Source organism: Myiozetetes cayanensis, unplaced genomic scaffold, assembly GCF_022539395.1.
Source record: "Myiozetetes cayanensis isolate MyiCay16 unplaced genomic scaffold, myiCay2020 scf29, whole genome shotgun sequence".
NCBI classification, from domain to species: domain Eukaryota; kingdom Metazoa; phylum Chordata; class Aves; order Passeriformes; family Tyrannidae; genus Myiozetetes; species Myiozetetes cayanensis.
In genome coordinates this window covers 3,899,777-3,960,724 of record NW_026087510.1, presented here as the reverse complement: position 1 = coordinate 3,960,724, position 60,948 = coordinate 3,899,777, and the positions used below count along the sequence as shown (strand labels likewise).

At 46.8% G+C, this 60,948-nt stretch overlaps 2 protein-coding genes and 3 non-coding genes across 6 annotated transcripts; all 5 read right to left on the bottom strand.

Annotated features, from left to right (window-relative positions):
- Window positions 1-11,950: 11,950 nt before the first annotated feature.
- Window positions 11,951-17,218, bottom strand: HSPA8 (heat shock protein family A (Hsp70) member 8). Of its 2 annotated transcripts, none has more exons than XM_050322799.1 (9): window positions 17,131-17,218; window positions 16,145-16,354; window positions 15,601-15,806; window positions 15,362-15,514; window positions 14,329-14,884; window positions 13,810-14,012; window positions 13,346-13,544; window positions 12,865-13,097; window positions 11,951-12,437 (listed from the first exon to the last, which is right to left on the bottom strand). In XM_050322799.1, exons 2-9 carry the CDS (start codon window positions 16,347-16,349, stop codon window positions 12,252-12,254), a joined length of 1,941 nt encoding a protein of 646 aa, XP_050178756.1. In that variant the 5' UTR covers window positions 16,350-16,354; window positions 17,131-17,218; the 3' UTR covers window positions 11,951-12,251. The 2 variants fall into 2 exon arrangements, with proteins under 2 accessions (XP_050178756.1, XP_050178755.1); XM_050322798.1 differs by having other exon boundaries at window positions 17,103-17,194.
- On the bottom strand, window positions 12,703-12,799 carry LOC126644200 (small nucleolar RNA SNORD14). Its single transcript, XR_007629879.1, has one exon. It is a non-coding gene; the product is annotated as a small nucleolar RNA SNORD14 (small nucleolar RNA).
- LOC126644199 (small nucleolar RNA SNORD14) lies at window positions 13,630-13,726 on the bottom strand. Its single transcript, XR_007629878.1, has one exon. It is a non-coding gene; the product is annotated as a small nucleolar RNA SNORD14 (small nucleolar RNA).
- On the bottom strand, window positions 14,091-14,178 carry LOC126644201 (small nucleolar RNA SNORD14). The gene has a single exon (XR_007629880.1). It is a non-coding gene; the product is annotated as a small nucleolar RNA SNORD14 (small nucleolar RNA).
- A 2,811-nt stretch (window positions 17,219-20,029) lies between the features above and the next one.
- Window positions 20,030-59,610, bottom strand: CLMP (CXADR like membrane protein). Its single transcript, XM_050322797.1, is given in 9 exon segments — window positions 20,030-23,517; window positions 24,954-25,095; window positions 26,560-26,682; window positions 27,091-27,255; window positions 27,990-28,191; window positions 28,864-29,021; window positions 59,287-59,324; window positions 59,326-59,381; window positions 59,383-59,610. Coding segments are annotated over 9 exon segments (1,233 nt in total). The 5' UTR covers window positions 59,437-59,610; the 3' UTR covers window positions 20,030-23,222.
- Window positions 59,611-60,948: the final 1,338 nt, after the last annotated feature.

Sequence of the window (60,948 nt, the reverse complement as noted above, 5' to 3'; positions counted from 1 at the left end):
AGTAAAACAAGCTCAGAGAGAAGAAAACAGCAGCATGATAAGGGAAACAACAGATCATAGAAAACATCCTCAAAATTTTAGAATTTTATAAGCTTGTGCCTCTTTCTATGTAAAAGGTGTCTATAATATATATTTAACATAAATAATAATAATAAAGTAAGATAACACATGAGGTGTGTGTGTCTGCTTGTCAGTGCATTTCTGCCCAGCCCAGATCAGTCCTTGAGCCTCCAAATAAGTACAGAAAAAAAAAAAAAGAGAATTTTCCAGTTTGTATCCTCTGGCAAATGCAACACACATTAAATTCATTTAGCCTAGTGCATTTTTAATAGGCATTATTCATCTATTACCTTAATGAGCTTGTGGTGAAAGCATATTGCCTCCCAATTTTAACAAAAGCAGTCTAATACTGCTGCAGCTTTTTCCCCTTTTGCCTTCTAAGGCAGCAACACGGAGGGGGGAAGAAAAAAAGCCATAGAGACAGATAAGGTTTTTATTCTGTGTCACAACACTACATTAAGAATAAAACCTTCCACTTAAACACTTAAATGAAAACATCGAGAAACTAATTTACCATTTGTAACCACATGATTTAAGTAGGAGCAGCTTTAATTTTCTTCCCATTTTCCTCATATTCAATGTGAGCCCACATTAGATTTCACTGGCTCAAATCACAACACTTAAAGCCACTTTCATTTTCTTTTTGATTAAATAATTGAAATTCCTGTCACTGCCTGCACTTTACTAGCACACAAATTTTCTGTGTAAAGATAAATACTCTTTTTTTTTCCTCCCTTCAGTGGCTGTAAGGTTTGGGGAGTTTTTTTGGGCTGTTTTTTCTTTTTTTTTTTTTTTTCCAGTTTAATCTTAAAAGCAGGCAAGGTTTAGTTTATTGATGGTTCCATAAAATGGATCACTGCTCCATTCACCTATTTCGTGGAATTACACCGCTCCCATTAAGTGATTGTTTGGAGAAATTATGGAAAGCCATCTTGGCTAATTTAGCTGTCAGCGTCGGGAGGTTATTGCCATCCCACCCTAAAAGGACAGGGAACCTGGTTCCTCCCACGCTGCTGCCTCTCCACACGCACACCCACCGATTCCTGGAGCCTGGATTTTTAGGGAAGGGTTTGTAGTGATGCTCCCTAAGAAGTTACTCCCACAAAATTCGGGACTTTTCCTGTGGATGTGCAGCTTCACATCCCACCCGCTGGGGTGGGAGGGAAAGGCAGCTCCACAAATTCTGGGATCTGGTTCCCTTTTTCAGGCCCTGGAGGGGATGTTTGGGTCTGCTCAGGGTTGACTCTGGGTAACAGGGTTTAATTTGCACACCTTGGTGTCTCTGGGCTCCAGTTTCTCATATTTGAAAGAGATATATATTTATAGTTATTATCTATAGTCAATTATATATATATATGATGCATTAAATATATTAAATACAGTCTGGGCTTCAGTTCCTTACATAGGAAGTGTGTGTGTATATATATATATATAATGTATATAATGTATATAATGTATATAATGTATATAGTCTTTGGGTTTCATGTCATATATCAAGCATTTCTATATATTTTAATATATTATATATAGTCTGGGCTTCAATTCCTTATATATTAAACATTTTTATACATAATATATATATTTTATATAATATATATTTATATATTAAAATATATATAAAAATATATATTTTTTTATATATAATATATATAAATATATATATATTATCTATAGTCTGGGCTTCAATTTCTTACATAGGAAGCATATATATATTTTTAGATATATATAATATATATATAAATATATATTATAAATAATCTCTGGGCTTCATTTCTTCATATATCAAGCATTTCTAAATGTTTTTATATATTATATATAGTGTGAGCTTCAAATCCTTATACATGAAGCATTTATATATATTATAGATACTCTGGGCTTCAGTTCTTTAGATAGAAGTATTTAGATATATATATAAAATATAAGTATTATATATAGTCTCTGGGCTTCAGTTCCTTATATATGCTTCATATATAAGGGACTGAATATTTGTATACATATATGTTTGTATACATTTTCCTCACAAGGAAAAGTCAGGATATTTTTACAATTCCCACAGGAAGGCTGTGCTGATCTCATCCCCCTTGCAAAGCACTGATGGCCTTGAAGTTTGTGCAGAGTTCTTGGAGAGGAGTTTGTGAGCTTCAAAAGGTGTTTCCAGGTGTTTCCAGTTTCTCTGATTGCATCTGCTGAGCTCTTGGAAGATGCTGCCCTTTGCTGCTTGTCTCAATCCTCATCAGCAAAAAACAATCAGGGTAACTTTAATTTTTCTATAAGAAGAGGTTAGAAGCCTTCCTGCCAGTGTTGACCCTGCGTATTCTGATTTAAAAAAAAAAATAAAATAAATAAATCTACAACCAAACCCAAACTCCCAGGGGAAAATTATCCACCAGCACCCGCCACGTGGGCCAGGTCCAGAAGTTAAGGACCTTTCTGTGAATAAAGCAATGCACCAGGTCAGCCCAGGCCTTTCATGCTGAAAGGAGGCCCAAGAAACAGAGGGAAACCCATCTTTGTGATTAACCCATCCCATCCCCTGCAACCATTCACCCCAGAGGACGCTGTGAACATAGAATAACGGGGCACGTCAGCATCAATTAACCAACTCCTCAGAAAGCAGATGCTGCTATTGTAGGGACCAAGTGTGGGTGCAGGAAGGCCCCCAGCACAGCCCAGGCTGGGCAGATATGATGCTAATTGAATCCTTGCTGGCAATTTTTCACCCCTAAGTGAACAAGAAAGAGAGGAGCCTTGGAGTCTCATCTGTTTGGCTCGTGGGCAGGGAGAGGTTTTTCAAGGCCAGCAAATGAGCAGCCTAATCCACGGGGGGATGTTTGGCAGGAGGGGCTCCTCTGAAAAAAGCAACACCCCAAAACCCTGAGATGGCGAGGTGTGGGTTGTGCCCTGTTCCCACCACACCAGCAGGGACGAGGGACTTGGTTATTTTGTTTAATCTTAAGGGAACTGAGGGTTTCTGCAGTTTTTCCTTGGCCAGAGAATGGAGATCCCACGTGAGGCACTGGGAAGGTTTTCCAGGCTGCTTCCAAGGCAGCTTCAAGGGGGCTCTGACAGCAAAAATATTTCAAAGAAGGTTTTAATTATCCCCTGGGCACCTGAATTTAAACCTAAATCTTCTCCTGCCCCTTTACTGCTAAACCCACACCCAGAACCTGCTTCTTAAACCTGCCCAATTCTTTCCCTCTTTCCTTTGTAAGGGTGGTGGGAGGAGGAGAGTTCAGCTCCAAGCCTTTGGTGTTTAAACCCACTCAGGTGTCCCTGAAACAGCCAAGCAGATGGAGGTACCAGCAGGCAGGAAATTTGGGGTGCTCTGGGACTCCCTTGGCAGTGCTCAGCACTAACCTAACCCGAAAAAAAAGACAAGAGAGGCCTTTCCATGAAGGTGTCGATGCCAGTTTGCAAGTTAAGCCTGGCTAAAGTGAAGGTGAGGACTCCCAGATTTCTGCACGGGCTGGAACCTAAATTCCAGGGTTAAACCTGCTGGGGATTTTTTTTTTGGCTGAGAGCCCTCGTTTTTCATCACTCCTGGCACAAAAGAGCTGATTTCTCCCCCTCAGAGCTATCAATGAATAATTAAGTCTCTTCTACTAACCCTGCCCTGAGAATGCCTTTTAAATTAAAATATTTTCCATTTGATTTTTGTTTGCTGCTCATTGAAAATTGGGAAAAATAGGCTAATTACAGCTATCCTAATTAAGCTCCTACAATAACCCATAATCATGCCCATATTTATCACCTTTGTGCTGGGCACTTTAACCTGTTGTGATTTGCAATTAGGGTTGGGGGCTTTAAGGTACCATCCTTTCACACCCCCCTTGGCATGGGTAGGGTCTGAATTGAAAGTGTGGAAACAAACTCTCTATTTCTGAACCTGTAATTGGGGTAATTTAGGAGGGTTTTTATTAGCAGCAAGCCTAGGTCAGAAAGCTGGGCTGGGTTTAAGCACACTTAGGTGAATCTATTTTAATAAAGACAAATTGCTGCTGAGCAGCACAAACTCAGCCTTTTTTTCCTCCCCCCCAAAAAATAAAGATCTGGAGAAAGGCTGAAATCCAGCCAGAGCAAACTGCATGAGATGGCAGCCCCTGTTTGAAGGGGGGAGCTGTGGTTGTATTTTGCTGTTACATGCTGGGGGAAGTCACAGTAGAAGTGCTTTTCCTTCATCCCAGAGCACCTCCTTTAATGGACACACAAATGGGTTTGCAGGGGGAAAAAGCCTCTCCTGGGCTGGTGTTTGCTAAATTCTATCCATGCCGACTGCAAGGGAGGGAAATCTCTTTCCCTTTGGTGCCTGAAGGACTCACAAAGCCAGAGGAGCTGCTGGTTTTCCCCAGGAAAACCCCTTTTCCAGCAGCTCCCTGGAGACCCCTCTGCAGAAAGGCCCTTCCCTGGTGCCTGCCCTTGCAGGAAACCTGGGGGATCAGAGGGTCCCGTGGTGTAAAACTGCAAAGTAAGGGGGTTTTGCTGCTGAAATGTCCGTATTTCACATGCCCAGAGAGCTGGGGTGACAGGAATGAGTTGATTTCTCAAGGCACTGCAAGACTTTAACCCCCTTGGGTTGAAGAGCTTTCCCAGGAAAAGAGGGGGGGAAAGAGAGAAAAGAAAGGACAGCTGGTTTATATTTATATAGAGAAACCTCCCAGATTCAACCAAACACCCAGCAAGGTGGGCTTTGATTTCTGGATCCTTTATTATGACCCTTTTCTTTCACCCCTCCATCCCTTTCTATCAAGGGATGTGCTTTGGGGTCTGGGTCCCTCAGGGTGACCCTGTAAAAAAACATCCAGCTCGTGGGCCCAAAAAAAATCTTGTGGCTTTCTGGATGGATCAGCTCTCTCCCCCTGGTAGATTTTGGGAGCTAAAATGCAACGAGGAGAGTGACGTTAAACATGAGAGAGAAAATGTGGTCAAATAAATCGTCTTCTGATGAAACAAACTGAAAAATTGAGATTAAATATGCACAGTGAGAGAGCAAATCGTGCAAATAAATTGTCTGCTAATAAAGCAAACTTGCCTCAATTAAATTTGGGGGGCCATCACTCTTTTGAGGACAAATATCCTGAGTTGGAAGGGACCCACAAGGAACATTAAAGTCCAACTGCTGACCCTGCACAGGACACCCCTGAAGTTCTAAATAAGCCCCTCAGACTTCAGCAGAACCCAACCAGCACCACAACATTTATTAGTTCATGTAAGAGGCAAAAATTAAAGAACAAGAGGTGTGATCTTTGCATTAAATCCACTGTCTTTATGGAAAAACTTGTAGCAAGGAAAGGAGAAATTAGTTAAATCGAGTCATTTTGCTGCTCTGAAATAAGGGGAGCCCAGCACTGGCCACACTTACGAGGCCATTCAGGGCTGATTTATTCCCTGAGACCACAGAGACAAAATCAAGCCATTACAACCTTTTAAAAGCTTTCTTGCAACCAACTAAAAATATCCATTGCTGACAGATGCAAGCTGTCAATAAGGAATTTAAGAACTCAGTATGAAGAGTGGAAAGAGTGCAAAGTCTTGATAAACATCTCAAATTGGGTCTTACTCAGTGGGAAACAAGTAGTTTATAGTGGTAATTGTAAAGGGCATTTTACATTGAATCAATTAAATGAAAATCTTTTAAAGCCTTTTTAAAAGGAGACCTTTTTAAGTTAACAGGTGATTTTAATTGGAACCATGGGACTTGCATCACGGGAGGTGGGGTGGGTTTTTTTTGTTGAGGGTTGGTTGTTGGTTTTTTTTGGAAGCATTCAATACAGGGCAAAATCGATACACTTCCATCAGCATTTGAACTCCCAGAGTCTTGCAAGTTGAATGGTGAAGCCAAGCAAGAATTACAGTTGGCTCTGGGTTTGTGAGGCTTTTCCCAGCAATTAAATATGTCTCCATCACAACTCCTTAACTGGGAAAGGTGCAGGAGAATTTATCAAGACTGGGTTGCTTAGGATAATTTTTTTGGTCAGAATCATCCGCCATAACCCACCATAAAACTTTTTAATAGATACTTTTGGAATAATCAAATGCAGTAATTGCAGCATTTAACTTTTAAATTCCCCTTTTTTTTACCACTTCACACCCTCTGCAGAATTATCAGCAACAGGCAATGCCTGTGACCCTGAGGGACAAATGCCAGGAGCACAAAACCTTCCTCTCTAAAGCAAATGGCACTTTGGGCCATTGCCTTTTAGAGCTGGTGAATTCCTGCTCTTCCCAGTGCTCTGCAATCCATCAAATGCAGCACTATCTGCCCTGCAAGGTGAGATCCAGGAACACCAGCTGCCTACCTGGGAGGAGGAGAGGGAAAAGCAGGGGCAGGAACAACACCCAGGCCCCAGGCAGAGGCTTGGAAATGGTTCCTCTGCAGAGCCCTGGAGGTAGAATTAACTGGGATAACCTGTGGATCCTTTATTCCCCCAAAATCAGCTCCAAATTTGAATCTCTTCTCCTAAAATTCAGAGGAAATGTCTGGTGTGTCTCATCCCAATGGGGAGAGCTGAGATGCAGGGGGAGCTGGGGGGTAGAAAAGGCAGAAAATTCATCACACAACCTGCATTTTGGGGGGGAAAACCTCCTCAAAGGGACACTGAGAAGTTCCCCAGGGGAATAAACAAGGGGAAAGAGCAAGGACAGCAGGGCAGGTGGGGAAACTGAGGCACGGTGAAATCCCATCAGGGAGGGGAGCCAGCAGCAATCCATCCTGGGCATCACACCCTCCCTTCCTCCCTGGAATTGCTGTGCTTCTGCTGTGCACCCAGTGATTAGTGTGAGTGTGAAGTTATGGAGTGGGAGATCCAATCACAGCCACAACTCCAGCTCTGCACAGGCCTATTTGAAAGGGTAAGTGTTCCACAGTTGTTTTTTTTTTTGGTTTGGTGGTTTGTTTTTTTTTTTCATGCCTGCAACAATCTACACAAATAGGCTTTTAAATTAAGCAGTGATTTGGAATATAAGTGAGTGCATTTAAGCTGCTAAGAGATGGAAAGATCCTAATGGCTGAAATATTTGTCATATCACAAATAAACTGGCTGTATGGGGAGCTACTAATATAACTAATTTTTACCAAATCCTTCACTGCTCTGTGACAGAAAATGAGGTCAGCACAGGTTGAGGCAACAGCAAATGAGCAGCTGCCAGAAGGCAGCACAGAATACTGATAAAGGACTCTGCAGGAACTGTGCTGCCTGCCCACAGAAACAGGAATCAGTTTGTTCAAATTAAGATATAGCTTTTCCAGAGCATCCAGGGTTTTAATGGAAAGGTGCCAGTGAATACAGGCTTTCAATGGATCTGGAATACAAATGCCTCCCGAGGTGTTTCCTCCCTGTCCTCCCAGACCTGGGCTCATCCAGTTTTATCCAGGAGTTCTGGGGGATTTGGAAAGGCACTGGGGTGTCAGGGAGGGCAGGAGGTGCCCTGGGGGCAGCTGATGAGAGTCCCTGGCATTCCTACAGTTCCTCTGGGGTTTTCCAGTTACAGGAATTAAACCCTGACCTAATCTGCCACTCACCAGGAGGAAAAGTGAAAGGAAAAGGGTTTTGGATCACTTGGGGCACTTTGATGGAACAAACCAACCCCAAAGCCCACAGAGATGGTGCCTGGCAGTGCCTGGAGCATCTCTTGCACCTCTAGAGGTTGAGGAGACTCCCAAAATCACTCCAGGATGAGGTGCTCTAAGCTGCCACGTGGAGGACAATACACCCAGGGAAGAGGGAAATGCTCCATGCCAGGGCTGCAGCAACAGCCTGTGTTTTTCTCTCAGGGCTGCCTCAAACATTTGGGACCAACTGGGATGCAACCACAGTCTGGTTAGATGAGGAAAACAACAGAATTGTTTTCATTCTCAGAAAATAAAAAAGCACACTTTGGAAGGGGAATTTTCTCCCTCCTTTACAGGGGTAAGCAGCCTGTCTTTGAATAAGGGGAGGATTTTGGTCATAATTTTCCCTGAGCCTCAAATGAATGAAAAAAAGCACAAGTAACTCCATTGGTGAAGTGGGAAAGTGAGACCTGGGGAAACTGAGGCACGAGATGTCTTCCATAAGAATTAGAGAATCACAGAATATTCTGAGCTGGACGCCCAAGAGTGACCCCACCATGGCAAAAACGGGTCAGAGAGGGGACCAGGGTGTCCAGTTTTAATTTGGGATGACCATCACTCATAACCCCAGCTCCCTGTGCCACGTGAGAGGGGCTCTCTCCGGGATCAATGCCCAGGGAGCTTTGGGAGTGGAACAGAGACCACTTGGGAGCATCAGCCAATTTAAGAAGCAGCAGCTCGACATGGATTAGCAATAAAACATAAAGCTCGCCACACTCCCGAAATGGAAGGGTGCAAGGGTTCATATTTGATAACCATTAAATGGTTTAATGAAATAATTATAACCCGGACTCCTGAGCCCGGCCAGGATCAATAACTATGAGCTCTAAGCAACAGCATGACCCGAGTTCTGCCATTTTCCCAGTGCTCCCCAGCAGGCAGAGTGTGAGACCACAAATGAGATTGACTGGAAAGTTGCATTAAAACCCCCCCATCAAGGGCAATCATGGATTAAAGGCCACTGTGGCGCTGCAGTGGGCTGGTCAATACGCTTTATTTTCCGCATCACCCCCAATTTTGCCGCCCTCCCTCCCACTATTAGTGGGAGTCGATGTGCTGTCGATGCCTGGTGCTGGCAGAAGCTGCATTAATGCAGGCTCACAAAAGCAGGGCTCGTGGCATTATCACTTCACTCACTTTCAAATTACAGCCTAATGCTGTCTCCAGGCAGCCTGTGACATGTTAACACTATGTGTGGTTTGCTGGTGCCGGGCTAAATATTTCAGGGCTAAAGATTTCAGCCGAGATTTGACGACTGAAATAAAACCACTGCCCAGCGGGAAATCATTCCAGGCAGGAGAGTGAGGCGTTGGTGGAAAATCGACAGGAAAGGGGTGATGATGTGGGAGAGGGGACGAAGAGCAGGGGAAGGTGTGAGGGGAGGAGGGCTGGTGTGTCCCCTTGTCTGCTGGGGGACAAATAAATCAAATAAATCCAGTGATGGGGCAGAGGTGATGAGAAAAACAATACAAGTGCAATGTGCCTGTACTATAAAAACAACACAAGGCACTCACCTGTCCAGGAACTCACCTGTCCAGGTACCCTCATACAATACCTGCACTTGCTCCCAAACACAGGTTTAGGTGCCCTTTTGCTGCTTTTAAAAGTCAAAGCATCCCCCTCCTCGACACATGAAATGCAGGTGGATGCACCCAGAGAAATGCTTTGCTTTGGTGGGTGTCCTTTATTTTGGTGGCTGTGCTTTATTTGCTGCTGAAGGTCCCAAACCAGCTGAGGTTGTGTCACCCTCACTTCCCCAAAGGGCAGGGCAGCCCTGGCCTTGCAGCCTGGCAGAAGAAAGCCTGGATTCACTGCTGGTTTGGGTGCAGGGCTCCAAGGCACAGCCCCATTAATCCTGGTTTTCCTCAGTCCCATCCACTGCCCCCTCCAGCAAACGCCCCAGGGCTTTCAGCAGGAACAAAACAGCCCCCAGAGTGATGGAAAAACAGGCACTTGACCATGGACAGGAGACAAGTGCTGAGCCTCAGCACCGAGCAGGCTCTGGGTCTGCTGGTTCAGCTGCATTTTGCCTTCACACCGAGCACTTTCAAACCACAGCTTTCATCTGTGCCCTTTCCTCGCAGCCACCCGCCCCTGAACACCCAGTTCCCACCTTTCCTGAGGTGTTTTTATTCTCTTGTGGGTGTGGGGGGAGTTCTTGGGGACTGTTTGAAAGAGTCAACAAACAACACCTCTGTAGCTGTTGGAGGTTAAGGAGTTCCCTCTTCTACAAGGCAGGGAAAAGCAGCACAGCTTGGTTCATTATCCTTAAGGCCACTGCAGATTATGAACCTAAGTTTGCTCACAAAACGAGTTTAACACCAATAAACTGTCTTTCAATCACACCTTCTTCTTGAAGAGACTGTGAAAGCTTCTTCAAAGCTCCTTGTCTTTGCATTTTGTGGTTTGTGAAGGAAACAAACCGAGTCTGACTCTCAAAGCACACACAGGTTTCCTTCCCTTCTTTATCGACAAAGGATAAAATTGATTTCGTGTTTATAAAGAAGAGGGATGGAAGTAACTTGAAATCAAGAGCTGGAATTAGCCACACAGTAACCTGAAAACAGCTCCCCTGCTTTGCAGACAGGGTTTCTTTGTCGTCATTAATGTAAAATCTCACAACTTCAACGTCGTTTTCACTCGTTTGTTCATGAAAACTGACTTTGGCAAGCACTGCTGTGGCTGCAAAAATCTGCAGCAGCTCCTTCTGTCCCACTCTGGGTCCCACATCCCCCTGGCCAGACCCTCAGCCTGTACCTGTGCTTGTTTAGGATTTACAGTGTGGGACCTCCTCCCTGAGCCTGGGCAGGCTGGTGTGTTTGAACCAGAGCTCTGACAGCAACACCCTCCTGTGAGAACTGTGCTGGCTTAACCCACTGGTCCTAAAACACCCTAAAATACCACTTTCCCACCCCCATTTCCACTTAGTGTCCCTTAGGGCAACAAAGGCACCACACTCTATTCACGGGAGGTGCTGCCACGGATCCAATTAAATGCCATGAATATTTCTGAGTGATAAAATTCAAAACCTTAGAGGGAGGACAACCAAAAAAGGTGCCTGTGTGCCATTCCATGGTCAGGTGCTGCTATCTGGTGGCCCAGCACCAGCAGTGCCAGTAGGGTCCCCAGCCACCCCAAGCTGAATGGAATTCAAACCCTGCAGAGCAACACTTATTTCCCACCCAATTTTGTGGGATTAATGAATGCATTGGTTATTCCCCTAATTATTATTAGGGGGTTATAGCAGCTGGCAGTGCCCAGGGTGTTGCAATCAGCAGGCACAGGCCGAGGGGACGCTGAGGGACAGTCCTGTTGTTGTCCTGTGCCAAGGTCAGCTGGGACAGGGTAATTTGTTCACAGTGGTTTGCCCAGGGCTGTGATTGGGGTGTGGGATGAAAAGAGGGATGATCACACAGGGATGGTTCAGTTCCTGCTGAACAGGGCTTGCACAGAGGCCTCTTCTGCTCCTTACCCCATCAGTAGAGCCTGGAGGAGAACAAGGAGCTGGGAGGGGACACAGCCAGGACAGGAGACCCCAAGGGACGCCCCAGAACTTGTGGGGTCACACTCAGCATAAGAGAGCTGGGGGAAGGAGGAGGAAAGGGAGACAGGGGTGGGATTTTTCCTCCCTAGTCACCATTAGGTGTGAGGAATAAATTTCATGGTTTGCCTTCATTTTGCCAATTAAATTGCCAAGCACAAGCTCTCCAGCATTGCTCTGCCCCCAGGTACCACACACAGCCCTGGCACTACGACCCAAAAATGAAGTGTGGGGATTTGAATACCACAGGCAGCTGAGAGTGGGGTTTGCCTCGTTTGGAAGTGACCTCATGGAGGGATCATGCTGATCCCTGGCTGGGATGCACAGGAACAGCTCCAAGCTGTGCTGCAGGGTTAGAGTGGACAGGGAAATGCTTCCCTACTGACAGGGAGGGCAAACTTCAACACCAGGTCTCTCCCAGCCCTGCTCAGGCAGAGGGACTGGATTAATTCCCTTCCTGCTGATCCTGTCCTAGAGGTTTTTACGGACTGCACTTGCAACTGAGAACTGGAACTCTGTTCCAGGTTTCACTGGGACCAGACTGCTTCTATATAATTATGATACATTAATAAATATACCAGCAGTTTCCATGAAGTGTCTATACTGCCTCTTACTGCTGACAAGGCCGCCCAAAACCACCTCTCCCCACCCAGCAACAGTTTCTCTGAACTTTAATTATCTTTATTTACCCTTCTTTTCCCTTTATTTACAAATACAAGTAAGTGAAGACAGAGACAGTGTGATGCCCATTAAATAGCTTTTATTCTTTAGGACATGAACTGCATTTCCACTCATTACAGTACTGTAAAGTGCAATGGTTTCATCTCCCTCCTGTGCACACTTTCAAGTATTTAAAATGCCCAGAAAATGTTTCTTTTTTCTTTTAATTTTTGTTTTCTTTTTTTTACAGCAGCTGAGTTATGGAGTTTTAATCTGGCAAAAACCAACCCAGATGTGCCTACAGGTTTGGGTCCTTCACTCTACCCCCCACCTGGGGGTCCTCCAACACTAACTGCTAGTGGAATGCATTTCCCAGTGTCCTTAGTCCACCTCCTCGATGGTTGGTCCAGAAGAGGCTCCCCCAGAGGGAGGAGCTCCACCACCTGGGAATCCTCCAGGCATCCCACCGGGCATCCCTCCAGCGCTCTGGTACAGCTTGGTGATGATGGGGTTGCAAACCTTCTCCAGCTCCTTTTGCTGGTGCTCAAACTCCTCCTTCTCTGCAGTCTGGAAAAGATAAGAGCTCGGTTAACTTTGCTCTCATTCACGGAGCACAGCCCAGGGACAAAACAGGGTTATATATTCCAAGAATCCAGGCTTATTTTCAGTCCAGATCATTATTATTTTAGCTTATGCTCAGCCCCACCAACTTAGATTTGCATTGGATAGGTGCAAGGTAACTGCTACTTTGTTCAACACAACCTCCTGTTGCTCCAGGAGCAACATGTGAGGTCAAAACCCAGCTGGAAAAAGGAGGGAGTGGAAGCTGTGGTCGCTCAGACATCCAAGGAAGGAACTTGGACCAACACAAGTCTTTCGACTTCTGGTGGAAACTACGAATGGCTTTGGAATCACTTTCATCACAGCAACCAGCGCTCCTCCACCCTCCTGGAGCAGCCCAGCCGGGACACCAGGAGCACGGAATGTCACCTACCTGATTCTTGTCCAGCCAGTTGATGATCTCATTGCATTTGTCCAGGATTTTCTGCTTGTCTTCATCAGAGATCTTGCCCTGGAGCTTCTCATCCTCCACAGTTGCTTTCATGTTGAAGGCATAGGACTCCAGGGAGTTCTTGGAGGACACCTTATCCCTCTGCTTCTCATCCTCTGCCTTGTACTTCTCTGCCTCCTGCACCATCCTCTCAATGTCTTCCTTGCTCAGCCGGCCTGCAGAACACAGGGTATGGTTTGTGCTCAGTCACAAATTCACACAAGTTGAAAATTACACATTTCTGGTTAGTTTGGGCAGGCAAAGGAGGCCCAGAATGTGCCTTCTTAGGAACTCAAGAACTACTGCACCAGCAGCAAACCAAGGCTCACTGCTTTACATCAATGTGAAAATGCCAATTACAGCCAAACTGTGATTAAAGGGCACAGTTCCAGCCTCCCACCCTCAGGAACATGTGGGTCCTTACCCTTGTCATTTGTGATGGTGATCTTGTTCTCCTTGCCAGTGCTCTTGTCCACAGCAGACACGTTCAGGATGCCATTGGCATCAATATCAAAGGTTACTTCAATCTGAGGGACTCCTCTGGGAGCAGGGGGAATGCCAGTCAGCTCGAACTTGCCCAGCAAGTTGTTGTCCTTAGTCATAGCACGTTCTCCTTCGTACACCTGGTGAGCAAAACCAGCCAGTTATGTCATTAAGGTTGACATTATTAAACCATAATGAACTATTCATTATCCTGAGGGGATGTGGTCGCTCAGACATCCAAGGAAGGAACTTGGACCAACACAAGTCTTTCGACTTCTGGTGGAAACTACGAATGGCTTTGGAATCACTTTCATCACAGCAACCAGGGACTTAAGAACTGCCAGGACACACCACCTCTGGCCTAGGAATTACTGGAACTATCTCATCCCAGAGCTCCGTGCTTACCTGAATCAGCACACCAGGCTGGTTGTCAGAGTAAGTGGTGAAGGTCTGGGTCTGCTTGGTGGGGATGGTGGTGTTGCGCTTGATCAGCACTGTCATGACACCTCCTGCTGTCTCAATACCCAGGGACAGCGGAGTCACATCCAGCAGCAGCAGGTCCTGCACGTTCTCAGACTTGTCTCCAGACAGAATTGCAGCCTGTACAGCTGGGGGGAGAGAAAGGATAAGTATTAGGAGCCAGACAATGCTACAGATAAACTTCATACTACAGCTATGCACATGGCTCGCTCAGACATCCAAGGAAGACTTTGGCCATCATTAGACTTCTGGTGGAAACTACGAATGGCTTTGGAATCTGATTCATCATTGCAAGTCCAAGGAAGATTTGCTGGTTTGAAGAGCTTTAGTGACCCAGGTGGAAAACACACAGCCTAACACCTGCACTGCTCTGAGACTTAACCCAGCAGAGTTTGTACCACCACCTCCCACAGCTGTAGCATGTAACAGTGACATTGCAGTTACCTGCACCGTAGGCCACGGCCTCATCAGGGTTGATGCTCTTGTTGAGCTCTTTGCCGTTGAAGAAGTCCTGCAGCAGCTTCTGGATCTTGGGGATGCGCGTGGAGCCGCCCACCAGCACGATGTCGTGGATCTGCGACTTGTCGAGCTTGGCGTCCCTCAGGGCCTTCTCCACGGGGTCCAGGGTGCCTCGGAACAGGTCGGCGTTGAGCTCCTCGAAGCGAGCCCTGGTGATGGAGGTGTAGAAGTCGATGCCCTCGTAGAGGGAGTCGATCTCGATGCTGGCCTGGGTGGAGGAGGACAGGGTGCGCTTGGCGCGCTCGCAGGCGGTGCGCAGGCGGCGCACGGCGCGCTTGTTCTCGCTGATGTCCTTCTTGTGCTTGCGCTTGAACTCGGCGATGAAGTGGTTCACCATGCGGTTGTCGAAGTCCTCCCCACCCAAGTGGGTGTCCCCAGCAGTGGATTTCACCTCAAAGATCCCATCTTCGATGGTCAGGATGGACACATCGAAGGTGCCGCCGCCCAGGTCGAAGATGAGGACGTTCCTTTCAGCACCCACCTGGGAGAGATCAAAGTTCATTAATTCACCTCCTACTGCTGGGTTATCAATTTTCTGTTTGCCCACTAGACAGCTAAATACACATTATATAGACTTTATTACAGCTTTCAGTAGTTTTAGAATACAAACCTTAGCTAAGCACCTTTTGAACTGGATTTCTGAAATGTTGTTAGTATTTCTTGTTAGGGATTCCAACAGATAAGGACTTTTAGAACATTTTATCTGTACAAAATGTACTCAAGATTTAACACATAGCAGGCACATTGTTTTATGTAACTGAATCAAAGGTGCTCAGAGGACTCAGAAGCCTTGAAGCTGTTCCAAGAAACGTGGAATTGTAAATATGTTTCATTCCTATAGTGTTGTGTGTACAATATGTAACTTGTGTTTCATTAAAGAACTGCTTTGTACTTGTTTATACTCAAAATAAACCAGAAAATGATTTCCTTAATTTAGGTAACAGCGACCACTCCATACCTTCTTGTCCAGCCCATAGGCAATGGCAGCTGCTGTGGGCTCATTGATGATTCTCAGGACGTTGAGCCCTGCAATGGTTCCAGCATCTTTCGTGGCCTGGCGCTGGGAGTCGTTGAAATAGGCAGGGACAGTCACCACTGCGTTAGTAACAGTCTGCAAAACAGCAACCAACAGCTCAGTTACCCTGTCAACTGCTCACAGAATTACTCACAATATTCCACTTGAGTCTTAAACCTCACCTTTCCAAGATAAGCCTCTGCAATTTCCTTCATTTTGGTTAAAACCATGGAAGAGATTTCTTCTGGGTAGAAACTCTTTGTCTCGCCCTTGTACTCCACCTGCACTTTGGGCCTGCCAGCATCGTTCACCACAGTGAAGGGCCAGTGCTTCATGTCAGACTGGACCACAGAGTCGTCGAATCTGCGCCCAATCAACCGTTTTGCATCTGGAAAACACACCATTTCACCATTGTTATTATGTTTATTCATTATTAAAACAACAAATTCTTCCTAAAAAACGTAGAAAAGCCAGGAATATTATCCTTAATCTGGAATTATTACTGTTTGGCTGCAGACACTATGTTTCACCTCTTGGATAAATACCATCCCTGCAGATTAATTAATTAGCAGTAATCTAGATGTGTTAATCGTGCTAAAAGCAAATTAAGGCTTTTGAATTGCAAGAGGAAGTTCTAACCCTGCTATTAGTAATTACTGTAATCAGGTAACATTTATCACTGTGCTGAGTTTCTGTACACCAGGTCTGCTAGTCCTGCAGCCTTACCAAACACTGTGTTGGTTGGGTTCATGGCCACCTGGTTCTTGGCAGCATCTCCAATCAGCCTCTCTGTGTCTGTGAAGGCCACGTAGCTCGGTGTGGTCCTGTTCCCCTGGTCATTGGCAATGATTTCCACCTTCCCGTGCTGGAACACGCCAACACAGGAATAGGTGGTGCCAAGATCGATCCCGACAGCTGGTCCCTTCGACATCTTGTCTGGAAAATAAAATAAAAAAAACCGGTTATTTTAAGATCCCTTCCGATCTAAATCTCTCCGCTGCTCCAGGATGAGCCCTGCAGTGCCATTCCCGTTATCCGACGTGGCGCCGGGGGCACACCGGGTGCATTCCCACCTTCCGCCGCTTGGCGTCCCTTGCGCCCCCTCCGACCACGTGGGGCGGGACTACAATTCCCGGCGTGCCCCGCGCCGCCCGCACCGCGTGACGGAAGCAGCGCGGCGGGCCCGGGGGCCGCCGGGAAACGGAGTCCCTGGCACAGCCCCAGCCCCGTGCGGCACCGGCCCCGCTGCGAGCCGCCCTCCCGCAACACCCCGTACGTGGCCGCTTTTCCGCTCCCTCTTCCTTCCTCCCCACCTTCGGGCACTGCATCCCCCGGGGCGGCCCCTCAGGGAGGACACTGGCGCGCTGCGTTTCCCGCAGTGCTCCCCCGCTCCCGCCCGATTCGTTAGGAAGGGGGAGGGGGGGAGTGGAAAAAACCACCCAGAGAACAGGGGAAAAAAAAACGGAAAAAAAAAAAACCACCGCGGCGGCCAAAAACGCGGCCGCACCCACTACCCCAGCCCGATCCCCTTAGCGATAAGGGCCTTTCTGAAGACACAAAACCACCCGCGCTCCCCCCAGGCCGACCCAAAGCTCTAAATCTCCCTCTCCCCGCGCCTTTCCCCACGCAGCCATACCCCTCCCGCACCCCCCGCGTGTCGCACAGTCTCCCCCAGCGCCGTTACCCGCAGTCGGGCCCGGTCTGTTTCTTACACAGGGTCAAGGGCTCTGCTCGGCTCCTGCTCGCCCAATGCCCCGCGCCCGCCGCGCCGCCCTTTTATAGCCGCCCAGAACCTTCCAGAAGGACACGCCCCGCAAGCCTTGACCCAGCCAATCAGCGCGCGGGTCCCTCCCCCTTGCCCGCCGCTGATTGGTCGCCGCCCGGCGTGACGCGCGCCGGAAGGGGGCGTGGCGCGCCGGCCGGCCCCGCGTTCTCGAACCTTCATGCACTTTCCCAGTGCCCCCCCCAGCCCGCCGTGAGCGGGGCGGGGCTTTCCGAAACCCGCGGCCAATCAGAGCCCGCGTCTCCGGTGGCGACACCCAGGGGCGGGGAGAAAGAGAGCGCGGCAGCCAATGGGTGCGCAGCGCGCCCGGGGGGTCATTTGCATATTTCGCAGCGGGGCCAATGGGACCGCCGAGAGGGAGGCTCATTTGCATAGAGGGAGAGCGGAGGGGGGGGAAGGGAAAATGGCGGTGCCATGCGGGGTAGAGCCCGCAGAGGTCCTGTGGGGTTAATGAGCGTTAATAATTAAGAGATCCTGTGCCCTCAGGAATCCCCCTCAAGGAATGGCGGCGTTCCCCGTTGCCTGTGCTCGCAGCCCCTCCCCCGCACGGTGAATCTCCCCGGTGCAATAAGCGCTGCCCTCCATGTTCCCCTCAGCAAGGCTCCCGCGCTTAGCCCCGCGCCCTCTTTGCTCTCCCAGGGAACCGCGTTTGCGGTGTCTTAGGATGACACAGGGTTTTCCCGCAGAGCAAAATCCCCCTCAGAGCCTCCCTGCTCCAAACATCCTTCTCCATCAGCAGCTCCGAGCCAAGCCAAGGCACGGGGTGCCCCCCCCCCCCGGCATTGCAGCTCCCAGCAGGGATCATTTCTGTGGAAATAATGGCACTAACGTGGAAAGCGAGCTGTCCCACGTCCCACACCAACACCGGGATGGAGCAGAGGTCAGGAATCACCTGAGGTCGGGCTGTGGACTCCATGCAGTGTTTACACGGCATGAAGGGCGAGTGGAAAAGTCAGGTTGTGACCGGGAGGGGTGAGCACAAAGCACATGTCCTGGCAAAGCTCCTCGGCACGGGATAGAGTGACTTCCAGAGTCACAGAAATGCTTGGAAAAGGCATTCGTGGTGGTGCTCAGTTTGGCTTTGGGCAGAAACACTGCTGGTGAATGCTTAGAAGGCCAGCACAGGGCCACACACACACACTAACAAATCCCTCAGGCATATCCCAACAAATGTTTGGGATACCCGAGGCCCAAGGGTTCCAGCATCCCTTTTTGCTGGCAAATTGCAGACTCTGTGGCTCCTCTGCTTGCTGGAACCCGGGTGGCAGTTTGGAGTTGGAATTGGGGTGAAATGAGGGAGAGGATAGGGAAAGGGGCTCCACGTCACGGTGCCTTTAAAGATCAGAGTGAACCATCACCCCGTACCTGAGCAGGTCCACCCCACCCTGTCCAGAGTACACCTTGCTCTCAGGTTACACCAGAGATGCTCCAGGGTGTAAATCGCACTGAGCACACCACACAGCGAGTCCCGTGGGAGCAGTGCTCGACAGCCTTTGCTTGTAAATCGTGAGCAGAATTCCAGAGGAATATTCCTAAGAGCAGCACTTACCTGCCCCTCGAAATTCCACAGTGACATTTGGATGTGCAACCACACTGGGCAGAGCAGGGTGATGCCAAGTGAAGGAACAGCAGTGAGTCAGTGCAGGGAGGAGGGCAAATGACTCATTACGTTAGAAATTAAACTCTGTTAACAAACTGGACCAAATCAGCTCATTTACTGTGTATCAGAAAAATTAAGGCTTGGCAGGCTGGGCACTGTTAAGTATTTTCTCTGGAGTTTCTTCAAATTATGGATTCCAGTTATTTTTGGACGTGAATTTAGTACGTTAGGGATCAGGCACTGCTTCTCCTTTAAGAGTTTAAAACAGAACTGGGAGGAGAGCAGAGATTATCAGAGCCATTCCTGCTTATTTATACAACGCTTGCATCTGCACTCCCTGGTTGAAGTTTGAAAATCACACATCTTCAAGGCCATCCCTTCCCTCTCCCACCACATTCTCCCCCTCCAGCGTGCCAGTACAAACGGATCCAGGTTAAAAATAACCCCAGATTCCTGATACTGCAGGAAAGCATGCAACTGCTCAACTCCTCTGAAAAATCCCTAACCAGGATTTTTAATGTCAGCAGCTCCAGTGGGAGCATTTCCTCATGGATCAGGGACAGCCAGGGCACACCTGGGAGACCTCTGTGTTTTGGTTTAAATCCCGTCTGGGTTATGTTGCAATTTTGACTCCCAGATTTCAGTAAGGAGCGTTGCTGATGTGGGGAGACCTCTGCAAAACACCCTCGGGGTGAGGAGGCTGAGAGAAATCAAACCACAGTGACGTTTAGTTACCCCTAAATCCCACCTCCAGCTCCCACACTGGCGATTCCTGTTGGCTGGCTCAAGCTGTTTTATCTGCAGAGAAGATCTGAACTGTCTGAGCAGGGGTTAGGTGGCTGCTCAAGGTTTCCTTGTCACCTCACAGCTCATGAGATCAGTGAAACACGGGGTGGTTCAGCAGAAAGGTCACAGGAGTGGGAGGATAATGTCACCACCACGGGGTTCTATCTGTGCTGGCACCATTTACCACCTCCATCCTCAGCCAGGTGAAAGAGCTGCATGCAAGACAAAACACTTGATCCTCACACATTTCTCACCAAGGCCTGTAACTTAGACTGAAAAATACCCAGGAAAAAAAAAAAACCGAAACAACCAGCTTCTCCATGTTTCCATGCAAATATGCAAATAGCCCTTGTTGGCTTAAAAATGGTATTTTTAACTCCATATTTTTTTCTCTTGGAGTCAGCTTGACAACACTTAACACATCACACCACAGAAGATGGAGCACTGTGCAAGATGAGTTGAGCTGCAGCACTTCAGCTGCAGCACCTTTATTTATAAAACAACCAACCAAAAAAAAAAAATTATGAAATCATTGATTCAAAGGAATCAATAATAAATATTTGCTTTCCTCTGAGCTGTTCAGACACAGTACAAGTACACCAATTATAGCAGGTAGAAGAGATGGAAGCTTAGTTCAGCTGCTGAGAAATAAAAGAAAGCTACATAACATGGTCTGCATTTAATCACACAAGTAATAACTGGTATATGACAGTAAATGCTTTAATACACTATTTTACAAAGAGTTTGGCTTATGGTTCATTTGCTTCCCTTGTGCAACTCCTGAAAATAGAATACCTTTGGAATGATCTCTTTCTCCTGTTCCCTTCGAGTAAGGAATTTTCCCCCTGGGTTTCCTGCTGGCAGCTGAAGTTCAGCACTGACTTTGTGTTCCCCTGGGAGATCACTGATGTGGGAAGCACCTCACAGTGTTTCAGATTTAGTGATTTTAAATCACTGTGGTGCCCACGTTTCCTAAGCAGGGAAATGTGGAAATTTGCAGATCCCTGGACAGCAGGTACCCGAACTGCTTCCCAGCAGGGCTTGGGACAGCCAGGAATGATCACACACTCCAAGCTTCAGCGATTCCTCCAACTGACCTTCACCAAAAGGCCCATAAACCTTTCAGCCCCTGCAGCCACACTGATGCCTCACCAGGCAAGGAGTGATTTCTCTGCTCCAGGAGGGCTGGGACACCAGGAGAGGGTTGCCACAGCTGATCTATCCCACAGCTAATTCCCAAAGGCCTCCAGAAACTCTGCCAGGAGCAGGCTGGAGCATTCTCTGAGCCTCCAGGCTGCAGACAGAGGATCCTCCTCCCTAATAATTACAAGTCTGGCCTGTGACTCAAAGCCAACCCACAGCCCTTGGTTCCCAGGCTGGAACCAGCTGAGCTGTTGGAATTGTCACCCCCAGTTTGTGGTGAGGAGCTCCTGGTTGGCCAGGCATGAGAGAAGCTCTCTGGGGTTTGTGAGGATCCTCAGCTGCAGCACAGGTGACAACAAAGCACAATAAAGCAGCCACAGAAGAAGCCCCAAACTGCTCAGCCATCCTATTCCTGCTCCTGGGATTTCCCCAGCTCTGGGGTGGCTTCAGGGCTCAGGAAAAGAGCAACTGCAGAGGAATCACAGGCACTTACAGCTGCTGCTCCAAACAGCTGATCAGGAATGTGCTCCTGGAGCATCCAGGGCAGCTCTCTGGGTGAATGAGAGAGTATCCAACACCAGGAGCTGCCCTGGAAGCAGCAGCTTCTCAAACACCTCCTGCCTGTGACTCAGGATTGTCTTCCCTGCACAACATCAGCCAAGGGTTGACTTGGGTAGAGAAAGCAAGTGAAATTTTGGTACATCTGATGAAAATGGGTGACTGCTCCTAGGAAAAGGAGTTCTCACACAGTACAGGGCAAGTTTGAAATCTATTTCCCATATGGAAGCAGCCCAAGCAGGGCTTGGCTTTGATCAGGTTGTTTAAGATCTCAAGTGAGTGTCATGGTTTGACAAGTTATAATTCTGGCTCTCAGTCAAAAAAAGAGATAAATTACAGTCCTGGAGTGAAAGAATTATAGATCTGTGGTTCTTCTGTGCAGGTCCATCTTCTATAGACTCATCCCACAAATTGGAGAAAACCTTCCCTCCCCTCAAATGGAAAAAAAAAAAAAAAAAGTCCACCCTCTTTTTCTTCTTTTTCTTTTAAACAGAAAATCATCAGTCCAGGAATACAGGAATCTAAAACCTACAAGCTCAGTGTCTTGTGTGTAGCAGTGGCCAGAGCCAAGTCCTTCAGAGGAAAATATAAATGACAGAACTCTTCATCTGCCTCCCATCCTTTCCTATTGGCCTTCAACTTGAAGTGCAAGACTTTCTATCCCTTGCAAACGTTTATTCTGGTTAATCACAAAAAATATTTTGTACAATTCTTGCGGTTTTTTAAGAATCTTGCTGAAGGTTTAAGCCTCAGCTATGGCACGTGGCCCAGCATTTGGTGTAGGAGTGGGACAGTGCACACCAATATCTCCTAGTGGAAGCATCACTGTGCTTGTTTACCTGTCCCAGGTGTGTTTTCCTCCTGTCCTTCAGTCTTACCTGGAGGTCACCTCAAGAGTGCTGTTGGTTCAGTCTCGGGAAGAGCTCTCCATAAGGCTCCTACAAGCACAGCTCACCCCAAAACTGGGGGATTCACCACCTGCCAACGACAAATACCTTCCAAATGCTTCATCCAGGCTTTTTGGTAGATTGGTGGCCCTCCCCTCCTGAGGAACTGCCTCCCTTCTGGATTCAGGGCCCAGTTCTCATCTCACTAAGGCTCATTTGCCACAGACACCACCCCAGAGGGGTTCCTGTGGCTTTGCAGTGCTGGCCATGAAAGCAGAGCAGGCTCCAGGCCGTGTCTCTGGGTGCATCAGTAAGTTTATTCTGGCAATTAAAGCACCTCTGTTTTCTTGACATAAAAGGTCCTTTCTCTTTAATACAGAGTTCAGTTCAGACACTTGCCTTAATACTGCATCTCCTGACCTTTTGGAGTGATCCTTTCATTTCCACTTCAGTTCCAGCCTCCAAAAGCATTTCACTGGGAGACTGGATGCAGAAGATGTGAAGCACCTTCAGTCCCCTTTGAGGCTGGACACCAGCCTCCCTTCAAATTCTTCAGATGAGACCATGCATCTTGGAGAAAATTCTCCAAAACCAGTACAAGAGACTTCTCCCTCCCCACAAAACCTCTCTCTGGCATATCATGCACTTTTATGTCTCTGTTGATCCCTTTTAAAAAAAATCCTGAGGTTTGGTTTCTTTTCACCTGCACAGCACTTTTGCTGTTGCAGTTTATAAATGCTTGGTGTTCCATTTCCAAACAAAACAAAACAAAACAACCAAAAAGAGATAATTTAAAAAGAAGCTCCCTTTTCCCTCAAACGCTTCCCCTTTTCCCTCAAACCCATCTTTCTTCAAGAAAAGAAAATCCTGGATCAGAACCTCAGTGCTGGAAGATGGACGAGAGTTTAAGTGGGAGGGCTTCTTGTGGTGCGAATAATCACAAGTGATTAAAATTAAGCTGACCAGGAAGATAATTAGCTAATCTAACAACTCCTACGTGGCTGGTGGTGTGTGAGGTGTTTCTGGGCAGCAGGAGCCTGCCGAGGGTCACACGGTCTGGAACGCCCGGCTCTGGGCAGGCACCATCACCAGCGTGGCTCCCATCTTCATCAGGTTGTTGTAGTCGACCTTCTTTGGCTCCATCTCCTTCCCTTCCATCTCCCTCTGGCTGTACTGGGGAGGGGTGAGGTGGGGGGTGGCTTCCGTGGACAAAGTCCGCTGGCTGCGGGAGGCACTGTTGGCTGTGGACCTGGTGGAGGAGGAACCTGAGCGGGAGCTCCTGGAGCCAGAGGAGGAGGAGCTGGGCTTGACCAGATGGGCCTTGGGTGCCTCTGCATCTTCTCTGCAACCAAACAGACCACAGGGACTCAAGCACCACGAGAGAGAGAGAACGGAACCGCTTACTCATTTCACCACTGCAATAAGCAGTTGCTTCCTGGAGCTGCAAATCACCAGCAAACATCTGTCCAGGAATGTGTTTTCTGTTGTCTGCTTTCTGAATTCTGTGCTCTGTAATTTGGTGGACTGAACCCCCCCCCAATTCCCTGCAGAGCTGTTGGTCAGACGGGTTTGGAATATTTAAATACACGCAAATACCAAGTGTCGCTGCGAACAGCTCAGATAGAACTGTCTGCTCTGTAATCCTGACTCATAATGAGAAATGGCCCGGGCAAGACTAGCTGAAACCAGTTCTTCCACTTAAAATAACCCGTGGGTAGGGAAAGAAGTGCAAGAACTGGGTCCTGAGAGACAGAGAGAGAGAGAGAGAGGATGTAACAGTCAGGCGTGAAAAGGTGATACAAGAGGGTGAGGCTCCAACCGAAAATTCATGCAAGATGTGAAAGCAGAGAAAACAGGAAAAAGGGAAGGAATCAGCAGAGACTGCTTTCAGGCTGGCAGCCTGAGTGTGAGGCAGAGGAATCAGCTGCTGAGGGGATTACAGAGTGGTGCAGAGATGTCATATGAGGGCAGTCATACAAATAGACACAAAGATGGATCAAGGAACGGGGGTTGTTTCTTCCAGGGCGGGAGCAGCTAAAACGCCTTCCTGGAAATAGATCTTTCCAGTGCTTTCCTTCCTGAGGAGTTTAGGCTGTGGGTTGGCTGGAGACCAATCTCTGCTTAGGGGAGTTAAGGGGCAGGCCTGGAACAAGATGAGCTCAAAGAACATGTGTCAGCATTGCTGCTCCCCTCACACACAGCTCAGCGATTGCTCACCCCTGCTAAATCCAGAGCACAGTTGTTCAAAAGACTCAAGGAAGACCGAGAGAACCTGCCTGTCTTGGAGCATTCCCAAAAAAAAAAAAAAAAACAACCCTGCAATTGAAAAGGAGAAAGGAGAAATAGAAGAAGGAGAAGGAAGGAGGAGAAAGAAGGAGAAGGAAGGAGAAAAAGAAAGAAAGAGAAAGAAAGAAGGAAGGAGAAAGAGAACTTAAGCCCCCCCAAACAAGTGGGTTGGATTTATCAGCATAAAAGATTATGCAAATGCTTTAAAACGCTGAAATTGCAAATGTGTGAGAGAATAGTTTGTTTGGTTTCAGGCTGATTCGCCCTGGGGGTGGGGGGGGAGGTTTAATCTGATTTTCTGGAAGGTCTTCACAGAGGTTCTCACAAGTGAAGAAATTTGTCAGTGCTATTTCACAGAGACTTTAAAAGCTATTTAGAACAAACTTTGGCAACACTTATCCCTACTTACAGCTACTTAAACCTACAGCGAAGAGATGTGTGAAACTGCAAGGAGGGAGTGTGGGAGGTGGGGGATTAAGTGAAAGGCGTTACCTGATTTCATTTGGTGCCTCCTCTTCCTCATATCTCTTCTTTTCTTTCCTCCTTATCGTCAGCCTCACCACCAGGAGGAGGAGGGAGAGTCCCACCACCACCCCACACGCTGCCCCGGCGATCATGCCGATATTTTGGGCATCTGTTGTCCAAAAAACAGACGTATTAGTCGATAAATTCTCACTGGAGTTGCGCGGTCAGGTCCTAATCCCCGCTACCATTTACAGCACCGGGTATAAATCTGAACAGAACGTGTCAGGTTGTTTATTTAGGTGTGTCCCCACACAGAAGCTGAACCAGTTTATCTCCAGGCATTGTTGCTGAAGCTGAAGCTGAGAAAAGCGATCAGCTCTGGAAGGGGGGGATCACAAATGCCGTGGGTCAGAGCCACCGAAAGTACAGACATGTGAAACCGAGCAGATTCCTGGAGGCACAAGAGTGTTTGAACTATGAATGTTTCCCCCTTGAGGATTTCCTTTTTCCCCCCTTCAACTTACCCTGAAAGTATTACAACCCCTTTTCCAGAAGGAATTATTTAATCGCGGGGGGAAAAAGCGACCCGAGCTGGGGTGGAGAGGAAGAAAGAGGTAGAAAGAAAGAGCATCCCGCGCGTGGCATTTTTTTTCCCCCCAAAACAGAAAAGATGAGACATTTCCCAGCGATTACGGGCCCTGGGTTGATACTTTATGACAACTTCTGGTCGGTTTAGGCTGCGTTTGGCTGAAAGTTGTTCCCTCAAGGGTCGTCCCTACGGAGGGTTTAGCAAACCCGAGTGAGGTTTTAAATCAATTCAGTTCAATTGGTATAAAAGCTGCCTGGACGCTTTTACTTCAGATGCCTGAGGCAAACCGGTTTTCCTTGCTGCATGACCGTATTCCAGTTATTTCAGGCTTGGCCGGGCAGAAAAGTTCCAAAGCTGTGGAATCTCCAAGAAGAGACCCAGCCATTAGCGGTCTTTTATCACAGCACTTCCAGCTCCTGCTGATCTCCTTTGAGAGCTGCTAAACTCTGTCGTTTGCATTTTTAGGTGCTAAACTCCACCCTTTTCCTGGCATGAATATGCAAAGGACACTCCACCCTCGATGGGTTTTAATCAGGTAGGACACAGATTTTAACTTCTGGTGCTCAGGACAGAATTTATGAAATCTGGATTAAAACCAAAATGTCACCAGTTGCTTTTTATCCTCCACGTTACTCCGTGTCACCATCAGCCTTTCCAGCTGTCTTTAGATAGTTTAGTGCCCTGAGTGCAACGGATAAATAATTTGGAATTGAATTGATGGAGTATCCACAGAGAGAGTGGCAGAAGTACCTCAAAAGCTGCAGACTCTGGAACCTTTAACTCACAGTTTTCCCTCCCCCTTTTTATTTCATTAATCATTCTGAAAATCAACATTTTTAACAGATCAAAACATCTGAGCCCAAATGCTGGTTTTGTCACTTTAGGTTGTGGGGGTTTTATCACTGTAGGTTATACAAGAGGGCTGCTGTACAAACCCTAACTGCAATAAATAAGTATAAATAAGAACTATTTAATGGGATTAAAGTATAAAAGGGCAAAGGTGTGGCCCCACGGGTGTGAACCCCGGTTTGTAGCAGTACTTACGCTGCACTGTCACCTGCACAGCACAGCTCTCCTGCCCAGCCTCGTTGGTGGCCACACACTGGTACAGCCCTGTGCTCATCTGCGTGAGGTTCTTCAGCAGGACTTGCCCAGGATTAGAAATGTCTGAAACAGGAGAAAACACCGCTGGGATTAATCAAACAGGCTAAAAAACCTTAACCGTGCGTGGGACGCAGCAGCACAAATTGAACTTCCAGATCAAATCGGTCCCAGGGCAATCAAAAGGTCAATAAAACATTGAACAAACTCCTGGTGCTCGGGGTGGAGCACCCCACAAGGTGCAGCTGCAGCAGTGAGAGGAGCTGTGGGATCATCCCTGTCACTGCCCCCGAGGGATCCCATTTTTAGAGCAGGCCTGTGATTGTCCACGCTCACAGCCACGTGGGTGTTATCTGGCTCTGCACGCTCCCAGAACTGCCCCAGCTCACTCACTGAGTCTGCAGTTGAGGAAATAAATGCCCCTCTGGAATTGAGGAAATGCCCCTCTGGAACTGAGGAAATGCCCAGACTTACTGACTCTGGAGTTGGGCGGGAGGTGCTCGGCTCTGTCCTCCTCGTTGAGGCGCTGCCAGCGGTAGGAGATGGGCATGGTGCCAGAGGCAGAGCGGCACTGCAGGGACAGCTCCTTCCCTTCCAGCATCTCCCCCTCCAGCCAGCACTTGGGCTTGGAAGGTTTCTCTAGGAGGAGCAGAAGACAGGTCATGCAAACACAGCAAACTCCTCTCTTTGGCAAGGTGCAGCCACTGAAGCGGCTTCCAAGAGCTGCCTTCCCTGGAATGCGTTAAGGAATCACACCAGTCATGGGTCTTTAAGGGACTTAACCTGCAATTGTGTGCATAGGAGTGACTTTATAATACTCTGTGGAGCTCTACCACCACATTCCTCTTCTAGGCACTGTTTAGAGACCATCCTTTGCCTCCTCCTACTTCCCCATTTCTTCCTTCTCCCCACAGAGTCTGTCAGGACACGGCACTTCCTCCACGGCATCACGGTGTGCATGGAAAAAGCCAACCTGTGAGCTGACTTCAGGGAAAGGAAATGCTAATTATGGCAGCTTATTTGTCACCTCCTGATCACTGACTTGGGATCAGGTTGGGGTCCTGGGACGTGAACTCACAGCCCACAGCAGGGGATCTGGACAGGGTGATCAGCCCAGTTTGGGTGATGAGATCACAGGGATAATTTGGAAAGACCAGTTCATATGATGCTGTGGATAATCAATTATCTCAAACCAAGTCTGTGGCCTGTCCTTTGCCAAAAAAAAAAATGCAAAGGCAGATCTGGAGTTGGACAGGGAAACCTGACTGTGAGATGTCTCTGTGCATTTATAGCCTGCTGAAATAAATCTCTCTCCAGGAAGTGAGTCTAGAATTACTTTTTTTTTTTTTTTTTAAGCAATAAAGTGTCCTTACCTACCACCTTGAGGGTGATTCGAGCCCATTCATACTGCCCAGCGTTTTTAACCTTGCAGATGTACTTCCCTGCATCGCTGGACTGCAGGGAGATGATCTGCAAGGAGGCATCTCCAGCCAGGAAGTTGGATGTGAAGGAAACACGGCCTTTCTGCTCCTCGTTCAGGTCATCATAGACACGGCCCCCGGAGTAGGTGATCACCTGAGGGGCACAGACAGGCACTGACAGCCAGTTGGGATTGTACTTTCACACAGAACAGCAAATAAAGCCTTTCCAGGAACTCCAGACCAAGGTTCTGCCTGGTTAAGTGGCTTGCCAAGGGTCACACAGGAAGCCTGTGGCAGGGTGGAAAATTAAACCTGGATTTCTAGTCTGAGAATGGTATACATAAAGTGTATTTATGCTAAAGATTTATGTTGGAGCATTTATACAACTGTCAAAATAGACAGCAGCTCATGTCACAATATATCAGAGCAGTCTGTAGGCTTGGCTGAGCTAATTTAAGTTACTGCAGACCTCATTTTTTATAAGTACTGAACTACTGTATTTTTTCCCTGGAACCAAGGATTCAAAAACTGGGCCTGCAAAACCCAAGGTCGTCTTGGAAAACCTGCAGGGCCGTTCTGAACTTTAAACATCATCAATCACCCCCGGATAAAGGAAACGTGATTGTAACAGAACCCGTTCCAACACAGCACGTGTGGACATCAAATCACTTTCATTCACCACAAATCTCTCTTAAATCAGCTGTGTTTTCTAAAGGTCAGCAGGGTAACCTGCAGAGAGAACCACAGGAGTGTTGTTGAGGAGTGTTGTTGAATCAGTGGTTGGTGTGTTGGGGCATAAATGAGACGATTTCCTGGGCAAACTTACCGCCTTCTGCACGGTTTCCGAGACGTGCAGCAGCCACTCGATGTCCAGGCTGCCCTGCTCCAGCAGGCCCAGGCGGTGGTGACAGGGCAGGGTCACGTTCTCCTCGGCCACCCTCTTGAACTCAGTCTGAGCCTGGCACACCCAAAGAGAGCAGGAAGCTGGACAAACAGATGCCAGAGGTCACGGTGGTTCAGGACGCAGCTCTGCCCAGGGTTTGGATGGATTCCTCCTCGCTGGCTTCCCAGCATCAAAGAGAACCCACCAGCTTGGCTCCCTGGGCAGATTGCAGCTGATCAAAGGGGACAGTTCTACACACACAGGCATTTTCACGCTGCTGTTGGAGCAGGAAGAGCAGATGGCTTCACACTGCAGAGCTGTCAATACTGAAGTCACACCCACACCCTCTGCGCACTCCAAATTTCAGATAAACCCCTCAGTTTTGCCTTCACCTCTTATTACCTTGATTTATAAGCAGCAATCCCACCCCAAAACCCTTCAGAGCCCATCGTTTTATCCCTGTGTCAGTCTGACAAGGCTTGGAGTCTCTTCTCTGATGATGCTGAGATAATAGCATATAGTATATAAATAAAATAAATACATAACATAACATAAAATAAAATACTTATAAAATATTTTTATAAAAATATTTTAAAAATATTTATAAACTAAATATATAAATATAAAAGCATATAAATAAGTGAAAGTATTTCAGCACTGGAAATAAAAGAACAGCCTAGGAGGAGGAGGGTTAAAGCTAAGAAAAAGCGTGGTACAAGTAGGACAGGGAAGTGTCTTTGAACAGCAACGTCAGGAAAAAAATGTAAGTTGTCGAAACCCGTTTGTCAGGATTTTAAACAGAACATAAAAGGGGAGGAAAGTGCCAAGTGGACCCACTAGAGGGAAGCAGAGCCCTTTAAATGTCAGCCAAAAATCCCAAAACGTGTGTTAAGGCCCTAAAACCTGGCCCAGGAGAGATGATACATGGCAGAAAAATAGGATGTTCGGCCAGCACTGCGTTAGGCACTGTCTCTTCGAGTTGCTGCACTGCATCCATGCTAAAACTGAACAAAAATCAGGGCTCGATGCTTGGCTTTGCCCATCTCCAACTTCTAAATGTGGACATACCATGGTGAGTTCAAACTCACTTAAAACTGACCCAAAAGGTCAGAGGTGTGGAAAATTACAGGCATTTGGGGTCAGGGATCCCCCCAGGTCTGCTCTGACACCCAAATATTTTCCAGCCGAGTTTCCATGGGGATTTCTAGGGCTCAAACGCCATCTGCCTTTTGGGTATGAATCCTCACAGGGCCTCTGGGTTGTTCTTCAGTTTTGCTGTTCAAGGTAAAATCCTAAAAACACGTTTTGTTTTTGTTTTGGTTTTTTTCCCCTGTGAAATGAGAGATTAAATATTTTGCTTTTTGGGCCAAATGTTGTGAAACTGGGAGAGTTCACAGCCCTGGGAAGTCACATGTGTGACTGAACACACAACCCACAGCAGGAGCATGAGAAGTTCCAGTTACACAGGCTGAATGTGTTCCTATACTTGTATTTAAATAGTGGATCCTCAACCTTCCCTTTACCTTGAAGCGAAAGATAGAGAGAAAAATGACATCCAACACGACACTTGTTCAGCTCTGTTCCTTCAGGAGCGACTGAGAAAATTCCTTTAGGAATTTAGGAAATTTAGAACTTCGCTTTTAGAAAATTCCTTCCTTTCCTGCTCCCATTCTCAGATCCGACCGTCCCTCAGCTCCTAATTTATACTTCCCAAAACACTTCATAAAAAGGTATCATCTCCTACATGCACCTTTATAGAACACCTGGAATTGTAAGAAGAGGTGGAGCCTTGCAAAGGGTTTAATCTCTGCTCCCTCCCCCTTGCACTGATCCCGGCGTGAATTGATGACAGTGAAAGCTCCTTTTCAGCCACATTAGCTGCTTTCTTTAAAGGGAAAAGTAATCCCGTTCATCACTGGATTCGCTGCTCTCAGAGCTCCATCTGCCAAATACAATTACACGTCGCTCTCCCCTCAGCTCCCACTGCTGCCCTCATTAACGCCGGCCCTCGTTAGATGGTGATCGATAACCTTAATTTAACCACCACAATGGGGACCGTTCGCATCACATTTGCAGCGTTGTCACAGCCCCGTGCAACACCGCATTGTAAAATCTGACTTTACTTTGAAAGTCTCGATTGGCATTAAAAAATCACCGTTTGAGGGGGTGTAAGAAATGTTCATTTTCATTCCTTTCTAGCTCGGAGACAAAGCGGTTTCAGGAGAGCCCACGGTCTCGTACTGCTCCCAGCAAACATCCCTGGATGCGAGGAAGAGCCTTGTGCCTCTGAACTCATCCATTTAGAATGGGAGTTATCAGGGAAATAGTGACTACAGATTCCTAAAGCCTCCCCCCCCTTTTTTTTTTCTTTTTTTCCTAAAAGTATCTGTAATCAGAATATTTTGGAGCCGATTCACCACTGAACCAATAACCAGACTCTCACACCCTGTGCATACTCTTCTACAGTATTATTTTTAAAAGTCTTATTAAACCACCCCTGACTTGTCTCTTTAATCCTTATTAGTGCTGTAACAATGCCCACAAGCTCCCAAAGGAGTTTAAATTTTGCAGGTGTTCTAAACAAGACACTTTATTTTCTTCCCGGGCATCTAGAACTGTACAGAATTAAAAGGAAGCTCAAAACAGCTTCATAAAAGTACCCAAAGAGGTGCCAGTTACAGAAATTACCCACGAAAAATCCAGAGAGAGCTCAGGGTGAACAATCCTGATGTTTTCCATGGTTTTGGGGAGGGTCTCGCTGTAACAAGCAGTGATGAAATGGAAATTTAACTTTAGACACATGCTGGAATTTCTCTCCTATACCTCGAAAAGAAAAAGCAGCCAGAAACACATGCAAGTCCCTTCTAGGTTATTAAAAGTGGTTTATTACTCAAAGAAGAATAAATGCTGTCTGTGTAGACGAGACCTCGCAAGAACAGGGTCGAAGAAATGGGATGCTTTGAACTAAATCTCCCTCCTTCCCAGTTTAAACACGTGGATGGCAGAGGAATTTGCCCCCTGGAAGCCCCCTTTCCGTGCTGGATGGTGCCCAAGTGGCTCCAAAACCTTTCCTTAGGAAGCTCCGCAGCCACGCGAGGGCAGAGCCCGCCCGGAGCCTGAAGGGCTGGATGGGGCTCGCAAGGGACGAGACACAATGGGTGATGTTCCCAGAAATGCCACATGTTATATGCAGGCTCCGCGGTTCTTACCCCAAAAAAAAACAAACCCACCCTCTTCCCCTTCCTGTGGGCAGCTCTTTGTGCTGCGAGCAGCAATTTGGGAAGCGATTCCTCCAGCTTTACTCAGCCCCTGTCCCACGACTTGGGAGGGAGGTGGGATTGTTTTCCCTGCTTGTTCCAGCTGCAGCATTTTGGAAGACTACAGAAAATAAATAAATAAATAAATAAATAAAAAGCCTCGGGTGCAGTGCCAGGCTTGGTGCCACGCCACGGGAGAGCATGTTCAGTATTTTAGGGGGGAGACTTCGCCTTGTTTGACTGTTCCCTCTGTTGTTCAGAGCACTGACAACTCACCGACACCCCGCAGACAAGGACAAAGGCCGTCTCACCCCTCACCGCTGCTCAAATCCCCCAGGAACACCGAGCAACAAAGATTTTTAACAAGCCCAAAGGCAGCACAGGCAGTGCCCACACAGGTTTGCCTTGGGGGAGGACACAGAAAAGGGGATTTCAGCCCTCTCAGACCCTTCTGCCTCACACGCACAGCAGATTTTGAAGTGGAAAAAAAAAAAAAAAAAAAAAGAAAGAGGTGGGCAACAGCCTGCATCTCTCTCGTGGAAAGATGTCAGCCTGAAAGTATTTCCCAGAACTCGTTTCAACATTTTGCAAGGACTACTGATTTCAAAACTGTATTTCGAAGGAGTTTGAATTTCAGCAGAGTCAGCCCTTTGAAATGGATGTGGAGGGAAGGAGCAGTGTCCTGTACAATACTGAGTAAATTGGGACTGTGTGGTTGGCCTTATCACAAATTCTCATCATCCAAAGTAGTGATTTCATGCCTGAATCCAGGCCCTGCTCACACTTAATCTCATATACCTGAAGCTCACTTTATTTTCATGCCCATCCAACAACAAGTACATGTCTGTACACAAACACACCAGCATCAAATACACACTAACAGACAAGCAGAATCAAAGTGGAATTAACTGTTTTGCTGACATTTTTATTTGCAGGCAAACTCACATCCTAAAAGCTGAAGAGCTTCCAGATTTAAATCTTTCATCAGGTTCAGAAGGTTTGGATTAGGGAGCAATGCCAAAAATAGATTAGACTTTTAAAAAAGTAATAAGTTGTGCTGTATCACTTAACTGCTGGAATTAGGAGGAACAGCCTGGGCAAGATTCAGAGAATCAAGATACAAGAAATGCATAATCATCCTTTGTAAACCTGGCCTGAACTGTACCTACATTTGGGGTATGAATATCCAAAACGGGTCTTGAAAAGTTTCAGCCGCTCCAGCGAATTTTATTCTTCGGCTACACTTACTATAATTTATCTTGGCTTTTTATCAAGGATGACATTTGCAGCAGGCTATTCCAAGGCACTGATGTCCGAGGAGGAGTAGAAATAAAACCTGTAATTTTTGCTGCAACTTGAGACGTCCTCTCCTAGCACCAGACAGAGGGAAGAGACTCAGGAGGAGACTCAGATCTTCCCTCCACCAGCAAAAGCAGGAATTCCAGTGGTATCCACACACAGAGTTTATACACTGTCTGAACAATTTCCATTCCACCTGAGATAGGTGCTCTGTCTGCTTTTGTTCATTAATATCAGAATGTTTCCCGGGTGAGAGTGTGACAGGAACAGTGAATAACCACTGATGTCAAGGCTCATCACATCCCCTCTGAAACAAGAACAGTCCCCTACAGACAAGTTCTCAAGTGCAACCAATAGTTCTGTGCTCTGATTTATTTAGAGGCTTTCCTGGGATACTCTTAAAAGTCATTTCCACATCTGTCATTCCACTGTCTGAAAATGGGATCCTTCTGAGAAGGAGGTTTTGGCCCTGTGGTGCTCTGAATGACACGTTCTGAAAATCCAGGACACCTCAGTGCATCCAACAGTCCCGTTTTGTAGCTGGTCTCAGCCAGACCTGCAGGCTAAACTCATTTAAGGTACTCATTTAAGTACCTCATTTTAGTAAAAACAATTCAAATCAGCTAGAACTCCCTACTTAAAGCTTAAATTAGCCCAGGGAGAATAAATATCCACAGAACTACACCAGAGTGTTCTTTAGCTGAATAATCCTGCACTTTTGCCCCAGTGTTTTGTGCTAAAATCAAAGCATCTGAAAACAGAAGAGGTCTAAATTATGTCTACGCAGAAATAACATCTTGGAGAATTAAAAACAAAAAGCCCAGGGCAGCCTACCATGTTGCAGCTCTGAACCACCCCTTCATTCCAGGAATTTAAGACATTTCACATCTGTTGGAGCTCAGTCCTGCTAGAGCCTTGGAGGAAATGATTTACTAAGTTTCCTTAGGAAGAAGCAAAAGCCTCCCCCCCTGCCCAGTGCTAATGAGTAAAACCTGAGCATTTTGCAATAAGCAAATTCAGAATTTTCCATGCCTGAGTAGGAGGCTGACAAGGACTTTTATGGCCAAAGAGTTCCATCCCGAGGAAAACTTTGAGAGCTGCCTGCGTGACTTGGGAGTTAAATCAGCTCAGTGCTAAAGACACCCCAGACTGGTTTGACAGTCAAGTATTCAAGGCTCAGTGGGCCTTAAAAATCAAACTCTATTGAGAAGCCAAGCATCTTCCCCCCTCTTAGTGCTGTTCTGTAGTGACAGGCACATCAGAGCTTTGATCTCCCCTTGGACTCTTCCCTCTTCCCCCAGTTTCTGCTGTGGAGAAAGGACAGAGAATATGTTGGTTTATTCCAGACTCAAGAAGGTCGGCACCCCACTCATCCTCAGACCACACAGCCCTAATAGTTACCCTGACAGCATCTGGGGCCAAAATAAACATGAAACGGTGTCCTCCTCCAGACAGCTCTTCTGCATTCTTTGCACAAGTGGGGGCGGGCCAAGTCTCCTAAGGATAATTACCCGGGCCAAGGCTGTGCTCTGGGACATCTGCTTTCTGTATTCCTTGGCTGGCAGACACTCAGGGGCCAAGGGTCACCTTCTCCCGAGAGCCCCAGTGCTCCCAGTGCCCAAGCCCTGGCCCCAGTGCGTGCTGCCTGCAGCCTGCTCCCCTTTGATGGCAGGAATTTCCTTGGGAAGCAAAAGCATCCCAAATACGACAGAAAAAAAAAAAAAAAGGCGAGATAAGAGTCAGCTCCCCCCAGAATGGGCTGGCTGTGGCAGAACAGAGAGGTCAGCCCAGCCCCAGCCCCAATCCACACAGCCCTGCAGAGGCTCTGTAAGTGGAACCACATGTGCTTGAGGAGCCTGTTCAAACAGAAATGAAGTCCTGCATGTGGCAGAGTTTCCAAGTGGTGACGTGAAGTGTTTGGAATTGAAACTGCAGGGGAGTGAGGAAGGCCTGAGGAGAACAGGAAAAAAAAAAACACCCCATTTCACAAAGCAAAGACTCTGATTTTTAGAGGTTTGCAACAGCTAAGCAGCAGTGCAGGAGGGGGCTGGAATTTGACTGGTGATACACGGGTCCTGTCAACAGAAAATCATGAGCAGTTGCCCACCAATCCTTCCCTGGGCAGTCTTGGAGGCCCCAGGGAAGCGACTTGAGGAATAATTGGTACCAGCACAGTGTCAGTGCACACAGTGTGGGGGTGAATGTACTACTGATGTCTAAATGACGTCCATCTAAATGATGTCCAGCCAGGGCAAGTCTGGGTCTCACAAATGCCCCCAGCAGCAAGGATGCAAATTCCCAGAGGATAATCCACAAAGGAACCCCTGAATTTAAGACAGATGAAAGACTGATCCTGCAGCACCCAGAAACCACATGCAACTAAGGATCTTACCTATACATTCATACAGCCAAGAGGTAGAATTCTATCCCTGAAAATGCCAACAGAAGGTTTGCCTTCAGCACCAACCCACACAATGGAATCCAAAGTCTATGGAAACTTGGGAATACTGGGGAAAAGCCCATTCAAGCATCCTGTTAGCTGAGGGCCTTCCCAGGCAGCTCTGGGTGTGCTGTGGCTTTCCTTTTCCTCCTTGCACTTTAAAAAACCAAGTGCACGTAGGAGACTGTGGGTTTACATCCCTGGAGACCCGAGAACAGAAAACAAGGCACCAGAACTGCATCTTCCAATTTGATGGTTCAAGGAGTGCTTGTGCAGGGGAATGTGTGAAATCCCTTTGCCTTTAGTCCAGGCAGTTTTATCAGTAAAATGGTCCAGGTGTCTTCTGTTTATACAGCAACACAGCTCAGCCAAGCCTTTCAGAAATGCAGCTGCTGATCTCAAGCTGGGAGGACTAGATGTGTGCAGAGACCTTGCCAGTGCAGATCTCAGATTCCTTGAGGGATGAAGCACCTATGGCTGCCTGGTATTCCCTTTCTCTTCAAGCCCTGTCTGTGAGATAAGATAAATACAATACCTCATGCACCTTAAAGCTTTGTATTGAGGGAAGCAAGAAAGCTGCAGGTTCCATCCCTAAACATCAGGAATTTTCACTCCTTTTTGCCTGGTTTCAAATGAGGCTTGAAAAGTGTGAGAAGGAATGTGGTTTCAATAATAATTTCTAGGATGTCTTTTGTCTGAGAAATGAGGCCTCTGTCTCCCAGGGAGCCTATTGTTGCTGTCAGTTCAGGGACACACAAATGAAGGCACACAGAAATGAAGTTATCTGCCCAAGGCAGACACCAAGCAGAATCCAGAATACAAACCAGAAGAGACAGCAACAAAACTGTTTTCAAAATAGTCTTTGTCCATCAGATCTTTCCTCACCCATTTTGAAATCCAAGGAGTGGGTTGCATCAGCTGAGGTAACTCTGAAAATTGGGGAGAGAAGAAGAGACTTGAGAGATTGATAGAGATTGCCAATAAAACCAATTGTACTGAGGATTCCATCTCCTTTTTTATATCCCTTAGCCAAGTGTAAGATGTTAACCAGCAAGCACTGAACTAATTGTGCTTTTCTGCTACTTTTTGTCGTGGAAATCCAGCTCATTTTAAACTTGCCAAAAAAGGTATCAGGAAACCCAGGGTATTGACAGGTGAACTTCATCCCTTCCTGCAGCTTCCTCTCAGATCTCATTTCCAACAAATTCTGACGCAGTTTTAAGGTACAGCCTCCAGTCCCTGCTCAGCACATCCCTGTTACCTCCACGAGATGTTCAGTTGTGGGCTCCTAATTGCACATAACAGGGAATGACATCTCACTCCTCCACGACAAGCCCCGCTAATATGATACAAAATGAATGCCTAATGTATTAGCACTCTGTCACTTTTCATATCCACTCAGCCTCAAAGCCTGGGCCACAGCCTGCCCTGAGGCAGGAGATGAACAGCAGCAGCTCCTCCCCATCACCCCCAGAAGTCTTGTGAATGAGACATTCAACTTAAACACTTCAGAGATGAAGCCGAGGTTGAGTCTCCGAGCTCTGAGCACGGGACCAGGAACAGCAGCAGCTCAAAACTCTGGGAAGAGTTGTGGTCACAGGCACTGTCAATCCAGCTCTTTATTTCTCACCAGTGCTAGCGTAGTTTGGATCAATTAGTTCTTATTTACTGACTTCAGGGGTAAGAAAACTAAAGACACACATTCTCCTAATCCTCATCTCTCACTGGCTTCACTGTGAATGAGATGGAACTAAAAAAGGAGATCAAGTTCTTAATTATCTTATCACTGTGGTTCAGTTCCCTCCCTGTGTCTCCCCTGGAGTTTGGCACATCCCTGTACCAGCTGCAAGCAGACTCTGAGAACATTTGCATCTTTTCCCTCACTTTTTCCACAGTTACCAGGAGTTTTGGCATCTGGACACGACACTGAGGTCTCAGACGAGTGGAGGCGGAGCCCCAGGTCCCACTTTCTGAATCAGAGCTGCAAATGGAGCAAGTGGGATTTGCTGAGGAATGTAAACCCTTCTGCAAACGCTGGGAGAGACGCCCAACTGCATTTTAGGAAGCAACTCACTGGAGTTCTCCACGCCGTGTATGAGTTCACATTGCACTGAACAGCCTGATGGTGCATTTGGAGAGGCCCCGTGCTCCAAACCATCCCCAGCCTCTTCCCAGGAATATTTCCAAGCCAAGGAAAAGCCTGAGCACTGCACTCCTGAGAACTTGCACTGGCTTTAGAGAGACAAGCACAATCTGGGAAGCATTCCCCCTTTGGAGGGACAGCTGCTGCAAGGGAGCCTGAAAGCCAGGAAAGCACTGAAAAATCAGACAGGGGAAACAGAGAAATGCTCTTTAACACAAAGTAAAACACATTCCTGCATGTGTATAAATGTTTTTATTTTCAGGGGCTGTCAGGAGCAGCTGAAGCTCAGGTGTCCTCCTGCCCTGACACAAGGCAGAGGCAACCGGTGTGAGGAGGATCCTGCTCCCCCCAGGGCTGCAGGGTGTGATCTAAGGGCCAAATTCCAGCTTCTGGATCCCTTCCACTTGACAACACCCTACAAACCTAAAAAGGGCATGACTATGCAATAAACTTGTTTAACTGCAGCAGTGCTGCAGCCTAAGAGACAGCCTGAGAAAATGAACAAATACTAATTATTTTTCTGCTTCTGTGAAAGCTTTGGAACATTTAAAAACATCAGGAAAAGCATGTTTATTGGTTTTTCAACTTATTTAACTAGAAACCTTTGTGCCTTCTTCGATCTCAGTGTAGATTTATCAAAGCCCTGATCTTTAAAAGTTCAAAGAATGATTTAAGCTGCCATGTAGGATGCTTGGAAAAGGCATAAGGGCTAAAACAGAAAGGCATAAAACCAGAAAGCAGCTCCATTTCACTTCCAATAGAAACGTGTTGAAAATATGACTTTTCAAGCCCAGTTTTAACAGGCTTTCAAACATGCAGGTGGAAAGACCAAAACAAAGCTTCACAATTCCTTGACTTAAATAAATAAATATTTACCTCGAGGTAAATAAACCCTGCTAAACTATAGAGGGATGCTATTCCAGGGTCAGACAGCTCCGAATCTACCAAAGCTGAGCCTCACAAAGTAGTTTCCAATGGTCATATCCAAGTGCCTCTGCAGTGGGAATGAGGCTGGGAGGGAAGCAGATGTTCCTGTGCCCACCATGGGCTGCACTGCCAGCAGCTGAAATGCATGTTACATCTATTTTGCATGTTTGCAAATACCAAGGGTCCTGCAAAGCAACCCAGGAGCTGTAAGAGCCCAGGGCCATTGCTGGTGGGGGAACCCTCGGTGAGAAGATGCAGCATCACTCCTGCCAAATATTCCTGTGACCTTTGCTCAAAAGAGCAACCCAGCTCCTTGGCACACATCCCTCCCTGGAGAGAGGGATGCCCCCAGGGAGGCTGCAGAGGCAGAGCCCTTTTTGAGAGCAGAGGTTGGGTATCAGCCTTCTGAAAGCAAAAAAAAAAAAAAGCCCTGTCTGAGAGCTACAGAGCCCTGGTGAGCAAGCCCAGGGTTTCCAGGATGCTGAAATGGAGAGGGCTTTGGAGGGGGGAGGAGCAGGGTAAAAATGGGATTCAGGCAATGGCTGAACCAATCTGCTAATTGGATGTGAAAAGGTCAGGCATCTGATCAGGAAACACACTGGAAAGGTCAGGTGGAGTATGGGGAACCGAGCCTGGGAGGAATGGAGCACTCATGGCCAGCTCCACCACTGGGGCTCTGTTTCCACCCTCCTTTTCAGGTCTGACCAGCTCGAAAGCATCGCTGAACTTCTCCCTGTTCAGTCCTTGTTCAGGCTGAGGTCCCCACCACAAGCTGGCCAGTGGATTTCCTGACCACCAAGAAGTGTTTTCATCAGCAGCCCTGACTTAGCAGAAAGCTGATGTTGAATAAATGCTGGAAACCATGGAGAAAAGGTGGAAGGACAACAAAAAAATAGGAAGAGTGTAGTGAAGTATAGCCTGTCTTGTGAAAAACTACTTTAGATTTTGTTGTGATCATAATATAAGCTCTCAGAGCCACTTTTAAAACTGCTGTTGAGGACAACAAAATGAGTGTAGTACCTGCCATAAACTCCTGATATCTCAGTTTTACCTGAAGTGCTTTAGAGCCACAGAATAGAGCAGGTCAGAAGGAACCTCCCAAGAAAATCCACTCCAGTTCCCTGCTCCAAGCAGAACTCAACCCCCTAATCATCCCTATGGCCCTCAGCTGGACTCATCCCAGTATATTTATCTCACTGGGGACCCCAAAGAGGGCACAGTAACTCCTGGGAGGACAGCTCAAGGTAGAAGAGGACCTCCAGCCCTGCTGCACACATCAGGTTTCCTGGACAAGCTGCAGCTTCTCTGCTCCTCACTCCTGTCCTTTCCAATTTGTGTAAGAAAACCTGCATGCCTGGGGGATGCATATGTAGAGCTTACAGAGGGAACAGGGAAATGATGAAGGAGTCAGAGCCAGACTCCTCAGAGGTGCAAAGCTGGATGAGAGATGAGTCCTCAAACGGGTTATTGTGGTTATTATTCATTGTGGGAACAGTCAATGCCACTCAGCATATTCTGGGATTGGGGCTCATAGTTTATGGGATCAGCATCCTTGGAACTATTGAAAACTCAGCTCCTGAGCAGCCTGATATGAACTGACCCTGCTTTGAGCCCTCCAGAAATCCCTTTTCATTTATATCATTCTATGACAAGCTCTGAGTTTGACTCCCTGTTGTGAGCCTGGAAATGAACACAACCCCAGGTTTGCAGGGTTTACCCTCTCTGCCAAACCTTTCCTGCAAGGAATTTGAATTCTCCTGATTTAATGTTCCAGTGGGTTTAATTTTCTGTTCAAAAATTCCCTGGGTTCTCAAGCCCAGAAGTGCCACAAAAAGCCACCAAAAATCTTTGGCTACTCTCTGCAGCACTCATGGGTTTTTGCTGGCTTGACTTCTCCAGGAAAAGCCATTTTCTGTAATAGGAGCTGACACAGCTTCTCCCCCCCTTCCTTAAAAAAAGGCATTTGCAGTGAGAACAAAGACCAGATAAATCCACTGAGCACTCTGCTCTCTCTCTCTGCCTCCCCAAGCTGCTGTTCACCTTCACCTTCCACAGCTGCAGGTCCTGAGCACCTCTGCAAATCCAGGAATTTGGGATGCTCCAGCCTGTTATTTCTCAGGGACTCGGATATCAGAGAAACAGAAAAGTGCAAAGAAAATTAAATAGTGCACTCAATAAAGGGTCGCTTATTTACTTATTTAAACCTTCCAGATTTCATCCACTGGCAGTTAATTAACTTTTTTTTCTTCCAGAAGCAAAGACATCTTTAACATGACCTTGTGCACAATGAACAAGATAAAAAATTCCAACTTCCCTGTGCTAAAATCTCCGTGTTCTCCTCACAGCCCTTTGCTGAAGCTCCCAATTAAACTGTTTTCAGTTTGCAAAGTTAAAAAAAAAAAAAACAAAACCACCAAAAAGAGGTATTGAAAGGACAATTTGCCCATGGATAACCAGGGACACAACGAGGCTGACCAAGGTCCGAAGGAATCAGTGGCAGAGTCAGGAATAAGATTTATAATTCGTAATTCCACCCAAATCAGAGTGAGCACAGGAAACCTCTCACCTGCAGAAGGCAGGAATTCTCAGTGCCCCTCACCATAAGCTTAACTGAGCTAAACTTAAGGCACAGTCTTCGTGTTTCTTGAAAAAAACCTGAGTGATATGGAGTGTCATGCAAGGGACCACTCAGTGCCAAGAGGAGACCATGGAAAAAAGGCCATGTGCCCACACTGTGCTGACTTCCAGAGACTGGAACCTTACACAGACCACAAAATAGAAAAAAAAAAAAAATCAATTTATTCCTTGTTTCCAAATAGGACAGAAAGTGAAGCCAGCCCAGAGCTCAGGCTGTGAGGAGGTAACTGGCTTCGTGCCCGATACATTCATTTTTCTGAGGCCCCTCCAGCTCCACATGGCTAAAAAAGGAAGTTGGAAAACTGTCCTGCTGGAAAGGGAGAAGTGCTGCATCTCTCCTACTGTCTGCCTGGAGGGAGCAGCTCTAGGTGAGCTCTGGGCACCCAAAGGAAGAGCAAAAACTGCTGGGGGGTTGGGATTTCACCCAAATTTTGCTTCACGAAGTACGCGCGGAAATAACGACCAGCCGTTCCCGACACCTTCCCCGTCCCTGGCTGCTGCTCAGGGGCCTGGCTGGGAAATACAGGTGTCAGGTTCTCCCACACCCCCCTCCCCAGCTCTGAGGAACTCCAGGCCCTGAGGAAAAACACTCCAGTTTCTTTTCCACTCCGTGTGCTGGTGCCACGTGAGAGCAGACCTGGCAGCCGACGGCGTTTCCTCCCGAAACCTGGCACGAGTTGTTACAAAAAACTAAATATTTTCCCATTATTACTAAAAATGGCAACGAGAAGTATCCCTATTTACGCTGCAAGGGCCAGGGTTTGGGGTTTTTAATTTTTTTCCTAGTTTTTTTTCTGCCTGGAACTGCCACAGCACAGGGAACAAAGGCTCCATACCAGCTCTGCTCCAACATCCCTTTCATCATCTTCTGGTGCTGATTAGGAGACCAATGGGACCGGTTCTGTGCCAGTTTTGAATATCTGATATTATTTTAGTGTGTGTGGGGAGAATAAAACAGCTATTTCACCCCATCCTAAGCGGTGAATTCCAAGAAAACCCCCTCCTCTTTCCCGAACCAGCCACCCCTCCCTCCAGGATTTCTCCGTGCAGGAGGTTTTGGGATCAGGCAGTTACGTAAGTGCTGCAGGAACTGAGGGGGAGAATGAATGTCAAAGCCTGCTGGAACAGGGACCCGGGAGCCTTGTGGCTTCGGTCTCCAACATCCATCAAACGTGATTAATTTTAATGTCACAACATTTTAATGTCAATTACTTTTAATGTCACAGCTTCCTATTTACTGGTGCAGCCGCGTTTGGGAGCTGATGAAGAGATTCCCCCCAAAGAACTTTTAAGATCAAATAAATAAACAATTCAGAATAACTGTAGCAAACAAGCCCCAGCCCAGTGCCTCCATGCTTTTGGAAGGCTCTTGATGAGGGGGAATCTATTCCAAAGGCCAAGAATTGAGAAATAGAGAGCATCTGAGGTTTTCATGTTCAGGGCCAAATTACTACTTAGAAAAATTCTCTTCTACTCCTTTTTTTTTTCCTAACTACATAATTTTGCTACTTGAAGATGCCTGGTAGACACGTGGCTTGATATTATTCACACTGGGCTAAGCCCTTAAACAGGGATATATTTTGTTTAGATGCTGCACAGAGAATGACAAAGACAACGTGATCTTAAAATTTGTGTACAAAAAGAGACAACAGCAAGCTGAGACTGATGAAGAAACTTGAGACTTAAAATCTGGGGGGGGGAAAAACCCCAGGCAGCCAAAGATTTTTTTTGCAAAGCAAAATGTTCAAAGGATGTTTCGAACCCATTCAAGTGCTGCCTGTTTAAAAGCCTGTGCTCTGAGTCCAGTTCCTCTGGTTTCATATTTTTATGAACTTTTGTTTGTTAAGTGTTATTTTAAATAGCTGGAGAGGCTGACAAAGCCTCAAAGCCCATGAGGTTTCTCGAAAGAACAAAAGCCAGCCTTGTGGGTATCTTTAGAACAAATTATAAGACTGAGGATAAGTCAGACCTCCATTCTAATGTGAAACTTAGATGGACACCAAAAGATATTTGAACAGATAGGCTAACTAAAGAAAACAAACAGGAAATTAAGTCAGACACCTTCATGGTCTTTTTTAGTCTAAGAAGTGACTTGTTCCACTCACTGAAATACTTTTGTGTGCCCAACTGCTGCAGCTTTGCCTCAGAAATGCAGATTTTAAGCCCATAACAGTTCAGTGGGAACTTCTAAGTGCATAGTCACCAATTTAAGTCTCACCCAACAATAAAACTGTAAAAGTGAAATGCACCATTTATGAACAGATTTTCCAAAGCAGAACAGATGAGTTTTGGTTGAGTTTCAGTACAGCTTTCAGCGCAGAGCTCACACAACATCAGCGTGATGTTTGCAGCTTGACAGCTGGCAATTCTATCAGCATCTTTTCCCGAGAAACAGCCCTTCTTGCTCCACTGATAGACTGGTTCAGTGACAAATTAAACTGCCTTCTAATTCCTTGAAACTTGGTTTCTATCCTGCATTTCTCAAGGAACAGCTACCAGCTCTTAAAGACCCATACATTTACATTGTTAGCTAAGTGCTCTCAGAGGGCTCTGCAAAGACAGCAGGGACTGATCCTGGGCTCCATCCAGGCAGGAGGAGGAATTTTCTTGACTCCATGAGTTTTAATTCACGGAATCCATCCCAGCACCCTTCCCTGGGTGACAGACCCAGAGCATCTATCACATCCTGGTGTCTGTTCACCTGCACGCATTGGTGCTTGTCTAAAAATATTAATATAAAAGGCAAGCAGGTAAAACACGAGGTGCCAGACAGCACATCCTGACAGAGCTCTGTGTGTCTGACAGGGAGCACAGCCTGGAGTCACCTCCCAGCCTCCCACAGCTCCCATTCCCTGAGCTAAACCCAGCTCAGCTGCCTCATTTCAGCTGAAACCAGCCTTGTGCCCGGGCTCTGCTGCAGGGACCTTTCCCCTGACCCAGACTGAGCAAAGCCTCTCCAGGCACAAGCTCCCAAACAAAGCTCCACGTTCCAATTATTTACTCATCTCTTCCATCCTGAACCAGCCAGAGACAAAGAGCGTGGCTGGGGGGGCCTGCAGGGACATCTGCAAGGCCAGCTCTTCACCTGAGGCTACACGGCACCCCCTCCACAAAGCCAAAGCTCAAACCCCTCAACAGGTTCCCCAGCCTATTTTTACGTGAACTCCTCCATCAGCCTGATAAATCCTGTCTTCTCTGTGACAGCCAGCTCATCAGATCCACTGCAGTTCAGATTTATAAACTCAACCAGTGCCCGTGCTTTTTATTCACGCTCAGCTGTTGGCCACGAAACGTTTTCCCTTCAAATCTCAGGAAGCTCGAGTTCCCTGCCCTAGTTTGGTTCCCTTTTCCCCCCATGGCAAGCTGGGTACATGCCATCAAGGCTGTGGGTGTGCTAAATAGCACCCACATCTTTTCTTGATGCACACAGTACTCAAAACCCACGGGAAGACAGGCTTGGATCACGCTGGGTTTGTGAGAGAATGGTACCAGCAAAACCTGGCACGTTGTTCTTTCCCACAACCTGAGAAGAGCAGAAGCAAAACTTGACTTTGCAGTCTTTTAAGCAGCCTTCCACCTTTCCCTTTGGAAAGGTCTAGTCCCACAGGCAATTTCCAAAATTGGCTGCTCACCCTCAGTGAAAAGATGTGATGCTAAACACCCAGTGTTGCAGTATTGCAGGCTAGCAAAGGTACAACTGGACCCATTTTCCTCACAAATGCACATTAAAATGGAACATCCAACTACTGGAAAACAGACTCAAAGGGCTTATCTAACACCTTCCTGAAGAGAAGTAACTTTGAAGGCTCAGTGACAAGTTAAATTTATTTCTTCAAGTATATAAATGCATAATTTTCTGCCCCATATTCAGCCATAAGTTCCCCATACACCCCTGTGATTTCACATCCTGTCAGTTGGGGTTTTTTTCCCCCACCTCCACCCCATACTGGGCCCTTTTGGAGTGAAACAATCACTCAGATCAGCTGTTATCCCCAGCTCCTCATTTCCATGTTTGCTCTGGGGCAGCAGAGTCTGACTCACAGGCTGAACCTCTCTGAGAGAGAAATCAAATACTTTATTAGGGTTACCCGAGAGTTTCCAAGGCATCTGTCAGAGCCTGATGCAACTGTGACAGCTCCCAGAGCTCAATCAAGGGCATGAATAACTGTGGCAAACCAATGGACAGGAGGATGGATAAATGAGTGCACTGTGTTTGCTGAGGGGGAAAAAACTGGCTGAGGAAGAGTCCCTTGGCTTGGTGTTTTATTTTATTTTTTTTCACCCTCTTGCTGTGTTCTTCCCCTCAAAGCAGCTCCTATTAATAACTGGAAACAAGCTAACAGGCTAAGTGGGCATCCCAACCCTTGTTGTACCTGTTATTCTGTAATATTCTGGAACACATGCTCATTAAGAGCTGGCACTTCAGTCCAGGACACAGCTTTTAATGTGTGAATTTTGCACTGACAATGAACCAGCCCCTTGGCTCTCTCTGGAATGACAGGAGTAGACACCCCTCATTTCCAAGCCTGGATTCACCCTCTCAGGCTGCTCCCTGCGTTCCTCGAGCCCAGCAAGCTCAGCAAAAAGTTGCAGCAGCTTCATAACACTGGAAATTGTTTATTATTTTTGCTTAGTAAACAAAGGGGGGAAAAAAAAAATCCAGTGGCTCCACAAATGACAGCAGCTCATCAGCCCAGACTACACCAGGGCCCATCTGGACCTCATTAACATCTAGAAATAAACCAAATATCTACTTGAAAATGGGTCTTATTTGACATTTATACAGGACAAGCCAAATAGGACGTGCCCACTTGCAGGGTCCTGGTTGATCCTGAAGGGTTTTTTTGGGAGGGTTGCAGGTACCAGGCTGACTGGAGAAGGCAGAACAGGGTATTTCTGAGCAAGATTCACAGTCTGGTTTGTGGTGAGGCCAATTCCCTTGATCATCCAGCTGCTTCTGGCATCCTGCAGGATACAAACTGCTGGTTCAAGGGGTGTGGGGGGGGGACATTGTCAAGGGTTTGCTCAGAAATGTTTTATTCAAGCTGTTTATCCTCAAAAGAACATTTTCCTTTTAGATTAAATTATCTGGATTCTGTTTATTCTAAACACAGGAGACAGGACTCAAGCATTTCCTCTTTTAGGAAGTATGGCTGAGTGTGCTTCCTACAAGATTTATAAAGAATTCCAGCAAGGACTTGTGTGGCTCCTTAAGACTTCAAACTCTGCCTCCCTAAATGCTGAAAGAGCTGGCTCTGTCAGAGCACAGTTACATCCCAGTGACACGAAATACAAATGCAAACAGACAGCAGCTATAAGCTCTCTGGAAAGGGCAGGATGATAAAAAACATGAACTATTGACCAATACTCCACGTTTTGTCTGAACACCATGAATTGCACTCTCTATATAATGAGACATTTCCCTTTTTACAGCTGGGGAAGCCAAGGCTCCCAAAGGACTCATAAAACCACCCCCTGGGATTGGAGTGGAGATGAGGCGAGTTAATGAACAGCAGAATTGAGTTTTAAGAGGGGAAAATTTTAATTCCAGTAAGACTACAGAAGTCACCACTGGAACTGGAAGCAAACCCACAGGTTCCTGTCTCCTCACAAACAGTTCTGACTCTTTTGCTGTGATGACACTGCCATGGTTCAGATGCCATTTTCCATGCAGGAATTCTCTACCTCTGCCTGCAGCACCAGGGAAGTGCCTTGCTCAGTCTTCCAGGAGATCTGAAAGCCAGACCACGAGTGCAGAGCTGCTCTGCCCATCAGGCCAACCTGTCTCAACATCCCCAGCCCAGCTCAGGACCCCATGCAAGTCTAATGTTCTGGTATCTTGAATCCCTCACAGCTGCCCAGGACATCTTCCCTGGCATCTGCTCCCAATGTTCATCTATTATGCACCACTTCTGCATCAGAGAGGGACAGGAGGATATGAACAGTGCCTGCTATTTAAAGTGTCTGCAGGAATAACACTTAATCTGCTACATGGAGCCTTCCCTGCCTGCCCAGGACCAGCTCAGGGATGGAGGGTGTTTATACATCATGCATAATCATCATTACCTGCTCAATTACTGCTGTTAGAATGCATGGCTGGCACCAAGTGCTGCCCCTTGTGCTGCTCTCCACCAGCTCCCTCTGCTAGAGGAATTCTTCCTGGTTTATTTTTAATTCTGCATCATAATCAGGCCCTAATTTTATGCATATTGGCTCAGGATATTTTTTTTCCTTTCCCTTACATTGTCAGTCTGCTTGTCACATCCTTGCTGAAGGGGATTCCTCACTTGAAGTCCTTCTCTTGGTAGGGTAGGATGGCCTCTTTTGGCTGAGGATGATAGGCTCTGACAGTGCTGACACAGAAAAATAAAACCCCAGAATGATTTAAAGCCATGAGCAGGGCTGTTTCCTCCAGATCAGGAATATATAGCTACTACTGCCCTTTCCTCCTATAACTCAAACCCAGCTACTTAAACCAGAGAGAGCAACCACAGACCCTCTGACAGCCTCCCCTCACCCTGCTCTCCTCACTTGATGATAAGATCAAATTTATTTTCGTTATAATTAATGTTATTATGTATTTCATGACTATTATTTCAATTATCTAATATTTTACCATTTCTAAAATAAATTTATTGTTTAAGTAATCACTGTCTCCCCACCATGAGCTAAAGCATTTATGGCCCAGGGTCACAGCAGAAGTGATACTGAAGCTGGGACAATAAGACACAAAGGGATGAAGAGACTTGGATATACTCAAAGGAGAAGGACAGCACAACCCTCCTAAATCCAGGGAATTAGATCACACTGCCAGGCAGATCCACACTGGAAAAGGGTGCTACAAAATTTCTTCTCGAGAAAACAGTATTGAGCGAGCTCAGCTGCAATCTGCCTCACGTAGATGCTTTTTTAGAGAAACAGAATTTATTTACTTTTTAATGGTTTTACCCCCCCTACTTATACAAGATGATCACCAAAAAAAGTGAAGAAGCCTTTAAATCAGCAGCAGGGCTGCAAAAGCAATGCTAATCCCTCCCTGAATAAGCTCCTTCCTTGCAAGAACTGGAAATTAATTTGCCTTCCAGGGGCTGAAGGCTGTTCCTCGTGCCAGACTCGCTCTATCAGGTGCTTTCAGCATGGAGAGATGTTCCACCCCACCACCAGGCTGCCAGGAGCTGGAGATTTCCAGCAAGCATCCCAAATCCCAGATAAAGCCCCCAAACCACCAGAGAAGACGCTCACACAGAGTTAAAAGAGCTCCAGCATACTCCAAGCGTGTCTCATCAGCACAAAGGATGCCAGGAGCGACTGAAGCCGCTGTTTTTTCTGGGTTTTCCATGCTCAGGGCTGCAGAAAAGGAAATATTGAGAGGACAACCCCCAGGACAGGAACTGGGAAAGCTACAGCCCCAAGCAAAGCTGGGTTTGCACCGAGGTGGGGGAGAGGCTCCAATCTGCTCAGGGAGCAGGGAAGACAGGCAGGAGTGGCACTGCGAGGGGAAAGGTTCTTACATATGTCACATGCCATTGCAAAGTGATAAAAAGTATTTGCATTCAAAGGATTCTCCTCAGGGAAGGCAGCCCTTTGTCAAGATAAAGGACATTCCTCTGCCCAGCACAGCCTCCCTGAAGTGATGGTAAGACAGTATATGTGCTCCAGTCACAAAGCAAAAAATTAGGCTTTTTAGCATTCACTTAATTCAATATTCACTTAATATTTCTGAGCTGGGGTAGGACATGCCATACACCAGTGTTATAATCTATAAAATCTAGCATGGGTCAGTTATCTGTGCATTGGCTTCTGGAAACAAAGAGTGTAATAATGAACAGTCCCCAGCAGTGCTCAGAAAACCACTAACAAGGGAGAAAAACTAAATGTCAATATTGTCTAACTGGCTAGTTAAAATCATTCCACATGCATGAATAATCAGCTTTTCTCTTCCCCCTCCCCCCCCCATCTTTTTGCTTAAAGGTGTTTCTAAGCAGGAGGGTAAATAAGGAAAGAATTAATCTAAGCTGAATGTCTTCAGTCCCCAAGTCTTCTGCCTTCTCACTACATGAATTTATGCTCTGGAATTACACAAATAGATGTTAATCTGGTGGTGCCTGGCTCGTTTAGACAGGAGGCAGGAGGAAAACCAGATTTGAGATATTTTGGATGGCTGTGCAAGTTTTTGGATCTGCAGAGCTGCAGGGAAAGGTGCAAAGAGGCAAAGAAGCACTCAGAGCACTTAAAATCCAGAAAAAGATGATCTGGTTGGTGCAACAAGGCCCAATTTAATCCATCCACATCCTGTTTTTTTTTTTTAATCTTTCCTCCTGTTTTCCTGGTGCTTCAAAGAGGAGGATGTGGAGAGGGGAAGGTGCCTGATGACACCGAAGCCTCCAGTGCATTCAGTGCCTTTTCCTAATGGGAATGTGTTCACTGCTGTCCCTCAGTGCCTTTTCCTAATGGGAATGTGTTCACTGCTTGTCCCACAATGGAAGCAACGTGCCCAGGGCATCAGTAAATAGGAAAAAGCCCGAGTAATTAGAGGCAAGAGCATTGTGTAATGCAGGATCGTTATCTCCGGAGCAGAGAGAGGCTCGGGGAGTTCTGAGCTCCTCTTGTCCCAGGTCGTGTTGGGTCTGAATTCACTGACAGCTGCAGAATTGTCTTTTTTGTTGACTCCAGGGGTAGCCTCGGGCTAAATGGAAGGAGCTGACAAAGCCAGCCAAGCTGGGATCCATTTGGCACAGCGAGTGACACTGATGGGAAGGCTCTTCCCCCATTAAACCAGTGCCTGCCACAGACTCTGGAATTCTTCAGCTCCCTTTCTGCAGTGATTTCAGAGCCTTTTACAGCTCAGGAGGGAAAGGTTGTTACCTTGTGAGTGCTCAGAAACAGCAGCTGAGGCACAAAGCAGTAGAAACTACTTTCAAGTGCATCCCCAAAAGTTGGAATGGTTAAAGAACACGTCAGAGCACGAAGCTGGTGTGAGCAAATCCCGTGTCCTTACACTCACATCTTCCAAAGAACTTCCAAATCTTTGAAATGGAGACACTCCAAACTAACAGCCACTTAAAAGTGGGGCCTGAATTACTAAATGACTGAGTCACTGGCCAAAACAACCCTGGAATCTAGACATCCTGAATGCCTCTTTGACCAGAAGACACTCACAATTGCTTAAAATTCCCCTTTGAGAAGAAATTAAAAAAAAAAAAATCCCAGCATTTGTCAACACAAAAGCTATGCTTTGTCTGGTTCAAATTCCCTTTGTCTCCAAGCAGGAGCTTGAAACAATAGAAAGGAAGAGAGGTTTTGCCCACAGCACAGAGCACATGAGAACCAGACAAAGCTGTACTGTGGAAACATCCATCCCATGGTGTGGGCTCAGCAAAGCAGCTCCTGATGGGACATGCTGAGGCTCCTGAGGATCAGCACTAAGCTGTCCCCAAGTGCCACCTCAGTGACACTCTGGGGTGGAAGCCTGCAGTGGAATCAACCTATTCCAGGCATCCAAACACAAAATGCCACGAAGGCTGGGAAGACTTTGGAGGTCTCAGAACAATCACAGCGCCAAACTGCTCATCTGGAACTGAGTTTCTGAGCTTCACTGACAAATCTATGTGCTCAGGTGACAAATATCCCGTGTTTGCATGTCACAGCAGCATTGATTCTACAAGGACACACTGGATTTCCCTCACAGGAAGGGATGGAGCTGGCACAGGTGGCTCCCAGTGGCATCCAACCCCTGGCACACCAGAATAAACACACAAAAGGAACACTACCCCAGCACTTTAAGGAACTGCAACTGGGGGTTTATGGCAGTAAGAAGCAATCACTAGAAGAACTTCATTCCCACTTTGAAAGTAGATTAACGATAAATGATAAATATCATTGCCATTTTAAAGTCAGTCATCACATGAAGCTGGATTTCATTTGATGCTTCTTTTGCAATCTCTTCAGCATTGCAAATTAACTCAGGTTCTTAAATACCTGGCTCCAAACATCAGGCCAGGCTGCCTGCTCATCTCCAAGTACAACATGCAAGAGTCTCCCCAGGGTTTGCAGAGCTCTGCTCTCAAGTGGGGCCCTGAACCACCATACAGCAAATAAAGCACACAGCCACTAATAACCCCTCACAGCCCAGTGAAATGGTTCACTGAGTGTGACTGAAAGCTCTCACACCATTTCAAGACTGGTTTTATGCTCCAGGAATTTCAAGTAACGCTACCATCAGAGACATCTGAAAATTAAGTGGTGGTGCTGCAGCTTCCCATCATGTGCTGCTTCATTATTTTTTTTTTGGGGAAGCACACAGCAGCTCAGGCTCATCTGGGTAAAAACACACTGCACCAAACCCTGTATTTTGTGTCCCTGGAAGTCAGGCAGGTCCCCTGGCTTCCCATTTTGAGCACACTAAGCTGTTGGCTTTCCACGAGCAGCACTTTCTGCCTGCTCGTGTCTTACAAGACCCAGAGAGCATTTAGCAGACATGCAGTGCAGCCTCATGCTGCTGCTCTGAAATGAGTGCTAGTGCCAGTTAATGCCTGGGGAAAATGAAGCAATTTCCTTAATATTACTCAACAAGGCAGGATCAGCAGCAGGATTCCCAGCACCAGCCTCAAGTCTCACTCCAGCAGATTTACTCTGGAATTACCCCCCACCACAGCAGAGTTCCCAATCTGGCTCTGGGTACCTTTTTTTCTGCAGAGCTTTGATAAATGGTCCTTTGTTCAGGAAAAAAAAAAAAAAAAAAAGCCCTGATGTTGGAGAACGTGGCTCCTTTTTCCTCTTGTCCCTGGAATTGTGATTGGAAATAATTGGAAGTGTCACTGGAAGTAATCAGAAGTGACAGTCCCTGGGCTACAAGGCTTTTGCTTCAAGTCTAACGATCCCCCCGCAAAACAAAACCTAAATTTAAACAATGAAGTCATAAAGTGATTTTGCCTTCAAGGTTGAAAACCCTGCAATATTTAAAAAAAAAAAGGAGTGCCTGACTCTGGTTTAGTTCAATATTCAAGGCTTGCTGTGTTATATGAAAGACAATCCCCTGCACATACAAAGACACCCCATGATTTCCTGGCTCTCTGCAGCCCTACCCGACAGCTAAAGGTCCATATTGATATTAAACATTTCTGTGGCCTTTAAAATGTTATCAATCCTTTAAAGAAAAAAGTAGATTGGTCAGTCTGAGCTATGAGACTGAGCCAGCACATATCCCAAATACCCCAAATCAGGAAAACCTCCTGATTCCAATAGTTTTGGTGAAGCACAAAGGGAATGGGTTGGAGTCACTCTTTTTTCATACTCCCATTCTGCAAAGGCCTCTCCCTTTGTACCTAATGCCATCCAGACACTGAGGGAAAGAGTCTCTGCTCAAAAGACCTGGCATCCAAAATACACTCCACAGGTATATGGTGGATAGAAAAACTAGATTTTTCTTTTCCATGAGTAACTCAGCACACACAACCCCGAGTTCCCTTCCTCTGAGGTTTTTCTGGTGGCACAGCAGCACTTCACACCAGGAGTGGAGTTCCTCAGCACTCTGGCACTGAAAACCCATTAATACTTGAGCAAGTAACTTATTAGAAAATAAGGATAAGTCCCTCCAGTTGCAGCTGCTTGTCAGTGATCTGCCCATCACTATTTCCACCCACATTTGAGGCCACATCAGGAGGAAAACAGCTTTGGATCAGAGCTGTGAAGGTTTTAGACACGTAACAACTGCTCCATCACCTTTAGGCTGTGAGCACCCACCTTACCCTGGTTTTCTCCTCCTGGATGGGCTTTAAATATTCTCTACCCACCCAGTATGGCCCTGCTGGACTGAATTACCCAAAGCTTTGTCCAAGAGCTGGGAGAACAGCAGTGCCCAAGCCCAGTTGGTCGCCCCTGGCCTCCAACCGTGCACGCTCCACTGCAGGAGCCTCTCCTGGAGAGCTGCCTGCCCTCTGCCAGTGCATGTCACAAGCACAGCAGCATCTCCACTGACCTTTTCCCTTCCCAAAGCAATGAAACTGCAGGCACTGAGCTGAACTCCAACCTTTCCACCCAGTCAGTCACACACACTGAAGGCTTCAGACTCGCTTTGCAGCCACAAAAGTAGAACTGCAGCTCCACAGGAGGAGGGACGGGCTCAAAGAGGGTTGAGATGTCCACTGATTCTTGTAGGACAGCAGATGTGATGCCCTGAATCTGGGTCTGCCCCATTAGGGGAAGTGCTGAGTTAAAATATTTGCCTTTTTAAGCTGCCAAATGCTTTCCTGGAGGTGGAGGAGACCTTAGATGCATCTTACCCTCAGTCCTCTTTGCAACTTGTGGCAAAGAAAAGCCAGAGCTGTTTGATGAGTGAAGAACAAACCAAATACCAAAATGTGGCTGAGGAAAGCCTGGCCTTGAGTGCTTTGCTGAGCAGGGCAGTGCCCATCCCTCCTCACATTGCCCTGCTGCTTTTCCTAAGACTTTGGCCATTTCTCAAAGAAGGACCAGCTTGATTCTGGGTTGCCAACCCAGTCCAGAGCTCCCAGTTTGTTTTGCATGCACCTCCTCTGGGGTCTGCCTGGGAAAATGCATGTTTTGGGCAAGGTTTGAACCCCTGGCTGGCAGAGGTGGGCAGTGATTCCACCCAGCACTGAAGGGAGAAGCTGGAAGCTCACCCTCACTTCTGTTGACCTTCCACCACCATCACTTCACACATTTTCCATTGTTGTGCTTCCTGCATCCTCCACCTTCCCGTCACTTGAGTTGCTATTCCCAGACCTCACTGACCTGACTTCACCCTTGACTTTTTGCTGGGCTGCTTCTGCAAACCAACCATCTCTAAAAACAGATGAAGAAAGAGTTTTCCCTGGGGAAGAAAAAATAGAGGCACCCATTCATCTTTTTAACAGGACACCACCAAACTCCCTCTGCACCCAGAGCAGCCTCTTCTTAACACATCAGTACACAAGATATTATGAATATCATGTGCACCTCAGTGTGTTAAATGCATCTCACAAAACACAAACACTGAAGTGGTTAGAAATAAAAGCTGTATTTTGACTAAAGCTGTGGGGAAAGGCACAGAAAGCAGCTTCCAGCACCCCGTTTCTTGGTCCCTTACACACTCACAATCATTTAGCCCAGTGTAGCAAAGACTTGGACACAAAAAGATGTTCCAAAGGCACTCAAGGCTCTCAGAGTGACTGCTCACACTTTTCCCTTCAGGCAGCTCTGAAAACTCCAACCAAATGCCACCCTGCAAACCTGCTGAGTGCCCTGCAAAGCCCCGGGTTTGCCTGGAGGAAAACAAGGGGTTTTTGTTGCGATCCCCAGGATAAAAACACCAGAATCTCCCCCAGCCACTTTTGCAGTGACATTCCTGGGAAAGCTTGTGCTGCTCTGACAAAAAGTGTCCCACTCAAGTGGCCCAGAGCACCCCACAGAACAGACCCAGCAGGGGCAAAACACCACTTGTTTTCCACAGGAACTTCAGAAAAGTTGCCCTCCTTTAAACTGTTTCTCATCTTCCCAATTCCAGCTCCGTTCTGGCATCCTGCTTTTCCTCACTCTGTCAGGTTACTTTTTTCCCCCCCCCTCTCCTCTTCTTCCTCGAGGTAAAATGGAAAAAGCAGAAAGGATAAAAATAACCCCCAAAATAAACCTTTTTCTAACGTTAAAAATCCAAAGTATTCCTTATAAAACAAAGCACTACTAAAGGAAAACAGACCATTTTTCACTGAGTGTCCTGACAGAAAATATTTGATGCAAACCACCCCTGGCTTTAGAAGAATTTGAGTGTCTCACGAGGAGTGTTAACCCTGATGTTGTGCCAGGGAGCAACTCACAGTTGTGTCTGTCTCCTTTGAATGCCCCCAAAGGGACACATTGATTCTCTTAATTCCTTTCCTTAGGTATTCCCAGAGCAGTGTTATAATAAAGAGCTCTTTGCCCTGTCTTAGAATTAAGTTCACACTGTTTTAACAGGCTGAATCTTGAATCAAGTTGGTGTTTGGTTGTTTGTTTTTGGATTTTATGTCGTAAACTTTCATCATTTAACACTTCTGTGAAAAGTTTTTTGAGCTAAATACAGCATGAAATTACCTGCATTTCCATCAGAATCCAATGGCACAAAGAGGACATGAGATCCAAAAAGAAAAACAAACAATAAAACTCTTTTCACAACACAAATATTTTGGGTTTGTACTCCACTCCCCAGTCAAGGCTTTGTTTTTGCAAAGCGCTGTAAAAACACAGGGCAAAACCCTTGTCCCACCAAGCTTTTAAGCACACCAGGAAACAAGGTGAAAGGCAGGAGAAGGAGCCAGGGAAAACTAGAAAACAGCAAGTGTATTTTATACTATTCTATATATACACTAACCTCTATGTTATATATTTTTATATATTAGTTACCACCGGGAAATTTTGAAAAGAGCTGGAAAATCAGCAGAAATAAAGATCCATAAGCTTTGTTTTAAGCTTCCTTCACTGAGAGCAGGAGTGGTTTGTCTTTCTTTTAGAAAAAACCCAACACTGCAACGTTTCTTGGCTTTGCTGGGGCTCAGGACAGCGAGGATTTAGGGGGAAGGATCTCAGGGAGGTGAGACTCACTGTCTCTTGGGAGAGAAACCCGAGCCATCCAGCAGAGCACAGCCCCAGGCTGACCTGCCCAGCCGCTCCCGGATCCGCTCGGATCCTCCGGGCTGCGAGTCTGGTGGATACCTGGGCTGTCAGACCCGATTCCTCACGCCAAGAGGCACCCAGAGGGATCTGCACCGTGACCTTTCTGCCGGTGCAGTGAGACAATCAGAGAGTGGGGGTTCAGTGCAGCCCCCCGGGCAGGGCTGTGAGACAATCCTCGACCTCCAGGCTCGGAGGGCGAAGCTCAGCTCCATCTGCACACCAGGGATTTCTGCTCTCCCACCCCAGTAACACCAGTAGAACCCCCCCAGTTCAGCACATCTGGGCCAGACAACCCTCAACACCAATGGGAAGGTTCAGTGCCAACAGCAGGGCAGCAGAGCTGGGTGACTGGTTTGGTCTCGGGGACCTCACTGAGAGCAGGAGTGCTTTCTTTTTAAAAAAAACCACAATATTGCAGTGTTTCTGGGCTTTGCTGGGGCACAGGACTGCATGGATTTAGGGAGAGAAGATCAGTACAACCCTCCAGTTCAGCACATCTGGCTCAGCCAACCATCACACACACTGGGGTGAGCAACCCTTAACACCAGTGCAGGGGTTCAGTGCCAGCAGCTGGGCACCAGAAAGCTGGGGGACTGATTCAGTTGGGCACATCTGCTGCTCTGAATCCTAAATCCATGGGATTCTGGAGGGCAGAGCACACACACACACATACACCAGCCAGCAAGTGAAGAAAAAGCACAAAACCATCGTCAAAACCATCGCCCTCATGTTTGATTACAAAAATTAGCTTTTTACTTGAATGGAAAGCTCCTTAAAAATATTCATGATGGACTTGGAATGGGTGAAAGAAAGCAGAGATTTCCCACCCCTGAAAACTTAAACCAATTCAGTAAAACTTTTAAATTAAAGCATTTGTTACTTTGTTTGTTTGTTTTACACAGCATTCTGTTATGAAGTTTTTCCACTCAGAAGTGAAGAACCACAGATATTTCCCTCGGAAATTTCCATTTTGATGTTCAAAAATCAAATCAACTTTGATTTGCAGTGGTGTTCGAAACGATTTTGACCCGAGATGAGAATCAGGTGTCACGCACAGGTAGACACAAAATAACATGCACCAACTTCCACTCCTCGCTCCCTCCTGCCTCATTCACCCAGCCTTTACTGGCAAAGGGAGCATCTTGTCCGCACTTAGAAGAGTCTTTTCATCTTGTCTCGTTTTAAAAGTCTCCTTAAAACAAATTGCCTCCTGTTTCCTGTCTCCCCACACAGCTGCTCACGTGCCCCAGAGAGGTAAACAGTGTAAAGGACTGTATATATTAGCCATGCTCTTGGTATGTTTAATAATGAAACCCCAAACCACCCAAACCTCCTTTCAAGGTTTCTCTAAAAACTTTTTTTCCCCACTCTAACCTTTCGCTTTTATGGATTTTCTGCAGTTAAAAAGGTATAGAAGTGCCAAGGATGACTTGGGTTTTTGTGCTGACAGACTTTCCCTAGTTGGGAAATGAGTTTCCCCAGTCTCCTTGCACTCAGGGTGATCTAGGAACAGGGAAGCACTGCACTTCCCTCCTTTTCCCTGGAGCATGCTCCTGATATTGGGGAATGAAGCTGCACACAGACCAAGTTACCTGTTGACAAGGCAGGGAAAGCAGAGGGAAGAAAAGGACAACTCAGTGACCAATGTAGGACCAGGAAAAAGAATATTCCAGGTTTTGCTCTGTCCAGTGCTTGGACCACTCCCAGAGAGAGGGTGAGAAACCTGACTCAGGTGAGGCATCAGCTGAGTTTTGTTCTGCATCCCTGTGTCCCTGCCATGCTGGGGATGCCCAGATGGCAGAGATAAAATGATAAAGCCCATCATGTTTCACAAATAAAAGCAGCAAAGGGAAGTTGTCACTACATTACAGCCAAACCCACACCTCTGCTGTGGCAGCAGTTTATTCCTTTTGCTCCAAGCATTTAACAGATAGGAATGTATTTCAGATGAATAAAAAAAAAATTTAAAATCTCTCTGGTCCACGTTCCACACCTGAGACTGAAGGAACTGGGCTGGCCCTGAAACATTTTCTTTCTGGCTGTTCAAAACCCCTGCTCTGCCCGTGGCCAGCCACAGAAATCCAGCATCCCGTGGGGCTCAGCTCCTCCCAGGGAATCAAGGACCAGCCCACTTTTTCACACCTGCATCCAGGTCCCCGGGAAGATCGGGAATTCCCAGCCTTTGCCCAGGCAGGGCAGATGTGGGAGCTGAGGGCCTGTCAGCAGGGTGTGGGGAGCAGAGTGGGGACAGGGGCTCACTCATCACCTCCCAGTGCCTCTGGAGCTGCACAAACCCAGGCTGGGAGACAAACCCCCCTCCCAGACCTCAGCACTGCAAACTCCCCACAGGCTGCAGCTTTAACAAGCAGCTCTTGTGCCTTCACTCTCCTTTAAGGTCTCCTGTTCCATTTTCCACTCCTCTCCTGCTCAATCAGCCTCCACCTCTCTCCTTTCCCTTCTTTCAGCAGCCCTCTCTCTTCCCTTCCCTTGCCTTCCTTCCCCCCTTTATGTCCCTTCTCCCATCCTTTTCTCCCCCAACTCCTCCTCCCTCTTGCACTTCAACACATCTGTTTCTAATCTTAACCATCCATTGGAAACAATAACCCCTTTCTATTAAAAAAAAATCCGAAAGCTGAGTGCCCAAGCAAATCCAAACAGTTACACAAATTTGACACTACTGCCTGAAACAAAGACATTTTGTTCACCTTTTTCTGCCAGAGAGGCTCAAGCCCCTCACTAGTTTATGGCTGAAAAGCAAAAACAAGGGACACACGTTCCCAAATGAGTCTGTTTAACCACCAATTTCCAAATTAATCCAGATATTAGGAGATCTCTGTTGATCAACCTGCTACTGAAGCGACAAGGAAAGCATCAGAACCCAAACACCGCTGAAATTACAGTTTTCCCTGAAAGTTTTTTCCTTACAAACCCCTCTCTCCAGCTCGCCAGAGACGAATTCAAGTCCCACAGAGCAGCCCCGTGGAAGTTTGGTTATAAAAAGCCCAACCAAAACCTACCTAAGAAGAGAATTGGAAGTGCAGACATTCCGCCTCCAAGCCAGAGGGACTTTTCCTCCCCTTTTTTTCTTCCTTTCTCCCAGGAACGGCAGGCAGGACCTGCACAGGATTCAAAGGAACGCCTCTGGAATGCACGGAGCGTAATTGCATCCATGTGCCAGAAAAATAACCAACTTCACTCCTTCTCCCCTCCTGCTATCCATCTCCTTGTCCATATTCCATGCAGATCCGGGCAGAGCTTTTCGGGCTCTGCAGCTGCTGATTCAGGCCCGGGGGGGGGAGTTTGGGGAGGAGAAGAGGCAGAGGCAGTGGCAGGGAGGGGGGAACTTCACATCCACGGCGGCACAGAAAACAATTTGGCTTGTCTGGAAAGGAGAGAAGCAGGGGGAAAAACACTGTGCTCAATGTTCACCACATGGCTGCCTCCCACAAGAGCCCCTCCCTGCCATCAGCTGGGATTAATAGTGAAGACCAGTCATGTGGGTGAGGTGCAGCTCATTTCTAGCAGGAAAATATATGTATTTTCTTTCTGTGAAGGAGAAGCCAGAGGCTTTTCCCTAGTGTTAAAACAGTTAAGTTTGGAGGCAGTAAAAATCCAGCCTGGGGGAAAAAAAAATTTTTTAAAAAGAATTAGATTCGTCACTCAAGGGTTAGAAAGATACTCTTGGAAGAATCACACACACACTCCTCAGATCATAAACACACAGATACATTAGCTTTGTTCTCTTTCCTAGATAATAAATTGCAGAATTAAAGCTTTTAGTCTTGCTGGAATACTTGCTCTGTGGTTCTCTTTCGGAGTTTCTAGGAGAGGAAAAAAATTTGTAAAAAAGGCATTTCGTTTCACACTGATGAGCGAAAAGCCAAATCAAGGAGAAATTGGTTGTCTACATTTAGTGGGTGCAACTCCCAAAGGGCATTTTTGGGCAGTCTGAGAGAGCTTTAAAGCCCATCTTCAGCTTCACCCCAGTGCAGTCAAAAAGGGGGGCAAGTTTTAAAAATGACCTCAGATATTCCTTTCCATCCTCACAAGGAAATCTCTGTCATACACAGGGGGTGGCAAACCAAACACCTTTACCCATCCTGGTGCCAAAGGAAAGCTCTGGAATACAGGACAAAGTCTCTTCCACTCAGGAACAGTCATGAAAGTGTTTTTAAATGCTAAGAGAAAGAGCTGCCAGCCTGTGCTTTGGGACATCAGACTCCAGTTTCGAGCTCTCTCCTCCTCTGTGTAACCCCATTTACACATAATTCCTATAGACTTGGCCATAAATCAGGGATAGCTGTTCTTTCTCTCTCCAGGGATGAAAATAAACCCTGTGCAGAGCCAGGAACTGGACTCAGCGATCCTTGTGGTCCCCTCCAACTCAGAATATTCTGCTTTTTTTACGAAACACAGCAATTTTTGTGAAGTCCTTAATGAGGGGCACAACACTTGGGAGCTCCATAGGAATTTATTGCCTTACCTGTTCATGACAGAGCTTTGTTGTCATTTCTAGAAATGACAAGCAAACACTGGACAAAGATCAAAGCTTGGATTCAAACTGACACCAAAGATAATTACACGGATAAAAATTACCCTCCTGCATCCAGTTCCATTAAAGTTTTATCTACCCCTCCCAGGCTCAGATGGGAACAAGAGCAGCACTTGGCTCCTCCTCT

Bases quoted from the DNA above. Each gene is read 5' to 3' on its own strand.
- HSPA8 (XM_050322799.1), bottom strand. From the start codon at position 16,349: ATGTCGAAGGGACCAGCTGTCGGGATCGATCTTGGCACCACCTATTCC. The intron at 13,545-13,809 runs GTAAGCACGGAG...TTTGCTCACCAG, and splicing joins AGCCTGGTGTGCTGATTCAG to GTGTACGAAGGAGAACGTGC. The intron at 13,098-13,345 runs GTAAGGACCCAC...TGTGTTCTGCAG, and splicing joins CACCATCACAAATGACAAGG to GCCGGCTGAGCAAGGAAGAC.